This window comes from Aegilops tauschii, chromosome 2 (assembly GCF_002575655.3).
Source record: "Aegilops tauschii subsp. strangulata cultivar AL8/78 chromosome 2, Aet v6.0, whole genome shotgun sequence".
Lineage (NCBI taxonomy): Eukaryota > Viridiplantae > Streptophyta > Magnoliopsida > Poales > Poaceae > Aegilops > Aegilops tauschii.
Genome location: NC_053036.3, coordinates 183,908,990 through 183,981,078, shown reverse-complemented (window position 1 = coordinate 183,981,078; position 72,089 = coordinate 183,908,990).

Below are 72,089 nucleotides of genomic sequence, written 5' to 3'. Positions count from 1 at the left end.
TACTAAGTGGGCCTTTAGCAAGTGGGCCCAAAAGCATAGTGTCCAGTTGACGGGCCGAATCTGGTATGGGCCATAATTGAGCCCAAAGCCTCTTAAAGGGCCGGACCTGATCTGGGCCGTAATTGGGCCCCAAACATGGTAGGCTTTTAACGGGCCGGATCTCATATGGGCCACTATTAGGCCCGGAGCGTGGCAGGCCATTAATGGACCGGATCAAATATGCGCCAGCATTGGCCCAAAACATGGCAGCCAGTTAATGGGCCGGCCTACTAGGGTCCTCAAAATCTTGTGGGCCTACAGCTGGGCCGGCCCATTAATGTCGGCGAAATCTCGTGGGCCTTTAGCTGGGCCGGCCCATTATGATCCGCAAGAATCTTGTGGGCCTTTACCTGGGCCGGCCCATTATGGCACACAAAAATCTTATGGGCCTTTACCTAGGCCGGCCCATTATGGCCCGTAAAATCTTGTGGGCCTTTAGCTGGGCCAGCCCATTATGGTCCGCAAAATCTCGTGGGCATTTAGCTGGGCCGGCCCATTATGGTCCGCAAAATCTTGTGGGCCTTCAGTTGGGCCGGCCCATTTAAACTTGATGGGCCGGTCCACGTGTCAACATATCATAGGCGCGTCTCGCCCATTGGATGAGTGAAACCTGTGCCAACGCGGACCTGACATGTGTCTCCTCCAGCCAATGATGATTTTACACGTGGAAAATCCCCATTGGTCGGGGCTGTTAACGGGTTATCGGATCCAAAACCCGACCCGATAGCTTAACGGCGTTCCGTTACGGTGGATGCCACATGTTGGTCACCCTTGACGAAAGCACTTCTGTGATGTGCGATTTATCATCATGGAAGTGGACACTTCCGTGATGATAATTTTGGTAATGTCATGGAACACTTCTACGACAGCACAGGTATGACTATCTTGATTCTGTCATAAATTTGTCATGGATGTACATGCATGACAAAAAACGCGACCTACTGTGACAAACACGTATCATCACGGAAGTGTATTTTTTTGTAGTGGACCTCCATGGGCCCTACCACCCATCAGGGCACGCCAGGGGCCTCTTGCACGCCCTGGTGGGTGGTGGGCCCCATGGGCCTTCCCTCGTGCACTTCCTTGGCTCCCAAGTTGTCTTATGGGCGGAAAAAATCTCCAAAAAGTTTTGCTGCGTTTGGACTCTGTTTGATACGGATATTCTGCGAAGTAAAAAACAAGCAAAAATCAGCAACTGGCACTCGGCACTATGTCAATAGGTTAGTCCCAAAAAATGCTATAAATGAATGTAAAACATTAAAGAATGATAATATAACAACATGGAACAATAAAAAATTATAGATATGTTGGAGACGTATCAACATCCCCAAGCTTAATTCCTGCTCGTCCCCGAGTAGGTAAATGATAAAAACAGAATTTTTGATGTGGAATGCTGCCTAACATGTTCATCACATATTGTTTTCTTTTGTAGCATGGACATTTGGACTTTTAGATGGTTCAAAGCAATAGTCTATAATTGACATGAAGACTTCAATACTCAAGCAAATCAACAAGCAACCATGTCTTTCAAAATATCAACACTAAACAAAGTTATCCCTAGCCCATCATGCTCAATCATTGATCCATTCATGAAACACACTCGAATATCCACATCCAATGCACAAGTATGATCATAGTGCTCCCTAGTTGGTGCTTTATAAGATAAGATGGAGACTCAAATAAAAATAAGAGTTGCATAAAGTAAATAGATAGGCCCTTCGCTGAGGGAAGCAGAGATTTGTAGACGTGCCAGAGCTCAAAGCTTAAGTTGAGAGATAACATATTTTGAGAGGCATGCTTTTCGCGTCAACGAAAACAACTGAGTAATTCCCAATACTTTCCATGCTAGATACATCATAGGCGGTTCCCAAACATAAAATAAAGTTTATTCCTTTTTCCACCATTCTTTCACAATCCATGGCTAGCCGTATCCACGGGTGCCTTCCATACCAACACTTTCCAAGGAATTTATTATTTGACAACATAAAGTAAATTTCTTTTTCCTTTCAGGATTGGGAATCCCTATTACCGCCACACTCTCGTGCAATGACAAGTGAATAAACACTCATCTTGAGAATAACACATCTAGCATGGAAAAATATTGGCCACCCCCTGCCGTTCATGAGCGGTACGGGCACACAAAAAGAAATTCACTTTGAAAATTAGAGTTGGCACATACAAATTTACTTAGAACGACATGGAAATACCGCATATAGGTAGATATGGTGGACTCATATGGCGTAACTAGGTTTAAGGATTTTGGATGCACACGTAGTATTCCCACTTAGTGCAAGGAAAGGCTAGCAAAAAGATTTAGAAGCAACCAACCAGGAAACAAAAATTCTCATAAACGAGCATTAAGCATAACTAACACCGAATAATGCACCACAAGTAGGATGTAATTTCATTGCATAACTATTGACTTTCATGCTTACATAGGGAATCACAAACCTTAACACAAATATTCTTACTAAAGCATAATTACTCACCAACATGACTCACATATTACTATCATCATATCTCAAAACTATTACAAAGAATCAAGTTTATAATGTCCAATGATCTTCATGAATTTTTTGATTATATCCCTCTTGAATATCTATCACTTTGGGACTAATTTCATATATTACCATTGCTTATAACAAGCTCTCAAACAAATTTAAGTGAAGAACATGAGCATAAAAAATTTCATCTCTCAAAATAATATAAGTGAAGCATGAGAGAATTTCTTAAAAAATTTACTAACAGAGTATTTCTTCAAAAAATTAAAGTACTACCGTGCTCAAAAGATATAAGTGAAGCACTAGAGCAATTCCATAGCTAAAAAAATTTAAGTTAAGCACATAGAGCAATTCTAACAAATCATAGCATCATTATGGCTTTCTCAAATAGGTGTGTCCAACAAGGATGATTGCGACAAACTAAAAATCAAAACAAGAAAAGACTCATATAATACAAGACGCTCCAAGCAAAACTCCTGATATGTGACCAATAAAAATATAGCTCCAAGTAAAATTACCGATGGTTGTTAGAAGAAAGAGGGGATGCCTTCCGGGGCATCCCCAAGCTTAGTTACTTGGTTCTCCTTGAATATTTCCTTGGGGTGCCATGGGCATCCCCAAGCATAGGTCTTTTCACTCCTTATTCCTTCATCCATCGTGATCTCACCCAAAACTTGAAAACTTCAATCACACAAAACTTAACAAAACCTTCGTGAGATCCATTAGTATAATAAAGCAAACCACCACTTTAAGTACTGTTGCAAACCCATTCATATTTTATTGCTGCATTATACCTACTGTATTCTAACTTTACCATGGCTTATACCCCGCGATACAATCCATAGATTCATCAAAATAAGCATACAATGCAAAGAAAACAAAATCTGTCAAAAACAGAACAGTCTGTAGTAATCTAGACATTGACCATACTTCTGTAACTCCAAAAAATCTGCAAAATTAGGAAAATGTAGGCAATTTGTATATCAATCTTGTGTAAAACATTATTAATTTTATTGTGCTTCTATGATTTTTAACAATTCTGCTACTGGGCGCAAAAGTTTCTATTTTTCTACAAGATCAAATCAACTATGACCCAACATGATCCCAAAGGCTTTACTGGGAACAAACACTAACTAAAACACAAAAACACAATCATAACAGTAGCATAATTGTGCAAACACTCAAGAACATAAAGAAAAAGAGAAAAACAAATTATTTTATTCATTGGGTTGCCTCCCAACAAGCGCTATCGTTTTATGCCCCCAGCTAGGCATAATGCATAGATTCAAGTATTGTCATCCTTCTTATTTTCCATAGATGTGTTTTTGTCATGAGGTTTCTCAAATATAACTTGAAACACATTGTCCATAGAAATTTTAGCGTTATCAAGTTGTCCATCTATATATCCCCTTTGATTCCCGGCTACAATCCAAGAATATTTTTGATTAACATCATTAAAAACTTGTTGAATCACATCCAAAATGGGAATTTCCTTTTTAAGGTTCTCATCAAAAATTTGATTATTACCAAGCAAATGTCTTAATATATAATCACTATTGTAAAGGATCTCATCTATTACCGGTTTTTCACGGTTCATACAATAAAAATCAAAGATCTCCCTAGATTCCTGTACTATGTGATCAAACTCATTCATAAGAACAAGGGTGGATATCTTTTTAGCCTTCGGATCGTTTATAATGGGTAGCTCATAAAACAATCTTGGCAAGGTAGGATGAGTACAGGTAAATCTATTCTCAAGTTTCAGAACTAATGCTGAAATAGCCTCCGCATAAGTTTTAGTTCTTTTAAGCATAGGAGCATCATCACAAGTCAAAGTTCCAACAAAATTGAAGAATTCTTGGATACTTTCTTTTCCTATAATGGTCCCTTGTCCCAAAACAAAAGTTTTAGCATCCAGATTGCCAGAACGTCCAATGTTAGGAGTTCTGCCATCATATGTTTCTGCCACACCGAGGTTACTCATGATGATAGTTTCAAGCAACAAAATATCGAATGAGAAAAAGGCAAACAAAAAGAAGGCAAATATTTTTGTGCTTTTCACAAAAACGTTTTTGAAGTGGGGAGATGAAAACGACAGGCAAATGGCAAATAATGTAAATTGCAAGGAGATGAGATTTGTGATTGGGTACCTGATAGATGTTGATGATGTCTCCCCGACAACGGCGCCAGAAATTCTTCCTGATTGCTTGTATCTGCATTGCTATTTCCCTGAAGAGGAGAGGATGGTGCAGCAAAACAATGGTAAGTATTTCCCTCAATTATGAAACCAAGGTTATCAATCCAGTAGGAGAACCAAGCAACACTATGTAAACGGTACCTGCACACAAATAACAAATACTTGCAACCCAACGCGTAAGAGGGGTTGTCAATCCGTCCTCGGTATTGCGATAGATTAAATTGTATGAGATTGGATAAATAGATCTAGCGAAAACGCAAAATAAAATAAATAAAGAAAAACTGCAGCAAGGTATTTTTGGGTTTTTGGAATAGTAGATCTGAAAACAATATGATAGAAAATAGACCCGGGGGCCGTAGATTTCACTAGTGGGTTCTCTCGAGAAAATAGCATACGGTGGGCAAACAAATTAATGTTGGGCAATTGATAGAAAAGGAAATAATTATGACGATATACAAGGCAATGATCATGTATATAGGCATCATGTCCAAGATTAGTAGACCGACTCCTTCCTGCATCTACTACTATTACTCCACACATCAACCGCTATCCAACATGCATCTAGTGTATTAAGTTCATGGAGAAATGGAGTAATGCAATAAGAACGATGACATGATGTAGACAAGATCTATTCGTGTAGGAATAGACCCCATCTTTTTATCCTTAATAGCAACGATACATGTGTGCCTCACTACCCCTTCTGTCACTGGGTGAGAACACCGCAAGATCGAACCCATCACAAAGCACCTCTTCCCATTGCAAGAAAAATCAATCTAGTTCGCCTAAGTAAACCAAAGTTTCGGAGAAGAAATACGAGGCTATAATAATCATGCATATAAGAGATCAAAGAAGACTCAAATAATATTCATGGGTAGAACTAATCATAAACTCGCAAATCATCGGATCCCAACAAACACACCGCAAAAAGTCATTACATCAAATAGATCTCCAAGAACATCGAGGAGAACATTGTATTGAGAATCAAAAAGAGAGAAGAAACCATCTAGCTACTGCCTACGGACCCCTAGGTATATGGTAATTTATTCACGCATCATCGGAGGAGCACCAATGAGGATGGTGAACCCCTCCGTGATCGTGTTTTCCTCCGGCAAGGTGCCGGAAAGGGGCTCTAGATTGGTTCTCATGGTTCTGGAACTTGCAGCGGCTGGAATTGTGTTTCGTCGACTCCCCTAGGGTTTCTGGAATATTTGGGTATTTATAGAACTAAGAGGCGGTGGAAAGGACCTCCATGGGCCCCACCACCCATCAGGTGCGCGAGGGGCCCCTGGCGCGCCTAGGTGGATTGTGGGCCCCACGGGCCTTCCCTCGTGCACTTCCTTGGCTCCCAAGTTGTTTTCCGGGCAGAAAAATATCTCCAAAAAGTTTTGCTGCGTTTGGACTCCGTTTGATATGGATATTCTGCAAAGTAAAAATCAAGCAAAAAACAACAACTGGCACTAGGCACTATGTCAATAGGTTAGTCCCAAAAATGATACTCCCTCCGTTCCATAATGTAGCGCATATAGATTTTTCTAAAAGTCAAACTTTATAAACTTTGACCAAGTTCGTAGAGAAAATCATATACATATAGAATATTAAATACATGTGCTTCGATACATCACAAGACATACTTTCATATTATATACATTTGGTATTGTAGATATAAATAGTTTTCTCTATAAACTTGGTCACAGTTTATAAAGTTTGACTTTATAGAAAATCTATATGCGCTACATTATGGAACGGAGGGAGTATAATGTTGCTATAAAATGTATGTAAAACATCCAAGAATGATAATATAACAACATGGAACAATAAAAAATTATAGATACGTTGGAGACGTATCACACCGCAAGGAGGCTCATTGGATATAAGATAGAAACTTGATAATCCAAATGACTTGGCTTGAGACAATATGAATGATGAACACCCCTTAATTCTTGATGATGTACCCAAGTCTCCAATGCCCTCTAACGACACCTATTGATCAAGTTTGAGCTTGCTGGTACCCAACCACGTTGGGTCCTAAGAGGTTAGTCACAATAGGCTTGGCTACCCAAATGGTTCTTTTCTTGACACCACTTTCAGTACCAACAAACTTGGAAAACATATTGCCAACCTTATCCTTCCTAAGAGAATAAATATTATCAATCATAATAGGATTGGATACGGTACCATTAGTGCACGAAGCAGCAAGGTGACCCTTCTCACGACATAAGTAGCAACATCTACTCTTCACTTTCTTCTCACTTGATTTCTCAACTTGAGAAGAATTAACTTGAGTCTCCTTGGGAAGTGGCCATTCTTCAACTTGAGTTTGTACTTCAGGCCTCTTCCCTTGTTGCTTGTCACTAATGGGCTTCTTCTTCACTGGGCAAGTACATGATGCCCTTTAGCTTTGCACCTGAAGCAAATAATCTTCGCGAAATCCTTGACTTGTTCTTGGCCCTTCTTCTTGTTGGAGTTGAATCCAAGTCCACCCTTGTCATTGGGGGATTTTTTTCCACTCAAAATAATGTCAATAGTAGACTTCCCTTCATGACTCTTTTCCAAGTCTTTCTTCAAAGAAGTGACTTGGGCCTTGAGCTCTTTGATTTCCTCTACATGGTTAGTATCAACACAAGTACTAGAGGAAGTGTAAGCTTCATCGTTAGAGCAACAAGGCAAGGAATGCAATTCATCACAAGATGTAGCAACATTGTGAGTAGATGAATTACTAGGACTAGCACATGGCAATATAGCATTTTGACTTGAAGTAGTGCTAGTATCCACATGAGGCTCACTAGATGTTACCTTAGTAATCATAGCCCCATGAGCTATCTTTAGCACATTATGGGATACTAGAAGATCATCATGAGTGCTTGAGAGCTTTACATGACTTTCTTCCAATTTCCCATAATTGCTAGATAGCAACTCAAGTTGAGCCCTTAGATCAACATTCTCCTTCAAAATGGATGATTCACAAGAAATATAGTAGCACAAGCATCATCATTAACAACAACATGAGAAGGAAACTTGGCAAGCTCTTTTAAATATGAAGCTTTAAGTTGTGCATGAGACTCGGTGATTCCAACGAGCTCACTCTTAATGATCCTTGATCCATTTTCGAGGTGCTCAAAGTCCTCAAGGAGTTTAACATGAGAAACTTCAAGATTATCATTTTTAGTTCTGAAATCATTGGCCACCTCAAGGGCTCTATCACAGAATTCCTTTATTTTAGATAGTTCTAGAGCAAAGGTCTCCTCAAGAGATTCCTTGGTGGTTTGTTCTTCCTCAAGAGCTTGAGAAAGATCCACAATCTCATTAGCGTAATCACACTCATGACCTTCCATTTTATCAATGGTGACCTCATGCTCCTCGAGACGAGATTCCAAGTCCTCAATGTAATTCTTGCCCTCAACGGCAATAGACATAATTTCCATGAAGTTGGAACAAGCAATTTTATTCTTATGAAGAACTTTAAAAGGCATTTCCCCCTTAATGTTTAAGGAAGCAACATTATCATTCTCTTCATCATTATACCCATCCTCACTACCATCAACATCATCATGAGGAGATATATTGTGCTTCATAGTAGGAGATACCTTTGAAGCCTTAGCCATAAGGCAAAAGTGAGAAACAATCGATGATGATGTAGGATACCTTGAAGCACCAATCAAGACCACATCTTGTTCCATGGAGTGTTGGGTTTCCTCTACATTGTTAGCACAACAAATCAAAGAAACAGATGCATTTTTATCATGCCAAAAAGACATAGCAAGGATATCATCATGAGATTTGGTGAAGCAATTTTTACATGATATGCAAGGACTACCAACACAAACATGTGAAACGTCTAGAGTGCTCGAAGTGTTAAAGTCCAGAGATAAAGCATTGCAATAAGATAGTGATGAAGGATCATCAACAATAGGCCCACTATCATCATTGCAATGACCAACACTACTCACCATATCATTACCTTGTGGTGATGCGGCTTGAAGCTACGTCGGTATTTCCCCAAAGAGGAAGGGATGATGCAGCACAGCTGCGGTAGGTATTTCACTCAGTGATGAAACCAAGGTTATCGAACCAGTAGGTGAACCAAGCAACATAACGTAAACAGTGCCTGCACACAAATAACAAATACTCGCAACCCGGCGTGTAAAAGGGGTTGTCAATCCCTTTCAGGTAGCGGCGCCTAGAGATAGGCAAACAGACGTGAATAAATTGTAGTAGATTGATAGATCGATCGCCAAATAAAATAAATAAGAATAAATTGCAGAAAGGTATTTTTGTATTTTTGGTTTAATAGATCTCAAAATAAAATCAAGGAAAATAGATCGCAAAGGAAAATAATATGAGAAAGAGACCCGGGGGCCGTAGGTTTCACTAGTGGCTTCTCTCGAGAAAAATAGCAAACGGTGGGTAAACAAATTACTGTTGGGCAATTGATAGAACTTCAAATAATCATGACGATATCCAGGCAATGATCATTACATAGGCATCACATCCAAGATTAGTAGACCGACTCCTGCCTGCATCTACTACTATTACTCCACACATCGACCGCTATCCAGCATGCTTCTAGTGTATTAAGTTCATGGAGAAATGGAGTAATGCAATAAGAACGATGACTTGATGTAGACAAGATCTATTCATGTAGGAATAGACCCCATCTTTTTATCCTTAATAGCTGCAGCAAGGTATTTTTGGCTTTTTGGAATAGTAGATCTGAAAACAATATGATAGAAAATAGACCCGGGGGCCGTAGATTTCACTAGTGGGTTCTCTCGAGAAAATAGCATACGGTGGGTAAACAAATTAATGTTGGGCAATTGATAGAAAGCAAATAATTATGACGATATACAAGGCAATGATCATGTATATAGGCATCATGTCCAAGATTAGTAGACCGACTCCTGCCTGCATCTACTACTATTACTCCACACATCAACCGCTATCCAACATGCATCTAGTGTATTAAGTTCATGGAGAAACGGAGTAATGCAATAAGAACGATGACATGATGTACACAAGATCTATCTATGTAGAAATAGACCCCATCGCTTTATCCTTAGTAGCAACGATACATATGTGTCGGTTCCCCTTCTGTCACTGGGATCAAGCACCGTAAGATCGAACCCACTACAAAGCACCTCTTCTCATTGCAAGATAAATAGATCAAGTTGGCCAAACAAAACCCAAATATCGGAGAAGAAATACGAGGCTATAGGCAATCATGCATATAAGAGATTAAAGAGACTCAAATAACTTTCATGGATATAAAAAGATAGATCTGATCATAAACTCAAAGTTCATCCGATCCCAACAAACACACCGCAAAAAGAGTTACATCATATGGATCTCCAAGAGACCATTGTATCGAGAATCAAACAAGAGAGAGGAAGCCATCTAGCTACTAACTACGCACCCGAAGGTCTACAAAGAACTACTCACGCATCATCGGAGAGGCACCAATGGAAGTGGTGAACCCCTCCGTGATGGTGTCTAGATTGGATCTGGTGGTTCTGGACTCTCCGGCGGCTGGAATTGATTTTCGTCGACTCCCCTAGGGTTTCTGGAATATTGGGGTATTTTATAGAGCAACACTACAAAAAAAGACACATCTGTGACATTTTGGGCAGAACGAATTTTTTTTCTGTCATACTTATGACTCTTCTATGACGATAATTGTGACAAAACCCGGTATCATCATAGATGTGGTGGGCTCCTACTTCTATGACAAAAAATCATGACAGAAAATGGGCTTTTCTTCCTGGGCGGGCTAGAGACGCAGTTGCATGACATTCTTTGGGCCGTCCATGACGGAAAAAACCGTGGTAGAAGCGAGGGCGAGGAAAATATCGGGGTGTTCCCGGTTACGGTGGGTGGTCGGGGCCGAGCGATGCGCGTTTCTCTCATACACGCACGCGCGTGGGTGCGAGGCGTTGGGCTCTAACTGAACCCGAGCGATTGCACTACAGGCTACGCGTTACTAAACCCGAGCAATTGATCGATGGCTGTTAACTGAACCTGATCGAGCGATTCCTTCGCTACTGCTGCTAACTGAAGCCGATCGATGCTGCCTCTGGATGAACAGTGAGCGTTGCTGGGGGGGTTTGGATGAACAGTTCCCGGTGGGGGTGGATGAACAGGACCCCGTGGTGTTGCCTCTGGATGAACAGGACCCCGATCGATCGAGCCGGTTGGGGCTGGATGAATAGGACCCCATGGAGGGCTGGAAAAACAGGACCACCCCGTGGAGGGCTGGATGAACAGTAGACGGTGGAAGGCTGGATGAACAGTAGCCCGTGGAGGGGTGGTTGAACAGGAGCCCATGGAGAGGGCTGGTTGAACAGTAGCCGGTGGAGTAGCGTGCGGTGGAGGCTGGATGAACAGGAGCCCATGGATGAACAGTCGCAGGTGGAGGCTGGAGGAGGTCGATGGTGGATGAACAGTAGCTTGTGGAGGCTGGACGGGGTCGACGGTGGAGATGAACAGTATCCCGTGGAGTCCCATTTGCGGTATGCCACACCCCTCCTGATGAACAGGTCCCCCTTTTCGACCGTAGCGCTCCAACACAAGTCCATTTCCTCCGTTTTGCGGTACGCCACACCCCTCCCAATCAACAGGACCCCGTTTCGACCATAGGAGGTTCGTTTCCTCCGTTTGCGGTACGCCAGACCCCTCCCGATGAACAGGATCCCATTTCGAACGTGGTCGGTCGAACACAAGGCCGTTTCCTCCGTTCAGCGGTACGCCAGGCCTCGTTTCCATCGGCTGTTCCGTCCAAGCCCTCCCGATGAACACGAAGACGCATTCCGTTCCGACCCAGCCGGTTGGCTCCCCATGAACATGACGACGACGTTGTTTCTCCGTTTCGACCCAGCCATGTACATGAGCCCTGGCCGTACGTATGCGCGAGTAGGCGTTCGAGACCCCGCCCGTATGTACGTACGTGGCCGTATTTTCTTTCTTGCACACTGGCCGCTGTACGTACGTGTACATGCTACGTGCGCACCTCTACATCCACCAGTATGTACATACACGTTCGCGACCAGAATGACAACGCTATGTACGCTTCGACCAGGTGGGTCCCAACTGTCAGGCACTTCCTTGCGTGCAAAGATGTAGCTGGTGGGTCCCAGCAGTCAGGGGGGCGAATCGTTTTTTTGCCCGGACGCACTTCCTTGCGTGCGAAGATGTAGGTGGTGGGTCCCAGCAGTCAGGGGGAAACATCTTTTTCATGAAATATGGTGGCCCGTCCAGTGGGTCCCCGCTGTCAGGTGGAGGAATAATTATTTTGCGCGTAATAAGGAGGCACTTCCTTGCTGCGGCCATGGACCCAGCTGTCAGCCTCTCCATGTACAGTCCACATCCGATGGAAGCCGTTCCTTGACCATGTTGACCACGCCGCGCCGAGAGCACCAGTGCGGTGGACGACGCGAGGCCTAGGAAGGGGACGACGCGGAGCCGGGGAAGACGCGGCAGTGGATGCCCACGCGTAGAGGAGTATGAGGGTTCACTGGTTCGCTGCGGTGTGAGGCTGTCGTCGCCGTAGAATAACAGGGGGTGTGGGTGAGTAGAGGGATGGCCTGGCCAGCGGCGGGAGTAGTAGGGGGCGGTGAGGCCTCCGCCGCATCGCAGTCGGCCACGGGAGGCAGGAGCACGAGGCACGACCGGCGCTGGTTTGGGCGGCTGGAGCAAGAAGACTAGAGGTTGAAGAAGCACTACAACCGTTGGATGGACGTCGTACGGTCACTAGAGCTAGAATCGTGCATATTGACTAAGTTGACAAAGCCCTCCGTCCCCGTAAACTTAGTAGGCCCACAAGTCAGCCTGCCACTATACTGGGTCCCAGCTAGCAGGGGGAGTATTCATTTTTTGCGTATTAAGGAGGCACTTCCTTGCGTGCGAAGATATAGCTGGTGGCTCCGAGTTGTCAGCGGCGGTAGCGTTTTTTTCGCGAAATACAGAGGCCCTTTCGGTGGGTCCCAGATGTCAGGTGGAGGAATCATTATTTTGCACGTAATAAGGAGGCATTTCCTTGCGTGCGGCCGTGGACCCAGCTGTCAGCCTCTCCACGTACTGTCCACTTCAGATGCATGCCGGTCGTTGACCACGTTGACCAGGCCGCGCCGAGAGCACCAGGATGGTGGATGACGGCGAGGCCTAGGAAGGGAACGACACGGAGGCAAGGAAGACTCGACAGTTGTTTCCCACGCGGAGGGGAGTACGATTGTACGAGGGTTTACTGGTTCGTCTGCCATCGCCAGAGAATAACAGCAGGTGTGGGTGAGTAGAGGGATGGCTAGGCCAGCGATGGGAGTACGGTGGGGCGGTGAGGCCTCCGTGGCAGCACAGCCGGCCGCGGGGAGGAGGGAGCAGGCAGTCCCGCCGGCGCTTGTTTGAGCGGCTGGAGCAGGAAGAGCAGAGATTGAAGAAGCACGACGGTCGTTGGATGGACATCCAACAGTCACTGCTTCTGCATCAACCTTTTTTTAGGAAAGCCTTAAATCTGTGGAAAACAGCATACAGCTCATCTGCCATTATTTCTAATAATTTACAGCCCATTTGCTAATTCTTAAGGTTTTTTTGGAGCCCATATTCTTTTTGTTAGCATTACAGCCCATATTGTGGCCACGGTTAAAAAATTGTCGAAATTTTGCATATTTCGGTGCGGTCCGAACTGTTTTTAATCCCGAAATTTCGGGTCACGTTCAAACTGATTTTAAAAATAAATGTATATCAATATAAAATCCAACAAATTGTCCACGCATAAAAATCAATGCAATTTAAAATCTCGAAATGAAAAAAAGAAATTTGAAACTAATTGCCGGTTTGATGTGTTTTAAAAATGTACAGCCCATTTCTCATTACTGATAGGCCATTTTCTCGGCCAGCCGAATGAAGCTCTCCTCGTCTTGAAAGATTTGCAGCCCAACAAGCCTGACAAAGTGACTTACTTGGCAAATCACAAAAAACTGGGTTGTGGTCGTGGACCCAGCTGCGGCCGTGGACCCAGCTGTCAGCCTCTCCACGTACATTACTCTTCCGATGGAAGTCGGTTGTTGACCACATTGACCACGCCGCACCGAGAGCACCAAGGCGATGGACGACAACGAGGCCTAGGCAGGGGACGACGCGGAGCCGGGGAAGACGCGGCAGTGGATGCCCATGCGGAGAGGAGTACGAGGGTTCACTGGTTCGGCTGTGGTGTGAGGCTGCCGTCGCCGTAGAATAACAGGGGGTGTGGGTGAGTAGAGGGATGCCCTGGCCAGCGGGGGGGTAGTAGGGGGCGGTGAGGCCTCCGCGGCATCACAGCCGGCCATGGGAGGCAGGAGCATGCGGCATGAACGGCGCTGGTTTGGGCGGCTGGAGCAAGAAGACCAGAGGTTGAAGAAGTACTACGGCCGTTGGATGAACATCGTATGGTAACTGGAGCTAGAATCATTCATATTGACTAAGTTGACAAAGCCCTCTGTCCCCGCCAACTTGGTAGGCCCACAAGTCAGCCTCCCACTATGCTGGGTTCCAGCTGGCAGGGGGAGTATTCATTTTTGTGTGCGTAATAAGGAGGCACTTCCTTGCGTGCGAAGATAGCTGGTAGGTCCGACCTGTCTGCGGGGGGCACGTTTTTTTCACGAAATACAGAGGCCCTTCCGGTGGGTCCCAGATGTCAGGTGGAGGAATCAAAGACTTGAGAAGGCGTACAGAACAAGCTAGTGTACTAGTAAAGAGACGTTGCTGAGTTTTAGAAAAAGAGAGACGTGCTCCCGTAGCTGGTTCGAATCCAAACCTAGACTATGACTATATATGGTGCTATGCTACTCTGCAAGTAATGAAACTGACATATCCAACATTCGCTTCTCCTCTTCTCTACTTACTCTGCCTAGCATCAGAAGCTCTGGCCGCAACAACCATGTCCACTGGCTGCTCGTCCACCTGCTCTTCAGCAGGCAACAACCAAATATGCGCCAAGTCGCCACCCGTACCATTGCCTGTGGGTCTCATCACACCCCCGCCGGCACGCGCACCGCAGCCGGTTGCTCATCGCAACCCGCTGCCATTGGTGTGGTGCCACTACTGCAAATCACGCAGAGTCATCCGTCGCATCTCAACCACAATCCTCAACCCTGGCCGAGTCTTCTACAAATGCCCGAATCATGGGGTAATAATACGTTTAAGTGTTGTTCTGCTACTTTCAGTTGCTTATTTTTTTAATAGTTTGGTTGATGATCTTCCAATTTGATTCGTGCAGAAAAGGGAAGATTCATGTGATTTGCATTTCTGGGAAGTTGCTGATGTGGGGGAGTGCAACTATGTTGATTATTTGGTTAGCCGAGGAATCCCAATACTAGCAAGTTGGGGTGTTGGACAAGTAACTGAAGGAACGTCAGAAGAGGAAGCTGCAGAGCAGAAGGTTAAAGATGCAGTTCCTCTGATCATGTCCAAGCAACAGCTGTTGAACGGCCTTGACAGCAATAAGGAGATGAAAGAGCTTGTGAAGATAATGGGAAAAATAGATGTGCTCTGTAGGATGATTGTCTCTTTATTTGCAGTGTATGTAGCACTCGTGATGTATTCAGTGGCTATGACATGACCACTTTGCTGAAACTAGTAATGAATGAAACCTGTGTAGCAGGCTGGGCGTAGTGTTGTGAACATCTAATGATTTCTATTAACGGAAATCAGGGGGTATCCCCTTTTGCTCATAAATAAATAAATAAATAAATAGCAGAGGCCCTTTTGGTAATAAATAAATAAATTAGCAGAGGCCCTATCGGGTCAGCTTTGTTCTCATTCGAAGACGTCGAGCAAATTGCAGTCCAACAGCAAACTATGTCATCAAATTCAAGTTTTGCAGCCAAATATGAGTACAACTAAACAACAATGTCATCATGTTTTAGTCGTCATACAATCACCAAACACAAATCAGCATACATAACAAGTGATCTTCTCACAGGAAAATACTAAACAACATGTTCATCAGGTTTCAGTTGTCATAGCAAACACAATTTCACATAGTTGATAATAAAATATCTTCTGACAGGCAAATACAACAAAAGCAATGTAATCATCATCTGCAATAGCAGCGTCAACATCTTCGCCATGTGTATCAGTCTGAATCGTAATTCCCCACAGTGTCATCTTCTTCTTCGTCCTCAACGTCCTCGAACATTGGCTTCTTCTTGATCAACTCTTGTATGTCCACAGCACGACAGGCAATCTTTTCGCCGGCGTCGTGATGGTTCTCAAAGATATTAGGAACATCTGTGTTATCTTGTACATCAAGAGCTGTGTAGGCATCATCATGTTGTGCAACTTCATTAAACGAATTCCTCTGCTCAAACCTTTGCAATACTCTCCAGTCATCGCTACGTGCAAATGTGTCTTCCAAGAAAAATATCTGTGTTGCTTGATTTTCCAAAATAAAAGGCTCGTTGGTCTGGTACGCCGCCTTGACATTGATGGATTTGAAATAATCATCAGCTCTGGGTTTTGCGATCCTGGAAAACAGGTTATACCAACGACAGCACAACAGAACCACACACTGATGATCCTCGAAACTAGAGATATACTGCAACTGAACAATGTCTGTTATGTTAGCATACATTTCAGTTGTCTCTTCGTCATACGTATCCGTGCTCATGATGGCACTGTTTTGTGTCTTCCTGCCTTCGTCTCGTGCAAGGGTGTTGTAGCGCACATCTCCAACAACGCAAGATTCATAATGTCTTACCCGTGTATCAGGACCCATTGCTAGTGAGTAAAGGGCATCATCAACTGCCTGCCCATCCTCCCGCATCTTCTTAACCTATGGTTAGAAAATAGAAAAGCCGATCATCTTATGTACTCAATATATTAAAAAAAAGACAGTGCAATTCAAAAGCTTACATGGCTCTTGAACCATTTTGCAAATCCTGCCATAACCAGTTTGTCAATGTTTCTTGGATTTTGCGGCAGTAACTCCTTTTTGTAGATGCTGCACAACATAGTGATCGCGTCAAACATCTAAATATATAAGAATGTGCTACAAGTTTAGTAGATTACGATGTATAAGCTGCAATACTTGGCACTTACTTGATATAAGGTAGTATGTCAGGACAGTTATTCAACACATAACCATTTTGTCCAAATCTTTAGGTTTGTCCTCTTGTCGACTCTTCCCTGTAACTCGAACAGAATAATCGAAAACATTGAGCCTGGGATTGTCTTCATCCACCTCTTTGCTAAGCTGATCAGTTGTTTCAATGTATTTTGAGCAGAATGTCAACGCTTCTGTAGCAATGTAGGCCTCTGCAATGGAACCCTCGGGTCTAACATAGCCCTTGAAAGTGCCTAGCCGCCTTTCAATAGGGTACATCCAGCCATACTCTACTGGACCTCTAAGTAGTGCCTCATCAGGTAGATGAACAGCCAAATGCACCATCACATCAAAGAAGGCTGGAGGATATATCTTCGCAAGGTCGCAGAGGATAGTTGGTATCTTGTCTCTAAGACGCTCCAAAGCATCTATCCTGATATTTCTACTGCAGAGTTCACTGAAGAATTGTCCCAACTCTGCAACTGCTCTGTATAAGTCAGGGCGGCCCAATCCTCTAAGGATAACAGGTAAAACCCCTTGAAGTAGGATGTGGCAGTCATGAGTTTTCAACCCTTGTACCTTGTTTCCATCTGCACTGACTCTCCTTTCAGGGTTGGAAGCAAATCCATGTGGGAATCTCACATGTGACAGGACCTCGCAGAATTCTTTTCTTTTTACCTTGTCCAAGACGTACATAGCTGGTGCCATATCCCGTGGTTTACCTTCATCTTGCACCTACAAATCATGTCTGATACCCAGGTGTGTCAAATCAATCCTAGATTTTAAGGTATCTTTCGTCTTGCCTTCAATATTAAGAAGTGTGCCGATAATGCTGTCACATATATTTTTCTCGATGTGCATCACATCAAGATTATGCCGCGGATCCAAATCTTTCCAATACTCCAAGTCCCACAAAGTGGACCTGCGGGTAAACAATAATCTCTCTTCTGCCCTGCCACGCTTCCTTTTCCAACTACCATTACCAGGATGGTTTCCTGGTGTAATATGCCTGACCTTCTCTAATTCCACTTGCAACTCATCGGCGGCGAGCCTCTTTGGCGCATCACGGTTTTCATGATTTGCATTGAACACATGTCTTCGGTATTTTCTAGGATGCGGCTTGTCCTTGGCAAGGAAACGGCGGTGTCCAATGTAACAGATCTTGCTAAGTATTGCGTATGACAGTGGATTCCTATCACAGCGAACACATGCATTGTAACCATGTGTCGTTCGCCCTGACATAGTGCCCAAAGCCGGATAATCATGGATGCACCAAATTATAACAGCACACAGAAAGAAATCAGCTGGTGGTCTGCTATATAGGTCTCGAGTGAGAACACCCCTCCATAGTTGTTGAAGTTCCTCCACAAGAGGCTCCATGAACAAATCAAAATCCTTTCCAGGACTTTTTGGACCTGGGATGAGCAAGGCCATCATGTAGTTTGATTCTTTGGTGCGGACATTTGGAGGCATGTTGTAAGGGATAACAAGCACTGGCCACATGCTATATGTGGCGCTCTGGTGGCCAAATGGGTTAAATCCATCTGAAGCTAAGCTAAGTCTAATTTTTCTCGGGTCAGCAGCAAACTTTTCGTGTTTCTGATTGAAGCTTTTCCACTCACTACCATGTGATGGATGGCTCATTACATTCTGATCTCTGTACTCATGGTTCCTAGAATGCCACAGTACATCCTCTCTTGTTTCAGCATCATGAACAACCTCTGCAATCTTGGTGTAATTGGAACATGTCTCAGAACATTATGAGGAATCCTCTTCACAGCATCGCCATCTTTCCATCTTGATGATTTGCATTTCGGGCATTCACTTAAGTTGGCATAATCCTTCTGGAACAGAACACAATTATTCTTACAAACATGGATCATATCATATCCAATTCCAACTGCACGAAGGAAATTCTTCATTTTACTATAGGTGTGTGGCAGCTCAGACGCATCTGGGAAAGATTTGCAGAAAGCAGCCAACATTGCGTCGAATGATTTGTTGGTCATCCACTCAGATGTCTTCACCTAAAGAAAGGTGACCATAGCTGAGAATACTGACAGCTTATTTCCTGGGGTGACAGCCACGTTGCATTGTTCCAACATGCGGGCCCACCATTTTTCTTCTGCAGGTGAAAGTTCACGGAATGCACGAGCATTTCGTAGCATTGTTTCAATGTTGGTCAAACTCACTGGCTCCGCCACCACCTCCTCCTCCTCCTCCTCCTCTTCCACCTGAGCATCAAGCAGATCAAGATGGTGATCTGCTGCTTCCACGTAGTCAATAACATTGACGTTCACAGCTTCACCATGATGAACCCACCTAGTATATGTGACCGACATCCCATACAAGTGTAGATGATTTTGCACAGTTGACTGGGGTCTTGTAACTGAATTCATACAACTGCTACACGGGCAGAGCACATCTGATTTCGGACCACCGTACTCGGCTCTGATAAATTTCATGAAGTTTTCAACCCCCTCGACATATGCAGCGGAGAATCTTCGAGCAGAAGTTATCCAAGTCATGTCCATCTGTTAGACATACAAATTAGTACTTCTACTAGATATTATAGGAAAAACATATATGCTTTTTTATGAAGTCCAGAAAAAAAATACCTAGGTCGATGTCTAAAGCTATGGCAAGATATTTGGACGAGCAGATCTAAGTAACGAAATATATGTAAAGCTAATTCAGCAAACAGATTTGAGTGCTAAATTATGGCAGGCTGTTTCAGCAGTCAATGAGGCCGAGCACACATCCATCGAACTATCGAAGGCCATCGCAGCAACAAAGATCGAGTATAAAATAGTGTAGAGCTATTTCACCTAACAGATTGGCTACTAGACCATGGCAATCTACGTCACAATAAATATATGGCAGGATATTTTAGCAACTAATCGGCCTTGGCATGCCATCTCAGCTAAGCAGATTGAGTGCAGACAGGGCAAGGAAGCTTCTTAAGCAGAGCATATTGACAGTAAACTACTTCGGCAAACAGTGAGATTAACAGCGTCTATCAGCTAACATTCAGCGCTACACCGACATGCACGGGGCCTCGGTCTAGAATGCGCGTACCATGGGAGAAGCTGACCGCCGTGCGTCTCCACACGAACGTCGCCAGTGGTGGCGGCGCTGACCGCCGTGCGCCTCCACAAGAACGTCGCCAGCGGTGGCGGCGCGGCTAGAGGACGGCAGTCTACAAGAGCGTACTGTGGGAGCGAGAGGATCGCCGTGCGTCCCCCTCGACGAACCGCGGCGCTGACGTATCGGCACGGCGGGGAGGGCGGCTTTGGCGGAGCGAATGGAGTGGAGGGGGACGGGGCGAGCTAGGGGGTTTGGGGAATATTATTGGCTAGTTGGCCGAAGGGCGGTTGAAACTAGGATTTGGGGGGAATTTTTGGGTGGGGGAGGATTTTCGCGCGGTGGGCGGGGGGGGGAGTTTGACGCATGGTCGGTTTCTCCAAGTGCAGTCCCACGTGTCAGTGAAGAGGCAAGCCGAAGCGCGTTCCGTTTGCGTGAGCCATGTGCAGGACCGAACGTGTGTGTGGTCAATGCAACCACGACAGGGGTGCTGTGAGTGTACCGCCTTTTTCCTTTTAAATTAGGTGCTTCGCCCCCTCAAAAAAGACTTGTTGCTTCACGCGATCCATCGATACTACTACTAGTAATCCGGTAATCCCGACTAAAACGGCGCGGCCGGGTCTTTTCCCGCGCGATATGCTGGGAGGTTGGCTTAGTTGGGTTTTTTAGGACGAGTAATGCTACACCTACGTAATCCCAGTTACGTAATTAACGTAATGTGAAACGTGTGAGCTGTTGATTGTAGATTGGGGGGAGGGAGGGGCCCACCGCCATAAAAATCAGGGGAGGAGAGACAGAGGCAATTTACGTTAACTGATACGTCTCCGTCGTATCTACTTTTCCAAACACTTTTGCCCTTGTTTTGGACTCTAACTTGCATGATTTGAATGGAACTAACCCGGACTAACGTTGTTTTCAGCAGACTTTCCATGGTGTTATTTATGTGCAGAAACAAAGTTCTCGGAATGACCTGAAACTCCACGGAACATCTATTTGGAAAATAAGAAAAATACTGGAAGAAAAATCCACGTCAGGGGGCCCACACCCTGTCCACGAGGGTGGGGGACGCGCCTGCCCCCCCTGGGCGCGCCCCCGACCTCGTGGGCCCCCTGACGCTCCACCGACCTCAACTCCAACTCCATATATTCACTTTCGGGGAGAAAAAATAAGAGAGAAGGATTCATCGCGTTTTACGATATGGAGCCGCCGCCAAGCCCTAAAACCTCTCGGGAGGGCTGATCTGGAGTCCGTTCGGTGCTCCGGAGAGGGGAATTCGTCGCCGTCGTCATCATCAACCATCCTCCATCACCAATTTCATGATGCTCGCCGTCGTGCGTGAGTAATTCCATCGTAGGCTTGCTGGACGGTGATGGATTGGATGAGATCTATCATGTAATCGAGTTAGTTTTGTTAGGGTTTGATCCCTAGTATCCACTATGTTCTGAGATTGATGTTTCTATGACTTTGCTATGCTTAATGCTTGTCACTAGGGCCCGAGTGCCATGATTTCAGATCTGAACCTATTATGTTTTCATCAATATATGTGAGTTCTTGATCCTATCTTGCAAGTCTATAGTCACCTACTATGTGTTATGATCCGGCAACCCCGAAGTGACAATAATCGGGACCACTCCCGGTGATGACCATAGTTTGTGGAGTTCATGTATTCACTATGTGTTAATGCTTTGGTCCGGTACTCTATTAAAAGGAGGCCTTAATATCCCTTAGTTTCTGCTAGGACCCCGCTGCCACGGGAGGGTAGGACAAAAGATGTCATGCAAGTTCTTTTCATAAGCACGTATGACTATATTCGGAATACATGCCTACATTACATTGATGAATTGGAGCTACTTCTGTGTCACCCTATGTTATGACTGTTACATGATGAACCGCATCCGGCATAATTCTCCATCACCGGTCCAATGCCTACGAGCTTTTCATATATTGTTCCTTGCTTATTTACTTTTCCGTTGCTACTGTTACAATCACTACAAAACCCAAAAATATTACTTTTGCTACTGTTACCTTTGTTACCATTACCACTACTATCATATTACTTTGCTACTAAATACTTTGCTGCAGATACTAAGTTATCCAGGTGTGGTTGAATTGACAACTCAACTGCTAATACTTGAGAATATTCTTTGGCTCCCCTTGTGTCGAATCAATAAATTTGGGTTGAATACTCTACCCTCGAAAACTGTTGCGATCCCCTATACTTGTGGGTTATCAAGACTATTTTCTGGCGCCGTTGCCAGGGAGCATAGCTCTATTCTTTGAGTCACTTGGGATTTATATCTGCTGGTCACTATGAAGAACTTGAAAGACGCTAAGACAACAATTTATCCCTCAGCTACGAGGGGAGGTAAGGAACTGCCATCTAGCTCTGCACTTGATTCACCTTCTGTTTTGAGTAAGCTTGCGACACCTAAACCTGCTTCTGCTATTCGTTCTGATATGTCGCATGTTATTGATGATGCCACTTCTGCTATGCATGATACTTATGATGAAACTACTTCTATGCTTGATACTACTGTGCCACTTGGTGAATTTCTTGATGAACAACTTGCTAGGGCTAGAGAGAATGAAATTATTGATAATATTGATGAAAGTGATGATGAAGACTCTTCCCCTAATAAATATGAATTGCATGTGTGCCTGAGGGCTATGTTATGGATGAAGCAGTTGCTAAAGAAATTTTTGCTTGCAAAGATAGATATGAGGTTAAGAAATTATTAGCTAAATGGAAGAAGCAATCTCTTAATGCTAGAATGAAACCTGACCCTGCTTTTGCTACTTCGCCTATCTGTGTTACCGATAAGGATTATGAATTCTCTGTTGATCCTGATATAATTACTTTGGTTGAATCTGATCCTTTTCATGGCTATGAATCTGAAACTGTTGTGGCACATCTTACTAAATTAAATGATATAGCCACCCTGTTCACTAATGATGAGAGAACTCGCTACCTTTATATCCTTAAAATATTTCCGTTCTCACTAAAGGGTGATGCTAAGATATGGTTTAATTGTCTTGATCCTGGTTGTGTGCGTAGTCCCCAGGATATGATTTATTACTTCTCTGCTAAATATTTCCCTGCTCATAAGAAACAAGCTGCTTTAAGGGAAATATATAATTTTGTGCAAATTGAAGAAGAGAGTCTCCCACAAGCTTGGGGGAGGCTTCTCCGATTACTTAATGCTTTGCCTGATCATCCTCTTAAGAAAAATGAAATACTTGATATCTTTTGTAATGGACTAACCGATGCTTCCAGAGATTACCTGGATAGTTGTGCTGGTTCTATTTTCAGGGAAAGAACACCGGATGAAGCTGAAATTCTATTGAATAATATGTTGACAAATGAAAATAATTGGACACTTCCGGAGCCAGCTCCTGAGCCAATTCCTGAGACTATTCCTAAACCAACTCCGAAGAAGAGAGGTGTTCTATTTCTCAGTCCCGAAGATATGCAAGAGGCAAAGAAATCTATGAAAGAAAAGGGTATTAAAGCTGAAGATGTTAAGAATTTACCTCCTATTGAAGAAATACATGGTCTTAATTTACCGCCTGTTGAAGAAATATGTGATCTTAATCCTCCACCTATCGAAGAAACTCATGGTCTTGATAACCCGACACAGGTAGTAAAGGTAAATTCTCTCTATAGATTTGATGAAGGCGATATTCCTCACTATAAGTCTGCTAGAAAATGCTTAGAAGAGTTTGATAATTTTATTGTCAAACAAGAAAACTTCAATGCTTATTTTGGTAGACAATTGAAATACAATTCCGATACGCTTGAACACTTGGGTGATTATATGTCTAGAGTTAAAGGTGAACTTAAACTCATTACTAAACATGCTTCTATGGTTACCACTCAAGTAGAACAAGTACTTAAAGCTCAAAATGATTTGCTCAACGAATTAAATAGTAAGAATAGTGATTATGTTGTTAGAGTGGCTACTAGAACTGGTAAAATGACTCAGGAATCTTTGTATCCTGAAGGCCACCCTAAGAGAATTGAGCAAGATTCTCAGAGAAATAATATTGATGCACCTAGTCCTTCTAAAAGGAAGAAAAAGAAAAATGATAGGACCTTGCATGCTTCTAGTGAACCTATTGCTGAAACACCTGAGAATCCAAATGATATTTCTATCTCTGATGCTCAAACATAATCTGGTAATGAACATGAAACTAGTGATAATGTTAATAATGATGTTCATGATGATGCTCAACCTAGCAATGATAATGATATAGAAATTGAACCTGATGTTGATCTTGATAACCCACAATCAAAGAATCAACGTTATGATAAGAGAGACTTTGTTGCTAGGAAACATGGTAAAGAAAGAGAACCATGGGTTCAGAAACCCATGCATTTTCCTCCCAAACCATCCAAGAAAAAGGATGATGAGGATTTTGAGCGCTTTGCTGAAATGATTAGACCTATCTTTTTGCGTATGCGATTAACTGATATGCTCAAAATGAATCCTTATGCTAAGTATATGAAAGAAATTGTTACTAATAAAAGAAAGATACGGGAGGCTGAAATTTCTACCATGCTTGCTAATTACACTTTTAAGGGTGGAATACCTAAGAAACTTGGAGATCCAGGAGTACCAACTATACCATGCTCCATTAAAAGAAACTATGTTTAAACTGCTTTATGTGATCTCGGAGCCGGTGTTAGTGTTATGCCTCTCTCTTTATATCGTAGACTTGATTTGAATAAGTTGACACCTACCAAAATATCTTTGCAAATGGCCGATAAATCAACTGCTATACCTGTCAGTATTTGTGAGGATGTGCCTGTTGTGGTTGCAAACGTTACTATTTTAACGGACATTGTTATTCTTGATATTCCCGAGGACGATAGTATGTCTATTATTCTTGGAAGACCTTTTTTGAATACTGCAGGGGCTGTTATTGATTGCAATAAAGGCAATGGCACTTTTCATGTTAATGGTAATGAGCATACGGTACACTTTCCGAGGAAACAACCTCAGGTCCACAGTATCAATTCTATTGGAAAAATTCCATCGATTATTTTTGGAGGTTTTGAATTTCCTCTTCCTACTGTCAAAAAGAAATATGATATTCTTATTGTTGGGGATGTGCATATCCCTGTTGAGGTAACATAGTGTTATTCGAAATTTCTCCGGTTCCATGTTAGTCAGAATGAGTTTGTTAACAAGACTTGATCAACCTTGTTAGTGGATTCCTTTTGATGAGCATGAGATGGATGAAATTAGAAGGCACAACCTTCTGTACCCTCTCTCCATTTTCTGTTATTTAGTTAAAATAAAGTAAAATAGTATTTTTCTGTCTGTTTTCTGATTTATCCATGCAATATAAAAATACCCCGAAAATAAAAGTTCTCCAAATGCCCTGAAAATGAAATATGATTTTTTCTGGAATATTTGAGAATATATGGCACTGAGAACACAGCAGGAGGGGCAAGCACCTGGCCACGAGGGTGGAGGGCGCGCCCCCCTACCTCGTGGGCCCATGGTGGCTCCCCTCCACTCATTCCTGCACCCACACACTTCTTCTTCCTCCCAAAAAAATCACCATCCAGCTCAAGCACGAGTTCTAGCTCATTTTGCTGCGATCTTTGATCTCCTTGCTCAAAGCACCTCTCACAAAACTGCTTGGGGAGATTGTTCCTTGGTATGTGACTCCTCCATTGGTCCAATTAGTTTTTGTTCTAGTGCTTTATTCATTGCAAATTTGTGCTGCCTAGGTGACCATGTTCTTGAGCTTGCATGTCAAATTTATATGGTTCCAAGTAGTTCTAATGCATGATATAGGCTCTAGGCACTTGTAGGAGTAGTTGCTATCAATTTTGTTGAGTTTGGTTCACTTCTATTTGAAGTTACTAACAATTTCAGAAATTTTTCAGAGGAAGAAATATGCTTAGGAAAATGTTCCAAGGTGGTTCTTCAAGGAAGCAAGGACCCAGGCTTGCAATGCGTGATGCTGACAATGAGCCACCAAGGGACGCTCCAGTGCGGCCTTGTGAATGGCCTTCAGAGAACTTTATGGATCGAGCAGGAATCAAGGAAGAATTTAACGCATATTTGTGTAACGCTGATCTTGTGAGCTTCGAGGCAGAGAAGTGCCGCCAATACCACTATCTCACTAGTTCATTTGTGAGGAGGTTTGAATTTTCATCTTCACGTAATTCTCCAACAGTCTTGTTTGATCTCTATGAAAAATCTTATACTATGGACTTAGAGGATTTTACCACTGCTTGCAAACTTCCACAATGGGGTAGTGCTAGTGAACCTCGCAAATCTGAATTTAGAAATTTTCTACTAGTATAACTGTGGGGGAATCTAGAGATATAGCACAAGCTACCATAGGGAGCATTCATTTTCCTGCTATACATTATTTTGCTCTCTTCATAGGTAGGTGCATAAATGGTAAGGATGAAGCATGTCACATGTGTGTCCCTGACCTCAGTATTCTTAGGAGTGTTGTGTTAGGAGACAAATCTTATAATTTGGGAGCCATTGTTGCACGTAGGTTGCATAATAATAGATTTAATGGAGATTTCTTTGGAGGAATTTATGCAACCCGCTTAGCTGATTTTCTTGGTGTGGACATACGTGAGGATGATACTGAGTTGCCTCCTACTTATTTAGACTTTAATGCTATGGTTCACCACCAGTTTGTCGAGAGGAATGAATCACCTCTCCGGTATCGCTTAATCTTTGACAGGCGTCGTGCTGTCCGTATTACTCTCCCTGCTCCTGCCTTCTTTGATTATTAGGCAAAAGGAAGATATGTTATTACCAGAGAGGAGGCAGATGAGTACGAGAGGAGTGCGGAGGCAGCTCGCCGCCACGCTGCAGCTCAGGAGGCGATAGCCACTACATCTCAGTACGACCCCGGCTACAACTATGGATATCCGCCAGGCCATCCGTGGCAATAAACCAACTTAGGCCAAAAGCCTAAGCTTGGGGGAGTACGTATTTCTCACTGACATTACATTCATGTTCACACACACTCATTGCTAGATGTCGGTGCTCATACTTTTTCACTTTAATATCCATGTTACTTTATTTTCTTTCTCTTGCTTTCTTCTTGTGTGTTTGTTAAACCTTAAGAAAAACCAAAAAAATTAGTGTAGCTTTTAGTTAGTTTAATTTTCTTGCTGTAGTGGTATTAATTAAAAAGAAAACCCAAAAAGATTTCTCGTTCTTCTTTTGCTTGTTGGGAGCTTTCCCGTGTAAATAGTTTTATTTTCTTTTCTTTTCTTTGGGGTCGATAGGAGAAGATCATGATTAAATTGTTGAAGTGGCTCTTATATGCATTATTGTTGATTTAACCAAGAGCCCATATTGCCTTGTCTTCTCCTATTTATTGAATGCTCGCAGATTCCATCTTAGTCCAATGCATGTGCACTCTTATTATTTTCACATCGTTCGGTCATGCAAGTGAAAGGCAATTATGACGATATATGATGGACTGACTGAGATGAGAGAAGCTGGTATGAACTCGACCTCTCTTGTTTTTGTAAATATGATGAGTTCATCGTTCCTGATTCAGCCTATTATGAATAAACATGTTTGCAATGACAATTAGAGATCATAGTTGCTTATGCCATGCTTGATTAGCTATGAGTTATAATGGTTTACCTTGCGTGCCAACATGCTATTAAAATGGTTATGATGTGGTATAGTGGGGTGGTATCCTCCTTTGAATGATTTAAGTGACTCGACTTGGCACATGTTCACGCATGTAGTTGAAACAAATCAACATAGCCTTCACGATATTTATGTTCATGGTGGATTATATCCTACTCATGCTTGTACTCAATGTTCATTAATTTTAATGCATGTTCATGACTGTTGTCGCTCTCTAGTTGGTCGCTTCCCAGTCTTTTGCTAGCCTTCACTTGTACTAAGCGGGGATACTGCTTGTGCATCCAATCCCTTAAACCCCAAGGTTATTCCATATGAGTCCACTATACCTTCCTATATGCGGTATCTACCTGCCGTTCCAAGTAAATTTGTATGTGCCAAACTCTAAACCTTCAAATGAAATTCTGTTTTGTATGCTCGAATAGCTCATTTATAACCTAGGGTTGTCCGTATCTTCCATGCTAGGCAGGTTATTCTCAAGAGGAGTGGACTCCGCTCCTCATTCACGAGAAAATGGCTGGTCACCGGGATGCCCAGTCCCATGCTTTATGCAAACTAAATCAAAATAATTGCAAACAAAACTCCCCCTGGGACTGTTGCTAGTTGTTTCGAGCAAGCCATGGATTGATGCTTGTTGGTGGAGGGGGAGTATAAACTTTACCATTCTGTTTGGGAACCGCATATAATGTGTGTAGCATGGAAGATATCGCCATCTCTTGGTTGTTATGTTGACAATGAAAGTATGCCGCTCAAAATATTATTTATCTCTATTTCAAAATCGGGCTCTGGCACCTCTGAAAGGATCGATATAGTTGACTAGGGGGGGTGAATAGGCAACTAACAATTTTTAGCTTTTCTTTACCAAATTAAACTTTGCATCAAAATAGGTTGTCTAGATATGCAACTAAGTGAGCAACCTATATGATGCAACGACAACAAGCACGCAAGTAAGTAAGAGAAACAACACAAGTAAACTAGCGAAAGTAAAGGAACAAGATAACCAAGAGTGGAGCCGGTGGAGACGAGGATGTGTTACCGAAGTTCCTTCCTTTTGAAGGGAAGTACGTCTCCGTTGGAGCGGTGTGGAGGCACAATGCTCCCCAAGAAGCCACTAGGGCCACCGTATTCTCCTCACGCCCTCACACAATGCGAGATGCCGTGATTCCACTATTGGTGCCCTTGAAGGCGGCGACCGAACCTTTACAAACAAGGTTGGGGCAATCTCCACAACTTAATTGGAGGCTCCCAACGACACCACAAAGCTTCACCACAATGGACTATGGCTTCGCGGTGACCTCAACCGTCTAGGGTGCTCAAACACCCAAGAGTAACAAGATCCGCTAGGGATAAGTGGGGGAATCAAATTTCTCTTGGTGGAAGTGTAGATCGTGGCCTTCTCAACCAATCCCGAGCAAATCAACAAGTTTGATTGGCTAGGGAGAGAGATCGGGCGAAAATGGAGCTTGGAGCAACAATGGAGCTTTTGGGGGAAGAGGTAAGTCAACTTTGGGGAAGAAGACCCCTTTATATAGTGGGGGGAACAAACCAACCGTTACCCCCCCCCTCTGCCCCGAAGAAAGCGGTAGTACCGCTGTGCCAGCGGTACTACCGCTTGCAACACTAAGCGGTACTACCGCCCAAAAGCGCGGTACTACCGCTTGGTCCACAGCGGTACTACCGCGGAGGGAGGGCGGTACTACCGCACAGGAGTGGTACTACGCCCCCCCACAGCCGCGGCCAGTACCGTAAAACCCGACACGAAAAATGAGCCCTCGAATCGAGGCGGTACTAGCACGAGACCAGAGCGGTACTACGGCTTGGGGCCACCAGCGGTACTACTGCTCTGGAGCGGTACTACCGCGCCCAGAGCGGTACTACCGCTTGTGGCACCCAAGCGGTACTACCGCTCCGTCCCGCGCTACTACCGCTGGGACCAGAGATAGCACACACACGGAGCTACTAGCGGTACTACTGCTCTGGGCGGTACTACCGCTCCGGAGCGGTACTACCGCTTGTACCACCCAAGCGGTACTACCGCTCTGGCCCGCGGTACTACCGCTGGGACCAGAGAGGGCACAAAGAAAGGAGAATCCAAGCCCATCAACGAAACGGAAAGGCTCGGAGGGAGGGGCAAAGGAAGTGTACGTGATGATTCCGCCCTAGCCTTTCCAAAGCGGACCCCCTCTTGATAGTACGGTGATCCCTATGAAACTAGTCCACCAAACTAATCCGAAAGGACTACACCGTCTTCGCTTTAAGTTCCGAGGGGAGGATATCATCTCGTGCCCAAAAGAATGAATCTTTGAAAAACACTCAACGCACACGATTAGTCCGCAAAAGCATTGTCATCAATCACCAAAACACCTTAGGGATAAATATGCCCTTACAATCTCCCCCTTTTTGGTGGATTGATGACAATACGGGATTTGCACAACTGGGAAAAATCAAATGGCATAAGCAAACCCAAGTCTCTAAAATATAGACGGGCTCCCCCTAGATGTGTGCCATCAAGATAGGTGCTTTGAGCTGCACGACACACATACTAGGATCAACACTCCCCCTGTATTTTAGAGACCAACAACCTAAGCGAGAAACAAGATAGCAGGATATATAACATAATTAAGCATATAACTCAAGAGATATCAAATGACTAGAGACAAAGATAAAGATATAATAATGATAGGGTAGCATATGTCTCACACCATATGACACGAACTAAAGTCTTACGGAACACAAAACCAAGCAAACGCAAGTTCCAAGCAAAGCACAAGGTATCACATAACGAAAGCACAAAGGCAAAGACACACTCGCAGACGCAAATCCCTAAACTCTCTCCCCCTTTGGCATCGAGACACCAAAAGGGGCAAAGAGCTAACCTACGGCTCCAGGTGAGAGCATCAGGACTCTGCGTGATCATCTGCACTGCCGTCCGCGCCCGGAAACTGCTCGGCATCGGAGTCGGTCCACGGACAGTGCTGCTGGATCCACTCCTCCTCCTCAGTAATCTGACCCTCTGAGCCGCTAGTGACTGTCGCACCCATCTGACGCATCAGTTCCTTGTGTCGTCCTCTTGCCTTCTTCTCAGCCACATGAGTCATGTACTGACCATGAGACTCCATGCAGAACAGCTTCTTCATCTTGTGTTTCAGCTTCTTTGCCCAAGAGGGCTCTGCTGCAGAAGGCTCTGTCCCAGGTGGCACATACTCCTCATCATCATCCCCGGTACCAGCCTCGTCCTCGGTCTCCATGGCAGCAGCAGAAGATGGAGCTCCAGATCTACCCCAGTTATCCTTCTTCCTCAGACGCTTGATCTCATGAGAGACCAACTCTCCAGTCTCCAGCTGCTCATCAGGATAGGTACGTCTCCAGGCCCTCTCAATAAGCAACATGATGAACGGACCATAAATTGGGCACTTGCGCTCAGAGACAGCCGCCAAAAGCTCAGACCACATGACATGAGAGATGTCCAGAGACTCGCCGGTGTTTACGTCCTTCTCACGCTGGCAGAAGAGAAGCATGTCCACAAGGTAAGAGTGCACCATGTCCAGATTCCCAATGCGAGGGAAGAGAGTCTCGCGGAAGATGCGGTGAAGGATGTCCAAATAGGTAGACAACTCATAGGTTTCCTTCCTGGTCTCAGGGTGGACCTTCCGAGTACAGTAGGGCCAGAGGGCTTGCTTGTGAGTGGAGGTGGTATTCTGGTGAGGACGAAAACCAACTGGAGTCTCAAGCCCTTGATCTTCCACCTCAAGCAGCCCCATGAAGGCCTGCCACTTGACAGCTAGCACCTTTCCATTTGTCATCCAAGTCAGAGTCCTGTCTGCGTCAGTCCCTAGGTGAACAGTGGCAAAGAACTGTGCCAGCAAATCTGCATCAAAGTCTTTGTTGAACTGCATGATCCTGAGAATGTTCAACTGAGAGCACATCTGTAGAGCATCACCAAAGTACTCAGGGTCCTTCTCCATGGCATCCGTGTTGATGGAATGAACATTGACATAGAGATTCTTCTTGGCTTTGATCACATCAAAGTATGTGGAATACTGAAACCGGTTCCAGAACGGGCGGTTGACAAGATTGGGTTCTTGTTCCTCCTCATAGGGGTTGCGCCTTCGCTTGTCCCAGAATTTCCTGCTAGACATCTCAGTCACTTTCCTGCCACTTGGCTTTGGTCGGCTGGCAGTCTTCTTCATGCGAGGAGGATTAGCACTTGAGGAAGCACCCCCTGCCGGCTGTGGAGCACTGGAAGAACCACCTGCAGGCTCAGATGAGCGGTACCGCTTCGACGTTGAACGCCCAGGGTTGGCACGACGGACTTGCTGCTCAGGATGTTCATCACCTGGAACCAAACACACGGACACAAGAAACAACCAGTAGAAACGATCAAAACCAAATAAACACAACAAAGATGGATCAACATGTGGTAGGAAACAATGGAACTGGGCATCCAGCGGTAGTACCGTGCCTGCTCAGCGGTAGTACCGCTTATCCTCATAAGCGGTAGTACCGCTCCTTGGAGCGGTAGTACCGCTCCTTGGAGCGGTAGTACCGCTCCAGCGGTAGTACCGTGCCATATGGGCGGTAGTACCGCTCGAGACGGGGCACGGCGGATCCCTACTGCCGTGGTCAGATCCGGCACTACCGGGGATGCCAAATTCAAAAATAAACCTACCAAACATCAATCCAAAGAGTCTAGTTGCCTTCTCCAACCTACTCAAGCCTAGATTTGGCCAAAAATCTAGAGATGCAACTACTATTGCCCCTAAAACGCAAGATCTGAAAAGTAGACACGAAGAGAAGAGGAACGGGGGCAATACCGGCATCCATGGCAAGAGAACGAGGTGGGGATCGACTCCACCGAAGGAAATGGAGAGGAATGGTCCGGAGACGGAGGGCCGCCGGAGCCTTCCCGCGGCGAGATGGCGCTGGAGAGAGGAAGAGGAACCAGGGGACGAAGCAAATGGGTATGGGGTGGAGGAAACCACCCCTGCCCACGACTTAACCCCCTGGCCCCGCCCCTCAGCGGTAGTACCGTGGTGAGGGGCGGTAGTACCGCTTAGCCGAATAGGCGGTAGTACCGCCCTGTTGAGCGGTAGTACCGCTCCAGCGGTAGTACCGCTCCTTCACAATGGTAGTACCGCCCAGCGCAACACAAACTAGACTCTACACACATGGTGCAAAACGAAAGACGGGAAACAATGGCAAGAAGACCAACAAGAGCACTAGCAAGAGAACAAGAATCACACACCTCTATACGAGAGGGCGGTGGCCGAGGCCACCTATGTTTGAGTCACTTGGTATGGCACCGCGAAGAATTATCCTTGGGCCCATGACCAAAGCTCGTCTATGAAGCAGTAGTACCATCAAAAATGGCTAATGTGGAAGAGTGAGATTAGTTTATGCATTGTGGGGGGAGGGAAAGTTCATTGAGAGAACAACACTCCCCCTACGTCCATGCCTACACCTAGACAAGAAAGCACAATGAATGTGAGGGGTGTGCAAAGGTTCAAACCACATTGCTCGAATCAATGATATTTAGCTCATGCCTTAACTCGCGAAATCTTGCTTCATCCAATGGCTTCGTGAAAATATCTGCAAGATTATCATGAGTGTTGACATAGTTGAGCTCGATCTCCCCTCGCCTAATATGATCCCGGATGAAGTGATACCGAATCTCAATATGCTTTGTCTTGAAGTGTTGCACCGGGTTGAGAGAAATCTTGATAGCACTTTCATTGTCACACCAAAGAGGCACTTTGTCACAAATGACACCGTAATCCTTTAAAGTTTGCCTCATCCATAAGAGTTGTGCACAACAACTTCCGGCCGCCACATACTCCGCTTCGGTGGACGAGAGAGACACACAACTTTGCTTTTTGGAAGACCAACTTACCAAAGAGCAACCAAGAAATTGGCACCCTCCGGAAGTGGACTTCCTATCCACTTTGTCTCCCGCCCAATCGGAGTCCGAAAAACCTACAAGCTTGAAGTTTGCTCCTCTTGGGTACCATAGGCCAAAGTTTGGGGTATGAGCCAAATATCGAAAGATTCGCTTGACCGCCACAAAGTGGCCTTCCTTAGGTGCGGCTTGAAACCGTGCACATATTCCCACACTCAACATGATATCCGGTCTAGATGCACAAAGGTAAAGCAAGGATCCAATCATAGAGCGATATACCTTTTGATCCACCGCTTTACCATTGGGATCAATGTCAAGTTGGCACTTGGTGGGCATTGGAGTGGAAGCCGGCTTGACATCACTTAGCTTGAATCTCTTTAGCATGTCTTGAGTGTATTTGGCTTGGTTGATGAAGGTTCCTTCTCTTCTTTGTTTGATTTCGAATCCGAGAAAGAACTTCAACTCTCCCATCATAGACATCTTGAACTTTGAGGTCATGAGAGCGGCAAATTCTTCATTGAAAGCTTTGTTAGGGGAACCAAAAATAATATCATCAACATATAGTTGGCACACAAACAACTCCCCTTTGACCTTCTTAGTAAAAAGAGTGGGGTCGATTTTCCCGATTTCGAATCCACGATCTTGTAACAACTCCGTAAGATGCTCATACCACGCACGTGGGGCTTGTTTAAGGCCATAGAGCGCCTTGTGGAGTTGATACACATGATCGGGGAAATAGGGATCTTCGAACCCGGGGGGTTGTTTGACATATACCAACTCATTTATGGGACCATTAAGAAAGGCACTCTTCACATCCATTTGTTGCAAAGTGAAATTATGATGAGAAGCATAAGCAATCAACAAACGAATAGATTCAAGACGAGCAACGGGGGCAAAGGTTTCACCGTAGTCGATACCCTCGACTTGGGAGTAGCCTTGTGCCACTAGACGAGCCTTGTTGCGAACAATGATTCCATGAGTGTCTTGCTTGTTCTTGAATATCCACTTGGTTCCAATGACATTATGATTCCCGGTTGGCCTTGGCACTAACTTCCACACTTGGTTATGTTCGAAGTTGTTGAGTTCTTCATGCATGGCGTTGAGCCAATCCGGGTCCTCAAGCGCTTCATAAACCTTTTGGGGTTCGACACAAGAAACAAACGCATGATGTTCACAATAGTTTGCTAATTGTCTACGAGTGCTTACCCCCTTTCTTAGGCTTCCAACCACATTCTCCATGAGATGACCTTTGGTGGTGAGCTTGGAAGCGATCTTAGCGGCACGACGCTCCAATTCCTCCTTGGAAGTGAAGTGAGGAGGGGTAACTTGATCATCTCGAGCATCGTCTTGAGCTTGTTCTTGATCTTGAACTAGCTCGAAGGGAAGAACTTGACCTTGGGCATCATTTGGTGGATCACCACCATCTTGAGGTTGATCTTGCCCTTGATCTTGTTCATGAGGTTGAGGGCCTTCACTTTGTTCTTCGGAAGCGTGTGGGTCTTGGGTTGGTGATGGCTCCACTTGATTGGAGCATTGTCCTTCTCCTTCGGCCACAAGGGGTTCCTCAACGGGTAGGATATAACCAATACCCATTCTTCTTATGGCTTGGGGAGGAATTTCATCACCTACATCACAAGTACCACTTTGCTCCACTTGGGAGCCGTTATTTTCATCAAACTCCACATTACACGTCTCCTCAATAAGTCCCGTGGACTTATTGAGAACACGGTAAGCATGGGAGTTTGTAGCATAACCAACAAATATGCCCTCATGAGCTCTAGTCTCAAATTTAGACAAACGAACACCTTTCTTGAGAATGAAACACTTACACCCGAACACCCGAAAGTACATGAGGTTGGGCTTGTTCCCGGTGAGGATCTCATATGGAGTCTTGTTCAAGCCTTTGCGAAGATAGAGCCGATTTGAAGCATGACACGCGGTGTTGATGGCTTCGGCCCAAAAGTTGTATGGAGACTTGAACTCCGCCATCATGGTCCTTGCCGCATCCATCAACGTCCGATTCTTCCTCTCCGCAACACCATTTTGTTGAGGGGTGTAAGGTGCGGAATATTGATGCTTGATCCCCTCATCACTGAGAAACTCATCCAAGGTGTAGTTCTTGAACTCGGTGCCGTTGTCACTTCTTATTGTCAAGATCTTTGTATTCTGTTGACGTTGGGCTTCATTTGCAAAGTCAATGACTGTTTGTTGGGTCTCACTCTTCCTCTTGAAGAAATACACCCACGTGTATCTAGAGTAGTCATCCACAATTACCAAGCAGTACTTTCTACCCCCAAGACTATCAAAGGATGGAGGCCCAAAGAGATCCAAATGAAGGAGCTCCAACGGCCTCTTCGAGTAAATAAGAGTCGTGGGAGGGTGAACCTTCTCATGAAGCTTTCCTTCAATACAAGCACTGCAAGCACGATCTTTGGCAAAACTAACGTTCGTTAGTCCACGGACATGGTCCCCCTTGAGAAGACTTTGCAAAGATCTCATATTGACATGGGCTAAACGTCGATGCCACAGCCACCCCACGTCAACTTTAGCCATTAGGCATGTCGCGGTCTTAGTGGGTTGCTCCGAAAAGTTAATCACATAGAGACCGTTCTCGACATGCCCAACAAAGGCTACTTTAAGAGTCTTGCTCCACAAGAGGGCCACGGTATCAATATCAAAGAAGGTGGCAAAGCCCATGATAGCAAGTTGACGAACGGAAAGTAAATTGTATGCAAGGGACTCAACTAGCATGACCTTCTCGATCGTGAGATCATGAGAAATGGCAACTTTGCCGAGTCCCAGTACCTTAGAAGACGAGGCATCACCCCACTCGACATTGGTGGGCATAGATGGATTCTTGTGCACGTCCACCACCAAGTCCTTGCTTCCGGTCATATGATTTGTAGCTCCACTATCGAGCAACCATGATCCCCCACCAGAAGCAAACACCTACAAGAGATCAATGCTTGGTTTTAGGTACCCATTTTGTAATGGGTCCTTTGATGTTAGCAACAAGGGTCTTAGGAACCCAAATAGACCATTCAATGTACTCATGAGGAGAACCAACGAATTTGGCATAAACATGCCCATCACTAGCACGGCATAACACATAAGAAGGATTAAAGTCGCCGGCTTTGTTGGAAGGAGTGGCATTGCTCTTCTTGACACCTCCACCCTTCGCATTGTTCTTCTTCTCCTTGGAAGTACCCTCTCCCTCTTCACAAAAGTTTGCTTGAGAGGAGGAGGTCGCTTGGTCTTGTCATTCTTCTTCTTGTTCTTGGGATTGGGTGCGAACCCAATCCCCTCCTTGGCCACAACTTCCTTTTGATTGCTCAAGAGGTCGTTGAGGTTCTTCTCACCTTGTATGCATGACATGAGGCCTTTCTCAAGTTGCTCCTTTAGCTTAGCATTCTCCTCAACAAGATGCACATGCTCACAACACGGGTTAGTAGCATTTGCATTATCAATTAACACCATATGAGGAAAGGTGGCTTTCTCCTTTGTTAGCTTCACTTGGAGTTGATCATGAGACTCCTTGAGGCTAGCATGAATGCCCTTCAAGACTTTGTGAGCCTTGTCGAGGATGCCAAACTCCTCTTTGAGTCTAGCAAGATCAACCCCAAGTATAGCCTTCTCGGACTTTAGCACACGAGACACAGCAAGAGCATGATCAAGATCCTTCTTTAACTTAGCATGATCATCGTTGTATGACTCCTCAAGAGCCAAACGAAGACCACGCTCTTCGTCAAGAGCATTGGAAAGATCCGAAATCTCATCGGCATAGTCACGACTATGCCCCTCCATCTTAGAGATGGTATCTTCGTGAGCCTCGATCATGTCATTGGCTTCACCAAGTTGTTCCAAGAGAGCAACGAAGTGCTTCTTGGATTTTCCCTTGAGTTTACTCATAAAGATCTCAAACTCATTTTCCTCCACATTTGTTCCCTCATGTTCATCAATACTATCCGTCGAAGAAGGATGATTAATGATGGTAGTTTTGATGTTGGAGGTTACCTTATTGGTGGCTTTAGCCATGAGGCACTTGGCGGTGATGTTCTCATTGGGTGAGTCGAAGAGAGACACCCGTGGAGTCTTGGCAATGGCAACGGAGGCCATGGCAACCGACTCACTATCTTCATCATCGTCATCATCCTCATTGTACTCTTCTTGAACCACCAACGCCTTGAAGGGAGTCTTCTTGGTGAAGTTGCTCTTGTTGGGGAACGACTTGGCCTTGTCTTTTCTAATGAGCTTGCCACCATTGTCTTCCCTCTTCTCGTAAGGGAATTCCGCAACAAAGTGGCTCACATTGCCACAATTGAAGCAAGTCCTCATCCGTTGCTTGCCCTTTGCGCCACTTGAGTTGCTTTTGTTGAAGTTTGGCCTCGTGTTCTTCTTGCTCCAAAATTGCCTTGACGCAAGAGCCATGTGTTCATGATAGGCATACTTCGTATCTTCGAGGTTGCCCTCCTCTTCTTCCTCTTCATCCTCTTCCTCCATACTAGCCTTGGCCTTTAGAGCAAGGTTGGGCTTCTTTACTCTTTGAGAGCGAAGGACCGCATTGTCGGCGGTCTTGTCCAAGATGCTCATAGCAACAAACTCATCCAACACTTCACTTGATGACAAAGTGTGGAAGTCCGGCCTTTGACGAATTACAGAGGACATGGCTTTGTGGTAGGGCATCATTGCCTTGAGGAATTTACGCTTGATCCAATTGTCATCTGTGTCCTTACTTCCATGATCTCGGAGAGAGACCGCAAGTTTGGTCACTCTCCGAAAAAGCTCACGAGGTTCTTCATCTTCTTTCATTGCAAACTCGTCGGCTTCATCTTGCACCACTTCATAGTTGGAGCGTTGAATGCTTGCGCTTCCCCGATAGAGGGAAACAACTTGGAGCCAAGCATCTTTGGCCACGGTGTAAGGCCGGAGATGAGGAAGATCTTCGGGCGGGATTGCTTCTTGGATGATGAAGAGAGCATTCTCATTGAATTGATGATCCACCACTTCTCTAGGAGTGAAGTTGCTTCGGTCATGCGGATAAAAGCCTTCTTCAATGATTCTCCAAAGGTTAGTGTTCACATGATTTAAATGACGCTTAAAACGATAGACCCAAGAATCAAAATCTACATTCTTCTCAATCTTAGGGGCCGGGCCGGCATGATTCAAATGAGTGGAAGGAAGCGGTCCACCATAGACGGGTGGAGGTTCCACATGGGCAAAGATGCCGGTGCCATTTTTATCACTAGAACAAGGAGCCTTCTCGCTCGAAGCTTCCCCCTTGTCGGAGGTAGCATCCGTCACCTTGTTAGCGGGATCACCCACTTTCAACGGTGCGGTTGTAAGTTTAAGCCCTTCTAAGAATTTATTCAACATGCTTTCGACCTTGGTCGTCATGGAGGTTTTCAATGTGTCCAACGCCACATTGAATTCCTCACGAGAGACCGCGGTTCCCCCATCTCCCGTAGACGAGACAGGATTTTCACCGGAGTGCTCCTCCGCACCGTCTACGACGTCAACCATACTCTTTGGACGGTAAAGTCCTTAATAAAGAGACGAGGCTCTGATACCAATTGAAAGGATCGATATAGTTGACTAGAGGGGGGGTGAATAGGCAACTAACAATTTTTAGCTTTTCTTTACCAAATTAAACTTTGCATCAAAATAGGTTGTCTAGATATGCAACTAAGTGAGCAACCTATATGATGCAACGACAACAAGCACGCAAGTAAGTAAGAGAAACAACACAAGTAAACTAGCGAAAGTAAAGGAACAAGATAACCAAGAGTGGAGCCGGTGGAGACGAGGATGTGTTACCGAAGTTCCTTCCTTTTGAAGGGAAGTACGTCTCCGTTGGAGCGGTGTGGAGGCACAATGCTCCCCAAGAAGCCACTAGGGCCACCGTATTCTCCTCACGCCCTCACACAATGCGAGATGCCGTGATTCCACTATTGGTGCCCTTGAAGGCGGCGACCGAACCTTTACAAACAAGGTTGGGGCAATCTCCACAACTTAATTGGAGGCTCCCAACGACACCACAAAGCTTCACCACAATGGACTATGGCTTCGCGGTGACCTCAACCGTCTAGGGTGCTCAAACACCCAAGAGTAACAAGATCCGCTAGGGATAAGTGGGGGAATCAAATTTCTCTTGGTGGAAGTGTAGATCGTGGCCTTCTCAACCAATCCCGAGCAAATCAACAAGTTTGATTGGCTAGGGAGAGAGATCGGGCGAAAATGGAGCTTGGAGCAACAATGGAGCTTTTGGGGGAAGAGGTAAGTCAACTTTGGGGAAGAAGACCCCTTTATATAGTGGGGGGAACAAACCAACCGTTACCCCCCCTCTGCCCCGAAGAAAGCGGTAGTACCGCTGTGCCAGCGGTACTACCGCTTGCAACACTAAGCGGTACTACCGCCCAAAAGCGCGGTACTACCGCTTGGTCCACAGTGGTACTACCGCGGAGGGAGGGCGGTACTACCGCACAGGAGTGGTACTACGGCCCCCCACAGCCGCGGCCAGTACCGTAAAACCCAACACGAAAAATGAGCCCTCGAATCGAGGCGGTACTAGCACGAGACCAGAGCGGTACTACGGCTTGGGGCCACCAGCGGTACTACTGCTCTGGAGCGGTACTAACACGCCCAGAGCGGTACTACCGCTTGTGGCACCCAAGCGGTACTACCGCTCCGTCCCGCGGTACTACCGCTGGGACCAGAGATAGCACACACACGGAGCTACTAGCGGTACTACTGCTCTGGGCGGTACTACCGCTCCGGAGCGGTACTACCGCTTGTACCACCCAAGCGGTACTACCGCTCTGGCCCGCGGTACTACCGCTGGGACCAGAGAGGGCACAAAGAAAGGAGAATCCAAGCCCATCAACGAAACGGAAAGGCTCGGAGGGAGGGGCAAAGGAAGTGTACGTGATGATTCCGCCCTAGCCTTTCCAAAGCGGACCCCCTCTTGATAGTACGGTGATCCCTATGAAACTAGTCCACCAAACTAATCCGAAAGGACTACACCGTCTTCGCTTTAAGTTCCGAGGGGAGGATATCGTCTCATGCCTAAAAGAATGAATCTCTGAAAAACACTCAACGCACACGATTAGTCCGCAAAAGCATTGTCATCAATCACCAAAACACCTTAGGGATAAATATGCCCTTACAACCTCTACAAATCCCTGCTTCCCTCTGCGAAGGGCCTATCTATTTACTTTTATGTTGAGTCATCACCCTCTTATTAAAAAGCACTAGCTGGAGAGCGCTGCTGTCATTTGCATCCATTAGTATTAATTTATATTGGGTATGACTATGACTGGATCTCTTTTACCATGAATTACAATGTCTAGTCAGTCCTTGATCTTTAAACATGCTCTACATTTATGTTTTGCGGTCTCAGAAAGGGCTAGCAAGATACCATCTTATTATCTCATACCATGATTGTTTTGAGAAAGTGTTGTCATCCGAGATTTATTATTATCGCTCGCTAGTTGATTATGCCATTGATATGAGTAAACCTGAGACCTGAGAGTTATTGCGAATGTGGTTAGTCATAATCTTTGCTGAAAACTTGAACGCTGGCTTTACATGTTTACAACAACAAGAGCAAACAGAGTTTGTAAAAGTTTTTCTTTATCACTTTCAGTTTATCAACTGAATTGCTTGAGGACAAGCAAAGGTTTAAGCTTGGGGGAGTTGATACGTCTCCGTCGTATCTACTTTTCCAAACACTTTTGCCCTTGTTTTGGACTCTAACTTGCATGATTTGAATGGAACTAACCCGGACTGACGTTGTTTTCAGCAGACTTTCCATGGTGTTATTTATGTGCAGAAACAAAAGTTCTCGGAATGACCTGAAACTCCACGGAACATCTATTTGGAAAATAAGAAAAATACTGGAAGAAAAATCCACGTCAGGGGGCCCACATCCTGTCCATGAGGGTGGGGGGCGCGCCTGCCCCCCTGGGCACGCCCCTACCTCGTGGGCCCCCTGACGCTCCACAGACCTCAACTCCAACTCCATATATTCACTTTTGGGGAGAAAAAAATCAGAGAGAAGGATTCATCACGTTTTACGATATGGAGCCGCCACCAAGCCCTAAAACCTCTCGGGAGGGCTGATCTGGAGTCCGTTCGGGGCTCCGGAGAGGGGAATCCGTCGCCGTCGTCATCATCAACCATCCTCCATCACCAATTTCATGATGCTCACCGCCGTGCGTGAGTAATTCCATCGTAGGCTTGCTGGACGGTGATGGGTTGGATGAGATCTATCATGTAATCGAGTTAGTTTTGTTAGGGTTTGATCCCTAGTATCCACTATGTTCTGAGATTGATGTTGCTATGACTTTTCTATGCTTAATGCTTGTCACTAGGGCCCGAGTGCCATGATTTCAGATCTGAACCTATTATGTTTTCATGAATATATGTGAGTTCTTGATCCTATCTTGCAAGTCTATAGTCACCTACTATGTGTTATGATCTGGCAACCCCGAAGTGACAATAATCGGGACCACTCCCGGTGATGACCATAGTTTGAGGAGTTCATGTATTCACTATGTGTTAATGCTTTGGTCCGGTACTCTATTAAAAGGATGCCTTAATATCCCTTAGTTTCTGCTAGGACCCCGCTGCCACGGGAGGGTAGGACAAAAGATGTCATGCAAGTTCTTTTCATAAGCACGTATGACTATATTCGGAATACATGCCTACATTACATTGATGAATTGGAGCTAGTTCTGTGTCACCCTATGTTATGACTGTTACATGATGAACCGCATCTGGCATAATTCTCCATCACCGATCCAATGCCTACGAGCTTTTCATATATTGTTCCTTGCTTATTTACTTTTCCGTTGCTACTATTACAATCACTACAAAACCCAAAAATATTACTTTTGCTACTGTTACCTTTGTTACCGTTACCACTACTATCATATTACTTTGCTACTAAATACTTCGCTGCAGATACTAAGTTATCCAGGTGTGGTTGAATTGACAACTCAACTGCTAATACTTGAGAATATTCTTTGGCTCCCCTTGTGTCGAATCAATAAATTTGGGTTGAATACTCTACCCTCGAAAACTGTTGTGATCCCCTATACTTGTGGGTTATCATTAACCCTTTCGTAGGTTCCCGTAGATGTAGAAAGATGTGAAATGCGTGAATGTGTAGTGGACGTACTATTAGAGTGCCTAAGATAAATTGTGTATGTATAGACCCTATGTGTTTATTTTACTTCACATGTTAGCTTTGTCTCGGTTCAATAATAAGCAGAGTTGGTGATGATGGTGTGCCTGTCATCCTGCAATATAGGCCGTTTGATCTATATCTAATGGATAGGAAGGAAACTATGACAATTTACCTGCACTCTTCTCCACATTTGCAGATAAGGCCTTCCCTCGTTCATCCTTTTCTCCCACAAGATCTTGATCTTCCGTGCAACGCACGGGAATCTTGCTAGTACTCCTACAATATACTATATTATTATGAAAGTTCATATACACCGACCGAGATTAATGCAAACACGGCAGATTTTCATTACATTTCGAACTTTTATAGGACAGAAAAATAAAAGAAACCCGACCCTAAACCTATTCTACGGCGGCGACCGACGTCCTCCATCTGCGATCTCTATGTACGGGGGTGGGGTTCAAGACCCGTGAAGTGAAGGTGCGGTCTCCGGCGAGGAAGAGTAGAACACGAGATACGGACCGGCCAGTTGGCACACCATGCCCTACTCATCCTCGGAGGAGTCCCCGATCTCGGCGGTGCCGGACGTTGGACGGCGGCAAGTAGGACGCGTGGCTGACGGTGCTCCCGTCGTCGGCCGCCAGCGTGGCCACCGCTTGTGCGGTCGCGTCCGCGTCTGGCTACGCCGCTATTGCGTCGCGACAGGCGACTTGAGCGAGGGTGGCGACCTCAAGCTTCATCCCCGAATACAAGCTCTCCCGCAGAGCGTTCGCGCTTGCGGTCATGGCGGATGTGGTGCCAGGTAGGAGGACGATGCGCTATGGTGTGGAGGTTAGCTGGGCGTTGCCACTTTAAGTAGCGCATTCCGGTGAGGACAAGCGTCCTGGTGCGTCATTAAGTCGCCGGAGTTGGTTCCTCGGGCACCGAGCCTCTTAACGACGGCATACGGACGGACGGCATGAATGCGGGCAGCTGGCGCCGGCTGGGAATGCACCGCACGACGGCGCGAGGGACGAGGGTTTTTGGTGTGCCATGGTAGTCAGCTGCAGTCGTGGCAACGTTGGAGATGCCCTTTGCTCACATGCGATCGACGCATGTCATTGAAAAAGCAAGACGACCCAGCATGGTCTCAGGTCCTGAGGATGCAGTTGGCCGCGCTACACCACTCCGCGGACACGTCCCGGCGCCCCGTGCATCCTCGACGAGCCGGGTGTTGGGGTGTGTTTGGATTGTGGCCAAAGTGCACCTTACCAAAATTTTGGTCATGACCCAAAGATTGGTCTTTGTTTGGATGGTTGCCATTTTTTTGGCATGCCAATGAACTCTAGCCAACTCTAGTTCATTTTTCTTGCCAATATCGGCCAAATCATGGGCAACCAAAATTTTGTCTACCCAATGCTTTGATGGGGCAACCTTGGGCACAAACCAAACATACTGTTGGTCGTGCCACAGCACTAACGCCACCCTCGGCACACTGAAACCGACCGTGTCTAGCGACGATGAGCGTGTCGCTCACCGCGGTCGCTGTGTCCAGAGGCGGTGCTGGAGCTGCGCCACGTTGTTGGCCCCCACGACCCACATGAACGGTTGCCGGTGGCGAGGAGGTCGTGGGCCAGCTCCTCCATTGGACTAGGCCGCGCTACGTCGTCCCGACAGGTGTGCCCCACATGTCGGTTTCCCTGTTTTCTCGGCCATATTCGAGCGTCAGTGCTCCGCGTTGCGCATTAGGCCTTTCACTATGTAGGCCAAGCGAGACAACTTATTGTTTATTTGAGCCATTCAAGTATAATCATGTGGCGTTTGCTTATTTCTCATTCCTCTCCAACCCTCTTCTCCATCGATCATGTCGCCCTCCGGTCGAGTCCATCCTCCCGCATGCCTCATTTGAACATTCTGCCGAGTATCATTCGCATGTGGGCCTAGACCATGCTTGTATTTCCAATGTTTTGTAATTTGTCCGACATGCATACAAACAAACGGTTCGTTTAAAGTTTCACTTTGCCTCCACTACGTGTCGCTTCGCGTCTTAGTTTTGACATCCCATTCGGTTCATGCCCCGACACATGTTGACAAGATCGATTGATGTTCAGAGATCAATTGCGTATCGTGCAAGGAGATAAAGGTTTGGTCCGTTTCTATGATAGAAATGACGCGCGGGGGGGGGGGGTCTGTGGGGATCAGAGGGAGTATATTGTGCGTTCATAAGCGAAATGAACATATTGTACCCACCCTAGTCCTCTTTCAATCGATCTCCGGACCCCGAGATGGAATCGAGAGAGAATGAGTGGGGGCATGTGTGATACCTAAGGCGGATTCTAAATTTTGAACCGGTGATCATAGCATCCGCAAATCATATATAAAGGGTATTCAATGTTCATTTCGTTTTTGAACGTACAATATACTCCCTCCTATCCTTTCTAGTTTACATATAAGTTTTATGTGTAGTCAATGTATCTCTACTTTGATCAAAAAAGTATCAACATTCAACAACGCCCAATCAATATTGTTAGATTCGTGCGTACTCCTAGATTTGTACTTGAGATGGTTTCAAATTTGTTTTCAACCACGTGAATGTGCTTGTTCTCGCGCATGCTCTTCCTACTAGGATTTCGCCACGTATAGCCAGTCCAATAGTAACTTTTTTAAGCTCCCTGTCCAATAGTACTAGTGGAGTACTGACAACATCTGTACTAGAGTATGCAGTGCTCATAATAGTACTCCCTCCTTCCACTTATATAGGGCCTATGTGGAGGAGAGAGATGTGAAAAAGTAAGGGGAGTGAGCTCTCATGCAAAATCCTAGCTATATACGCATTCCTAGTTAAATACAATAAATATGAAGAAAGAGATGGAGAGGAGATGGAAAAAAGTACTAATACAATAGCCAACCTTATAAAAAATTTTGCGGGAAATAGCCAACCTTATAGCCCACACTACTGTATGAGTGCATATAATAGATGATGCCTATAGATGACATGGTAGTTCCTTATAGCCATCGACTGGCTATATTATTAACCATGCTCTAATGTGTTTTTCAAAACCGCATTTGACTATTGACAAGATTAATAGTACATGAGATGTATAATGTGAAAATTATATCATTGGAAGCTTCTTTCACATACGAATTTGACCGTATGCTTTGTGTAAGTTGCATGTCATATATTATTACTCTAACATTTGGTCAAAGTTAGCCTCGAAAAATGCATTAGGCCCTGTATAGTAAATGGAAGGAGGGAGTAGTAGTGGAAGTGGATCCTCTGACGTAGGTATCCTTGCCTTACCCTCCCTTTCGGTCACTTACTAGCGGACCCCATGCTTGCTAGGCCCCGCATGTCAGTTACTCAATGGGTTCGGCCACGTCAGGGGATCCTCATCCGTAGTATACTCCCTCTGTTTTTATTTACTCCGCATAAAACGGAGGGAGTGGTAGTATAAATGACGCGGGTGGTGGAGGGGGAGGGACATCAGTTTGCTCTCAACTGCGGTCCCACAAGCGAGCGAAAATGCAAGACGAAGCGCGTTCCATTCGGTGAACGACGTGGAGGGTCCAGCGTGCCGGGCTGCAACGCGAACGCGACAAGAGCGAGGTACAGTCAAAACCGATTGGCCGGTCGTCACCGGAACCACTATTCACACCGGAACCTTCGTTGCTCGGCCTACGCCAGCCACTGCCCTAAAACCACACCTAATCTCCAGCCCCTTCCCCCACCTTTCAATCCCCTAGCCCGCATCAAGCGTCCCCTAGTTCGCCGGAAAGCCATGGTGCGCCGCAAGATCACGTACTACAAGATGCTGACGCCGGAGCGCTGCGCAGAAATCGCGGCGGCGGTCGGCGCCACAGACCTCCGTTCCCAAGCTCGCTTTGCGGTGGGCCAATTCCCCGAGTTCTCTGGAGCCAAGCTACGAGGAGGAGGAAGCCGATCCAATGTTCATGGCGGAGGTCCCGGCGCAGAAGGCCCCATATGGGTATGAGACGATGGACGTCGACTTCATGCCGGCGTCCGAGTCCCCCATGGTGCAGGCGGACCAGCGGTTCAACCTGGTTACTAAAGGAGGACCAGGAGGCAGAGGCTCAACTCGACGCGGAGCGCGCGCATGCCGCTGCCATCGAGGCTCTCCTGCAGGCGGAACCGGATGTCATGGATGTGAACCGGGCGGCGGAGGCTCAACTTGAGGCGGAGCACGCGGATGCCACTACCATCGAGGCCCTCCTGCAGGCGGAACCGGACGTCCTGGACTTGAACCGGGCGGCAGAGGCTCAACTCGACGCGGAGTGCGCGGATGCCGCTCTCATCGAGGCCCTCCTGCAGGCAGAACCGGACGTCCTGGACTTGAACCGAGCGACGGAGGCTCAACTCGACGCGGAGCGCATGGATGCCGCTACCATCAAGGCCCTCCTGCAGGCGGAACCGGACGTCCTCGACTTGAACCGGGCGGTGCTCTCATCCGTGCAGAGCGCCCGCACACTCCGTGTGAATGAGTAGCTGGAGGCCGAGGACAACCACGGTGCGGAGACACACGTCGGCAGCTATGGCTGGTTCGCACCGGCAGCCAAAGACGACGAGGTCGTCTCATTCCGCGAGCAGTGATAGTTTTTCTTTATGTTGTTGTTTTTATGGATCTTTTGCTGTGTAAAAACATATATTGTTATGCAAGTCGCCTGACTTGGGTCAGTCTACCATTTCAGCCAGTTGGATGTATATCCTACGTCTCCTAACCCTTCTTCCTCACCTCTTCTTCTTCCCCAACAGACCACCGCACGGGCCGTACGGATACTCCCCGACATGCGGTTGGATAAACATACTCTATGAACGAAAATTATGTGTCAGCGGTAGGATGGCTGAGTTTGGTTTGTTCACATGCGATAGCACATGTCAGTGAGGGTGCGTTCCCTTGGTTGGGTTTGCGGCGTGCAGGAGCGACTGTGTGAGGGTGCGGTGCGACCGCGGCGTGCAGGAGCGACCGTGTGAGGGTGCGGTGCGACCGCGACAGCCGTGCGCAAGTGTACCTCCTTTTCATTTTGAAAACTTTAGGCAAGCTTGGCAAAAAATGTGTGGCGAAGTATGGCAATGCAAGGCCTAGACCCAAACAGGATAAGTACGTACTACGTACTAGGAGTACTAGTGTTAAAAAAGAAAGGCGGGGTTTCCTTCGCGGGATTAATTGATACAAATCCTCGTTTCACGTGTCAATTAATGCATATTTTTTTCTCCAAAGCCCAAAGAGCTAACCATCTCACTCCTCATCGCTTGATTAATGCAGCGCCATGCAAACCAACCTTCTCGCTTCCGCATGCATGCAGGGGATATTAATGTCCTTGGTTGCTAGTACGAGGCAAACCCCATCAATTTTGCCTCGATTAGTGTTAGTGGCCTTTTGCAAATTGTAATTTTGATATACTGGCCTTGTGTACAACAAAATGGAAGTAGTAACTATATTTGACTTCCTTCCCTATTGCGGCGACGTCGATGATATCTCGAACATTGTGGTTTGGCGAAGTGCGTTCGACAGAGAACACCGAGTGAGGGAGACCACGGTAAGTCGTTCGCAAGTGCCACCTGCAAGCCAAGACAACCACCTTATTTGCATCCAGGAAGTCCGTTGAACCAAAGGACGCGTAAATGTACTAGTACTACTCATACACAATAGCGTCGTCCGTCCAGCTTAGTGCGGTGAGATGGTTTCTCGAAGAAGACGATGGAGAAGCGGAGTCAACGAAGAGTGAAATGATGGTTGCTTCATCCGTGCTTTGTGATTTGATGCCTCACTGCTTTGTGATTTGTGATAGAAGGGACAGGGGAGTAGACTCTGTACTCTATACTGTACATGCGTCCAAGCACGGGAGAAAGAGGAGAGACGTTGCATTTTCTATTCCTTCAATCAATCAATCAGGGAGCTTCGGTTCCATCCTTTTGGCTTTGGCAACACCGTCCATAATGGTTCCCACGATGCCAAAAGCTATTTTCACATTTGGCTACACATTGTGGATGCCCTTAACCGTACCACTTGGTTTTGCTCCTGTGTGCTATCTATACAAATCTCAATTATATTGATCTAAAAAATTATAGAATCAAGATTAGTAAAAAGGAGGTGATTTTGCCGCGCGGATGGTGGGGGAGGTTTCTTATTTTCAGAGGGCGTTGTCCTGGCGGTTTGCTAACATGCGGTCCCACATGTCAGTGCTTTACCAAGCCGATCCGCTTCCCACATGAGGCAGAACAACGGCAGAAGCAACACGTGGTTAACTTGAAGAAGATGAGGGAGAAGCGGATTCAGCAACAAGTGAAATGATGGTTGCTTCATCCCTCCAACTTCTTTTTTTAGCATTATTACTTCGTCCCTCCAACTTAACTGCGGGAAAGGTGCAACTTTGTGATTTGACGCCTCATTGCTCATTACTACGCTGGCGCCACGACTGGGTGCTTCACCCCGGCTGCTCTGCACTGTATTCCGGTATGGCACGTGGACCCGGTAGCTTGATGTCCCACATGTCGGCGAAAGGGACTAGAAGATTTATGAAAGCGAGTGCTCCACTCTTACGACGGAGGAGTACACGACACGACGGCCCAGTGAACTATCACTTGTACTGTGTAGTACTATAGTTTTGTTGTTTCGCACGATCTATCGATACAAACCCGATTAAACAAGAAAGGGCGGGATTTTTCCCGCGCGGTATATGATACTGGCCATACATTTCAAAGGCAATTTTAATGTATGCAAACTGAACAATTAAATAACAATATGATATCTAGTAAAACTAAAAACACATATGATTTATTGTGTTAGAGTGTAGTAGTAGTGTTGTATTGCATAGTTGTTAGATGTAACATGCGAGAACGTGTAGAGATGTAGTTTTGGAGGGCCTACAGAGAGAAAAGCGTAATACGTTCACCGAACTTCAGAATAAGCTGATTACGGTCACTATATACGTTTTGCGGTGATCATACAGTCACTTGCTCAGGGTTCAGCATCAGATTGCACTCCGTTTACCGGCCAAATAGTCTGCATGGCACCATGTTGACTAGTTAAATTGACCACGTTCCTTGTGGGTCCCACCTATCAGTTCGCATAGGGAAAAGGTCAGATAAACACAAATTTATGCAGGCGCGACAAGACTCCAACCCGTGCGCGGGAATCACCTGGTTGTGTATGTGTCTGTCAGGGCCTGATGTGTGCGCATGCATGTGTAGGTTGAGCACTTGAGCGTGAGAGTGTGTGTTGGTCGTGTGGTGTACTGGTGTGTGCATGCATGCGTGCGTGTGTGCGTGTGAGTGTTGCGTGCGTGCGTGGCTGCGTGTGTACGTGTGAGTGTTGCGTGCGTGCGTGGGTGCATGTGTTCGTGTGAGTGTGCGTGCATGCAGTTCGTGTGCATGCGTGCGTGTGTGTATAATCACCACACCAGCTCCTGTGTGTTAAAACAGACGGCTCAGCATACCAATACAAGGCCACTTTGTCCGCAGTGCCCGCAGTCATGACTTCGAACCACCGTCCAATATTTTTTTGTCGTTTGTTTTCATTCTTACTAGCAAGATGCCCGTGCGTTGCACGTAACATCAAGATGCATTTGTATGACTAGTTTATCTTGTGAGAGAAAAGGATGAACGAGGGAAGGCCTTATTTGCAAATGTGGAGAGGTGTGTGGGTACCTTTTTGCAAAAAATTCATAGTTTCATTCCTATCCGTCAGATATAAATTGGACGGCCTATATTGCAGGATGGCAGGCACACCATCATCACCAACTCTGTTTTTTATAAGAGTGTATTTATGTTTTATAAGAGTGTAGATGTAGAGTAGATACAAGCCGACAGGTGGGCCCGATGGTAGTGAGATAATGTGATGCAACACTAGAGGTGCCACGTGGGGCATTTAACTAGTCAACTAGTCGTGTCTTGAGCAAATACAGAGTTGTACGGTGAGCCCGTGACTGTATAATAACCACAAAACGTAAATGGTGACCATAATAAGTGGATTCTGAAGTCCAATGTACATATCGTGCTTTCGCTTCAAATACAATGATCGTCACTGTATATATCGCGAGAGAAAGATGAAACAAGCGTGAATGTGCTGGGGGCTTACTTTTAGAGGACCTGGAGATAGTTTGTGTGCGTACGTGAAAGGGGCATAGAGGGGGGTATGCGATGGAGAGAGAGATGCTCTTCGTTTATCTTTATTATGACTAACTTTATATATAGTATAAAAATATACAGATTCACAGTGCGGAATAAATATCATTGTGGGCACCATGCAATGCAAATTAGCGTTCATACTCCTCCATATAACTTTGTAATGTTGTATATATGTAGAAATTCTAAAATAATTTTTTGGCCACACTTTATTCAAAAGGAATGTTGTATGCGAAATAAACGTGAAGAGAGGGCTTTTTAGATCAATGGGGTACGTGATGTAACATGTGTGAATGTGTAGTTGATGCATTTGGCAGGGCCTAGAGAGGTATGTGTGTGTATTACGTATTCGAGAGAGGCATGGATAGAGGGGCCGGCAGGGGGGCGTGGGAGAGATAGCACGAGAAATGAGAGTGGTCTAGAGAGAGAGAGAGACGAATATGACGTCACGGCGAGAGATTCCCTTGAGTGTGCATATGCAAGGGGGGAGTGGATAGAGGCACCAGGAGAATATTTTTTTGTGTGTGGTGTCTATCTTGGTATGTGTGGGTGTGAGAAGATAACGAGACGTGGGGGCAGAGGGTGTGTCACCGCGTGAGGTCCGGTGGGTCGAGGTGAGGCCCTTCGTTCGGTTCCGTCCTGCGCCACATTTGTCGGCCCGTGACGCATTTAGGGAGACCCATGGATGACTAGTCGTACAAGACAAAGATAGCATAATTGTGATGGACTGTGTCCACTAACAAAGTCGGCTAGGATTTGTAACCCTAGGTTCTCGGACTAAGGTAACTCCTTTATCTCTGATATTACTATTCATCCAACCTAACTTTAAGGGGCATCCTACAGAATGCTCTGCTAGAATCATACTCGTCGATTAGGAAGAGAGGTGTTAGACAATGCGTGAGAGACGGGCCTAAAGATAATGTGTGTACAGGAGACACGCAGGCAGGTCTATGTATATAGAAAGGGTCGATGGGGATTGTGCATGTGTATGCTTGCGAGAGGAAGAGTGCTTGTGATAAAGGTTAGTGAAACAGTCGTAAAAATAGACCATTTATGACTGTTTTCACTAACCTTTATCACTACTATCGAGAGCATGTGTGCGAGAAAGACACCTCGGGAGAGAGTGTGTGAGCTTGTGTGAGGGACCACCGATGGAGAGTGAAACTACACGTAAAAGACTGATGTACACATTGATTAAAGATATAAATTGTATCCAAATATTAGGATGTGATCATGATATTTGCAATTCGCGTAAGGAACGGTCATTGATCCATCAGACATCTAGATTCTATCGAATTTGAGCATGTCTATGTTATTATTCGACACAATTGATCCACATAGTTAGTATTTTGAACTCCAGACAATGCATCGCTTTAGCAATCGAATATAAACGTGAGTATAGTTCATGTTGTGTGTGTAAAGCACATTATACATACAAAAGTTACACAATGAACATTATAAATAGCTACCTATGAACTAGCATACATTTGAATTCAACTTAAGGTGGTTTAAAAAAATCGAATTCAACATGAAGTCCATTCAATTATTTGAATTTGATATCATGGCATTTGTAAATCATACCTAAATTATGGGGGCACCAATCTTTGCTCTAATTTTGTACATAATAGTATATGTAGTCGTGTACAAAATAGATTCAAATTTAGCTCCTCCATTCCAAAATAATCGTAGTTATAGGATTTTCAAGTGCCAAAATTTCAAAAAGAGGCGGATAATTTAATGAGGTTTTCAAACATACAAGGTCAAATTTAATATTGTCTATTTAGGTCAATCCTCAAAGTTCAAGAGTACTCTAAACGTGAATGCTTGTGTTTCAAAATTTCGAATGAAGCACCAAACAAGCCTCTACTCGCCTGAAACCGCGTGAGACAAATGTTTGGTAGTACAAGGAAATTACTTTTCTAATAACTCCGACCCGTGAAACCTACCGGCCCGACGTCCAAAGGTCTAAACCGGGGTAGGTTTGTAGCTTCATCTAGACGCCACGCAACCGCCTCCGAAAAACATTCATACACAATGGCCGCCTAAGCACACATGCGCGCGGCCGAAATCGCTCCCGCCCACTATTTGGGACACCTGGGATTACCATCCTACCCCCGACCCGCAGTAGGTCCGAAATTTAAGAGGGGGCAAAGTTTGTACTTTTCCCAAATTTCAAACAAGTGCGTCCCATCTTCTGTTCAAAAAAGCCAAAAACAAGCGCGTCCCAGACCAAAACATGGTTCTCCCCCTCCCCCCCCCCCCCCCCCGCCCACCCGTCCGATTCTCTATTCGTACTCCGTGGGCGCAAAAATTACCTCTCCACCAGCCGCGAAACCCCGGCGTCCTCCGTCCGCCACCCCATCCCACCCATCAACTGCCGCCCTCCTGAAGGAAATATGCCCTAGAGGCAATAATAAAGTATTATTTATTTCCTTATATCATGATAAATGTTTATTATTCATGCTAGAATTGTATTAACCGGAAACATAATACATGTGTGAATACATAGACAAACAGTGTGTCACTAGTATGCCTCTACTTGACTAGCTCGTTAATCAAAGATGGTTATGTTTCCTAGCCATAGACATGAGTTGTCATTTGATTAATGAGATCACCTCGTTAGGAGAATGACGTGATTGACATGACCCATTCCGTTAGCTTAGCACCCGATCATTTAGTATGTTGCTATTGCTTTCTTCATGACTTATACATGTTCCTATGACTATGAGATTATGCAACTCCCGTTTACCAGAGGAACACTTTGTGTGCTACCAAACGTCACAACGTAAATGGGTGATTATAAAGGTGCTCTACAGGTGTCTCCAAAGGTACTTGTTGGGTTGGCGTATTTCGAGATTAGGATTTGTCACTCCGATTGTCGGAGAGGTATCTATGGGCCCACTCGGTAATGCACATCACTATAAGCCTTGCAAGCATTGTGACTAATGAGTTAGTTGCGGGATGATGTATTACGGAACGAGTAAAGAGACTTGCCGGTAACGAGATTGAACTAGGTATCGAGATACCGACGATCGAATCTCGGGCAAGTAACATACCGATGACAAAGGGAACAACTTATGTTGTTATGCGGTCTGACCGATAAAGATCTTCATAGAATATGTAGGAACCAATATGAGCATCCAGGTTCCGCTATTGGTTATTGACCGGGGAGGTGTCTCGGTCATGTCTACATAGTTCTCGAACCCGTAGGGTCCGCACGCTTAAAGTTACGATGACAGTTATATTATGAGTTTACATGTTTTGATGTACCGAAGGTTGTTCGGAGTCCCGGATGTGATCACAGACATGACGAGGAGTCTCGAAATGGTCGAGACATAAAGATTGATATATTGGACGACTATATTCGGACACCGGAAGTGTTCCGGAGAAGTTTCGGATTTAACCGGAGTGCCGGAGGGTTACCGGAACCCCCCGGGGAAGTATTGGGCCTTAGTGGGCCTAGAGGGGAGAGAGAGGGCAGCAGCCAGGAGGTGGCGCGCCCCCTCCCAGGAGGAATCCTAGTTGGACTAGGAGAGGGGGGCGCAGCCCCCTTTCCCTCTCCCTCTCCCTCTCTTTCCTTCCCCCCTCTTTTCCTAGTTGGACTAGGAAAGGGGAGTCCTACTCCTACTTGGAGGAGGACTCCCCCCTCTCCTTGGCGCGCCTAGTGCAGCTGGCCTCCCCCTTGATCCTTTATATACGGGGGCAGGGGGGCACCTCTAAACACACTTGATATACGATATTTTAGCCGTGTGCGGTGCCCCCCTCCACCATATTACACCTCGATAATACCGTTGCGGAGCTTAGGCGAAGCCCTGCGTCGGTGGAACATCAACATTGTCACCACGCCGTCGTGCTGACGAAACTCTCCCTCAACACTCGGCTGGATCGGAGTTTGAGGGACGTCATCGAGCTGAACGTGTGCTGAACTCGGAGGTGCCATGCGTTCGGTACTTGATCGGTCGGATCGTGAAGACGTACGACTACATCAACCGCGTTGTGATAAACGCTTCCGCTGTCGGTCTACGAGGGTACGTGGACAACACTCTCCCCTCTTGTTGCTATGCATCACCATGATCTTGCATGTGCGTAGGAATTTTTTTGAAATTACTACGTTCCCCAACAGTGGTATCAGAGCCTGGTTTTATGCGTTGATGCTATGCACGAGTAGAACACAAGTGAGTTGTGGGCGATATAAGTCATACTGCTTACCAGCATGTCATACTTTGGTTCAGCGGTATTGTGAGATGAAGCGGCCCGGACCGACATTACGCGTACGCTTACGCGAGACTGGTTTCACCGTTGCGAGCACTCGTTGCTTAAAGGTGACCGGCGGGTGTCTGTCTCTCTCACTTTAGTTGAAACGAGTGTGGCTACGCTCGGTCCTTGCGAAGGTTAAAACAGCACCAACTTGACAAACTATCGTTGTGGTTTTGATGCCTAGGTAAGAACGGTTCTTGCTAAGCCCGTAGCAGCCACGTAAAACTTGCAACAACAAAATAGAGGACGTCTAACTTGTTTTTGCAGGGCATGTTGTGATGTGATATGGTCAAGACATGATGTGATATAATTTGTTGTATGAGATGATCATGTTTTGTAACCGAGTTATCGGCAACTGGCAGGAGCCATATGGTTGTCGCTTTATTGTATGAAATGCAATCGCCATGTAATAGTTTTACTTTATCACTAAGCGGTAGCGATAGTCGTAAAAGCAATAAGTTGGCGAGACGACAACGATACTACGATGGAGATCAAGGTGTCGCGCCGGTGACGATGGTGATCATGACGGTGCTTCAGAGATGGAGATCACAAGCACGGTGCTTCGGAGATGGAGATCACAAGCACAAGATAATGATGGCCATATCATATCACTTATATTGATTGCATGTGATGTTAATCCTTTATGCATCTTATCTTGCTTTGATTGACGGTAGCATTATAAGATGATCTCTCACTAAAATTTCAAGATAAAGTGTTCTCCCTGAGTATGCACCGTTGCGAAAGTTCTTCGTGCTGAGACACCACGTGTTAATCGGGTGTGATAGGCTCTACGTTCAAATACAACGGGTGCAAAACAGTTGCACACGCGGAATACTCAGGTTAAACTTGACGAGCCTAGCATATATAGATATGGCCTCGGAACACAGAGACCGAAAGGTCGAGCGTGAATCATATAGTAGATATGATCAACATAGTGATGTTCACCATTGAAACTACTCCATCTCACGTGTTAATCGGACATGGTTTAGTTGATTTGGATCACGTAATCACTTAGATGATTAGAGGGATGTCTATCTAAGTGGGAGTTCTTAAGTAATATGATTAATTGAACTTAAATTTATCATGAACTTAGTACCTGATAGTATCTTGCTTGTCTATGTTAATTGTAGATAAATGGCCCATGCTATTGTTCCGTTGAATTTAATGCGTTCCTTGAGAAAGCTAAGTTGAAAGATGATGGTAGCAATTACATGGACTGGGTCCGTAACTTGAGGATTATCCTCATTGCTGCACAGAAGAATTACGTCCTAGAAGCACCGCTAGGTGCCAGGCCTCCTGCAAGAGCAACACCAGAAGTTATGAACGTCTGGCAGAGCAAAGCTGATGACTACTCAATAGTTCAGTGTGCCATGCTTTACGGCTTAGAACCGGGTCTTCAACGACGTTTTGAACGTCATGCAGCATATGAGATGTTCCAGGAGTTGAAGTTAATATTTCAAGCAAATGCCCGGATTGAGAGATATGAGGTCTCCAATAAGTTCTATAGCTGCAAGATGGAAGAGAATAGTTCTGTCAGTGAGCATATACTCAGAATGTCTGGGTATAATAATCACTTGATTCAACTGGGAGTTCAACTTCCGGATGATAGCGTCATTGACAGAATTCTTCAATCACTGCCACCAAGCTACAAGAGCTTCGTGATGAACTATAACATGCAAGGGATGAATAAGACAATTCTCGAGCTCTTCGCAATTCTAAAGGCAGCGGAGGTAGAAATCAAAAAGGAGCATCAAGTGTTGATGGTCAGTAAAACCACTAGTTTCAAGAAAAAGGGCAAAGGGAAGAAGAAGGGGAACTTCAAGAAGAATAGCAAGCAAGTTGCTGTTCAGGAGAAGAAACCCAAGTCTGGACCTAAGCCTGAAACTGAGTGCTTCTACTGCAAGCAGACTGGTCACTGGAAGCGGAACTGCCCCAAGTATTTGGCGGATAAGAAGGATGGCAAGGCTAACAAAGGTATATGTGATATACATGTTATTGATGTGTACCTTACTAATACTCGCAGTAGCACCTGGGTATTTGATACTGGTTCTGTTGCTAATATTTGCAACTCGAAACAGGGGCTACGGATTAAGCGAAGATTGGCTAAGGACGAGGTGACGATGCGCATGGGAAATGGTTCCAAAGTCGATGTGATCGCCGTCGGCACGCTACCTCTACATCTACCTTCGGGATTAGTTTTAGACCTAAATAATTGTTATTTGGTGCCAGCGTTGAGCATGAACATTATATCTGGATCTTGTTTAATGTGAGACGGTTATTCATTTAAATCAGAGAATAATGGTTGTTCTATTTATATGAATAATATCTTTTATGGTCATGCACCCTTGAAGAGTGGTCTATTTTTAATGAATCTCGATAGTAGTGATACACATATTCATAATGTCGAAGCCAAAAGATGCAGAGTTGATAATGACAGTGCAACTTATTTGTGGCACTGCCGTTTGGGTCATATCGGTGTAAAGCGCATGAAGAAACTCCATACTGATGGAATTTTGGAATCACTTGATTTTGAATCACTTGGTACTTGCGAACCGTGCCTCATGGGCAAGATGACCAAAACACCGTTCTCCGGAACTATGGAGAGAGCAACAGATTTGTTGGAAATCATACATACAGATGTATGTGGTCTGATGAATATTGAGGCTTGTGGCGGATATCGTTATTTTCTCACCTTCACAGATGATTTGAGCAGATATGGGTATATCTACTTAATGAAACATAAGTCTGAAACATTTGAAAAGTTCAAAGAATTTCAGAGTGAAGTTGAAAATCATCGTAACAAAAAAATAAAATTCCTACGATCTGATCGTGGAGGAGAATATTTGAGTTATGAGTTTGGCCTACATTTGAAACAATGCGGAATAGTTTCGCAACTCACGCCACCCGGAACACCACAACGTAATGGTGTGTCCGAATGTCATAATCGTACTTTATTAGATATGGTACGATCTATGATGTCTCTTACTGATTTACCGCTATCATTTTGGGGTTATGCTTTAGAGACGGCTGCATTCACTCTAAATAGGACACCATCAAAATCCGTTGAGACGACGCCTTATGAACTATGGTTTGGCAAGAAACCAAAGTTGTCGTATCTTAAAGTTTGGGGTTGCGATGCTTATGTGAAGAAACTTCAACCTGATAAGCTCGAACCTAAATCGGAGAAATGTGTCTTCATAGGATACCCAAAAGAGACTGCTGGGTACACCTTCTATCACAGATCCAAAGGCAAGATATTCGTTGCTAGGAATGGATCCTTTCTAGAGAAGGAGTTTCTCTCGAAAGATGTGAGTGGGAGGAAAGTAGAACTTGATGAGGTAACTGTACCTGCTCCCTTAATGGAAAGTAAATCATCGCAGAAATCAGTTTCTGCGACACCTACACAAATTAGTGAGGAAGTTAATGATAATGATCATGAAACTTCAGATCAAGTTATTACTGAACCTCGTAGGTCAACTAGATCAAGATCCGCACCAGAGTGGTACGGTAATCCTGTTCTGGACGTCATGTTACTAGACCATGATGAACCTACAAACTATGAAGAAGCGATGGTGAGCCCAGATTCCGCAAAATGGCTTGAAGCCATGAAATCCGAGATGGGATCCATGTATGAGAATAAAGTATGGACTTTGGTTGACTTGCCCGATGGTCGGCAAGCCATTGAAAATAAATGGATCTTCAAGAAGAAGACTGACGCTGATGGTAATGTTACTTTCTATAAAGCTCGACTTGTTGCAAAAGGTTTTCGACAAGTTCAAGGGATTGACTACGATGAGACCTTCTCACCCGTAGCGATGCTTAAGTCTGTCCGAATCATGTTAGCTATTGTTGCATTTTATGATTATGAAATTTGGCAAAATGGATGTCAAAACTGCATTCCTGAATGGATTTCTGGAAGAAGAGTTGTATATGATGCAACCGGAAGGTTTTGTCGATCCAAAGGGAGCTAACAAAGTGTGCAAGCTCCAGCGATCCATGTATGGACTGGTGCAAGCCTCTCGGAGTTGGAATAAACGCTTTGATAGTGTGATCAAAGCATTTGGTTTTATACAGACTTTTGGAGAAGCCTGTATTTACAAGAAAGTGAGTGGGAGCTCAGTAGCATTTCTGATATTATATGTGGATGACATATTGTTGATTGGAAATGATATAGAATTTCTGGATAGCATAAAGGGATACTTGAATAAGAGTTTTTCAATGAAAGACCTCCGTGAAGCTGCATATATATTAGGCATTAAGATCTATAGAGATAGATCAAGACGCTTAATAGGACTTTCACAAAGCACATACCTTGACAAAGTTTTGAAGAAGTTCAAAATGGATCAAGCAAAGAAAGGGTTCTTGCCTGTACTACAAGGTGTGAGATTGAGTAAGACTCAATGCCCGACCACTGCAGAAGATAGAGAGAAGATGAAAGATGTTCCCTATGCTTCAGCCATAGGCTCTATCATGTATGTAATGCTGTGTACCAGACCTGATGTGTGCCTTGCTATAAGTTTAGCAGGGAGGTACCAAAGTAATCCAGGAGTGGATCACTGGACAGCGGTCAAGAACATCCTGAAATACCTGAAAAGGACTAAGGATATGTTTCTCGTTTATGGAGGTGACAAAGAGCTCATCGTAAGTGGTTACGTTGATGCAAGCTTTGACACTGATCCGGACGATTCTAAATCGCAAACCGGATACGTATTTACATTGAACGGTGGAGCTGTCAGTTGGTGCAGTTCTAAGCAAAGTGTCATGGCGGGATCTACGTGTGAAGCGGAATACATAGCTGCTTCGGAAGCAGCAAATGAAGGAGTCTGGATGAAGGAGTTCATATCCGATCTAGGTGTCATACCTAGTGCATCGGGACCAATGAAAATATTTTGTGACAATACTGGTGCAATTACCTTAGCAAAGGAATCCAGATTTCACAAGAGAACCAAGCACATCAAAAGACGCTTCAAATCCATCCGGGATTTAGTCCAGGTGGGAGACATAGAAATTTTCAAGATACATACGGATCTGAATGTTGCAGACCCGTTGACTAAGTCTCTTCCACGAGCAAAACATGATCAGCACCAAGACTCCATGGGTGTAAGAATCATTACTATGTAATCTAGATTATTGACTCTAGTGCAAGTGGGAGACTGAAGGAAATATGCCCTAGAGGCAATAATAAAGTATTATTTATTTCCTTATATCATGATAAATGTTTATTATTCATGCTAGAATTGTATTAACCGGAAACATAATACATGTGTGAATACATAGACAAACAGTGTGTCACTAGTATGCCTCTACTTGACTAGCTCGTTAATCAAAGATGGTTATGTTTCCGAGCCATAGACATCAGTTGTCATTTGATTAACGAGATCACCTCATTAGGAGAATGACGTGATTGACATGACCCATTCCGTTAGCTTAGCACCCGATCGTTTAGTATGTTGCTATTGCTTTCTTCATGACTTATACATGTTCCTATGACTATGAGATTATGCAACTCCCGTTTACCGGAGGAACACTTTGTGTGCTACCAAACGTCACAACGTAAATGGGTGATTATAAAGGTGCTCCACAGGTGTCTCCAAAGGTACTTGTTGGGTTGGCGTATTTCGAGATTAGGATTTGTTACTCCGATTGTCGGAGAGGTATCTCTGGGCCCACTCGGTAATGCACATCACTATAAGCCTTGCAAGCATTGTGACTAATGAGTTAGTTGCGGGATGATGTATTACGGAACGAGTAAAGAGACTTGCCGGTAACGAGATTGAACTAGGTATCGAGATACCGACGATCGAATCTCGGGCAAGTAACATACCGATGACAAAGGGAACAACATATGTTGTTATGCGGTCTGACCGATAAAGATCTTCGTAGAATATGTAGGAACCAATATGAGCATCCAGGTTCCGCTATTGGTTATTGACCGGAGAGGTGTCTCGGTCATGTCTACATAGTTCTCGAACCCGTAGGGTCCGCACGCTTAAAGTTACGATGACAATTATATTATGAGTTTACATGTTTTGATGTACCGAAGGTTGTTCGGAGTCCCGGATGTGATCACGGACATGACGAGGAGTCTCGAAATGGTCGAGACATAAAGATTGATATATTGGACGACTATATTCGGACACCGGAAGTGTTCCGGAGAAGTTTCGGATTTAACCGGAGTGTCGGAGGGTTACCGGAACCCCTCGGGGAAGTATTGGGCCTTAGTGGGCCTAGAGGGGAGAGAGAGGGCAGTAGCCAGGAGGTGGCGCGCCCCCTCCCAGGAGGAATCCTAGTTGGACTAGGAGAGGGGGCGCAGCCCCCTTTCCCTTTCCCTCTCCCTCTCTTTCCTTCCCCCCCTCTTTTCCTAGTTGGACTAGGAAAGGGGAGTCCTACTCCTACTAGGAGGAGGACTCCCCCCCTCTCCTTGGCGCGCCTAGGGAAGCCGGCCTGCCCCTTGCTCCTTTATATACGGGGGCAGGGGCACCTCTAAACACACTTGATATACGATATTTTAGCCGTGTGCGGTGCCCCCCTCCACCATATTACACCTCGATAATACCGTTGCGGAGCTTAGGCGAAGCCCTACGTCGGTGGAACATCAACATTGTCACCACGCCGTCGTGCTGACGAAACTCTCCCTCAACACTCGGCTGGATCAGAGTTCGAGGGACGTCATCGAGCTGAACGTGTGCTGAACTCGGAGGTGCCGTGCGTTCGGTGCTTGATCGGTCGGATCATGAAGACGTACGACTACATGAACCGCGTTGTGATAAACGCTTCCACTGTCGGTCTACGAGGGTACGTGGACAACACTCTCCCCTCTCGTTGCTATGCATCACCATGATCTTGCGTGTGCGTAGGATTTTTTTTGAAATTACTACGTTCCCCAACACCTCCTCCATCACGCCGGAGCCGATACCCTGACGTCGTCGTCCACTGCAACCTGAACTATAACACCCTCCACGGCTAGCAGTTGAAGCCGAGGCCGAGCCATCCGTACCCGAGCCAGTTCAACCACGCCGTCCTGTGCCTCACCGCTGCCGCTCCAACTTCGCCACCCTCCACTGCACCGGAGCTGTTCCTGCTACGCCGTCCTTCGCCGCCTCGGATCTGCTTCCCCGCCGCCGATATACGGCCACGGCAACACAGTCAACAATTTGGCCATGGGTTTGTCCAAGGATACACGGTTCTCCAAAACATCGGTTCCCCCGGGAGAAAAAAGAAGATCGCCGCGACATATGGAGGAGGCCACACTGGCAATCGATAAGGGTACTCCTCTTCCCTTATCCGTGCAAATCTTACGTGTCTGCTTGCACGGTATTCATCCCACAGAAGACACTAGTTGACCGCTTCTTCTTGATACTAGATGTTCCTAGTAACTCGCGATGCACAAGGTTTCTCCTCATATACTATTTCACCTTAGCTAGAGGTCCGTCGCCCCCTGAATTTCAGTTCCTGGTCAGTTGATTCCCAATTAACGGGAGCATTCCTCGGCGTAACAAGCGCTAGTCCGCCTATTACACTGGGGAAGCAGCCCTCGGTATTTATCTTAGGGGCGTGTGGGGCCTAGAGCTAATGGCGCCCGATCTGGAGGTCGGTCGAGATTAAAGGGATGGCATGGGGGCGCTGCCAAGCATGGCGGTGGTGTGAGGTCGAGGGGAGGGCGGGGCGGCGGAGGCAGGGGTCTGGGCCGGTGGTCGCTGGCGGTTCAAGAAAGATCGTCAACAGTGACTGGCGGGAGGTAGACGAAGGCCATCTGCCCGTTCCTTATAGATCGGACGGTTCATTAAAAAAATCGACTGACCTGTTTATTTTCAGTCGACTGTTATCTTGATATGACCACATGTGGTGGTGTGCCGGAGGAGTACCTGCATTTCCTGTGCTCATATATTACAAAATTATACAGAGTAGAATCTAATTTTGTTTGCCATGCAATGTTGTAGAGCTATCATATGTCTCCTGTCATTTATTTTTCAGCCACCTGCTATCTGCTACTTTTACAGTGCACTAGTTCTACACACACTTCACCCATACTCTCACTATTGTGTTTTTATGCAAGGGTATTTCAGAGTCTGCCTCGAGAGAAGCAGAAAAGAAAAGAGAGAGGTTGCTCCAGCTTTCTACGCGGGTAAGCACGGCACGTTACAGCGCTATAAAGGGTGCAGTGTCAGCAGATGGAGACGGTAAACATAGCTCTGGAGTTGATGACCTCGCTCGCAATGAACCACCATCCCAAGTGCTTGCTTTAACTTCGTGGTGTCATATGTGGTTGCATGTTCCATATGGTGTCTATCTTGTATTCGAAAGGCCGAAGTCGGTCTTTATTAAGATAAGGAAAGATATTTTTTACATGAACCACCATCCCGTGAGCACCAGAAGACAAATAGCTAGTCAGGGCACTGGCCGAGCCAGTGACAAGCCCAGCAAAGACAGGCATCACCTGGAAGCCAACTAAAAAGCCGTGATGGTGGCGAAGCAGCCCGCCTCCCACCAGGCTCTCAGGTCCTAGATGATCATGCTCACCACTCCAGCCGGATGTCTAGCTTGTATTGCTTCCAATTTGGTTAAATTGCATCTGCTTAGCTTACACATTATACCTTTGAATATGACATTCCTTTCTGTTTTGTTGCATACTAGTACATCTGTATATTAACCATGTTCTTACATCAAACTAATGTTCTTGTGTATCCCTCATCAATCACTTATGTTGAGGCAGTCAGGCAAGTGGACTACTCCTCATTTAAAGAATGCAGTGTCAGCCTCCGACATGATTCTCAAGAAACAGCAAGGCTAGATGAAGATAGTGAACGTAGCTCTGTAGTTGATTACCGCATTTCCCCTACACTAGCATCGCAGGTGCTTGCTCTAACTTGGCAGTGTGATATGTGGTTGCATGTTGCATATGGTGTCTAGATTGTAATTCTTCCAATCTGGTTAAACTGCATGTGCTATTCTGCTTAGATTATACATTATACCTGTTAATGTGACATGCCTTCCTATATTTAGTACATAGTACATCTGTCTATTAAGCATGTCCTTACATAAAACTATTGTTTTTTTATCCCGCATCAATCAATATGACGAGATACCTTTAGTATATGCAGTGTGATATTAGTTGCATCTTTCATATGATTTATAGCATGCGCTGCTTCTAATTTGTTGAAATTCCATTATGATGGGACGCTTTTAACTTGGCAGAGTCATATTGGTTGCATCTTTCATGTGGTGTCTAGCTTGCATTGCTTCTTATTTGTTGGAATGGTTTCTGCTTAGTTTACACAAACAGTTGTGAACATGCCATGCCGTCCTGTTTTTCGTACATATTCCATCCTGGTATCATGTGTTTGCCTTACATCAAAGTAGTGATTGTCAGTATCATGCATGAATGAGTTCTGAAGAGAGAATTTTATTGCTTTTTCTTGTCGGTTTTACTTGACAATTCAAAATCAATCAAGCGGAAGGAAGTTAGCAAGGCAGCGGATAAAGGTGCTCCTTTCAAACGGAGGGCCTCTACAGTTTCTACTCCTCCATCCCCCCAAGATGATTTCCAAGACAACACATGCATAGACACTCAACGTAGCTGTGTTTATGATGAGCACATCTCCCCTAGTGCACCATCACCGGTGATCCCTCTAACTTGGCACTATTATATGTGGTTGCACGTTATGTGTGATGTCTAGCTTGTATTGCTTCTAATTTTGTTGAATTCCATATGCTTACTTTACACATTATACTTGAATAAGACACGTGTTCTTGTTTCTAGAACATACAATATCTGTCTATCACACCATGTTCTTACATCAAATTACTACTGTTGTTTAGCCTGCAACAATCACTTATCATAAGACACGTTTGACTTCGGAGTGTGATATAGGTTACATCTCGCATTCTTTTCTAGCTTGTACTACTAATTTGTTGAAATGGCACTTATCACGAGACAGATTTAACTTGGTAGAGTGGTATTCGTTGCATCTTTCATATGGTGTCTAGATTTCATTGCTTCTAATTTGTTGAAATGCCTTCTCCTTAGTTTACACATCATAAGCTGTGAATATGCAATGCTGTGAATATGCAATGGCACTAATGATGAGAGACCTTTAACTTGATAGTGTGATGTTGTTTGCATCTTGCATATGATTTATTTCTTGTACTGCTTCACATTTGTTTAAACGTCATTTATGATGAGACACTGTTAACTTGGCAGAGTGATATTTGTAGCATCTTTCATATGGTGTCTACCTTCCATTGCATTGCTTCTAATTTAGTGAAATGTCTTCTGCTTAGTTTACACATCATAGTTCTGGTTATCTCATGCCGTCCTATTTTTCTTACATATTACATCCTCCTATCATGTGGTTGTCTAACATCAAAGTTCAGTTCGTCTGTATCACGCATCAATTTGTTCTGAAGAACTAAATTGTTATTCATTTTTCTTGTCGGCTTGACTTAACATGGCACGGAGAAAGAGGAAGCAAGACAGAATGACGGGGAAAGGGAAGCGGAAGAATCCTGCAGATTCTGCTGGTACTGATGGTGCAATAGAAGGTCAAAGTCCAGCGGAAAATTATACCGACAGGGTATCCCGTGCTACACGAGCTGCAGAACAAGCCAAAAAGAAACAAATAGCTGCCACCAAACAAGCAGAGACAACCCTAGTTGTTGCAACACCTTCCATAGTACCACCAGCTGCACGATTTACTCGTTGGTCAACTCAGCTAGCAGCACGTTCCCAAGCTCCCTTGCCACCTGACACTACTTCCGAAGCACTCTTGACACAAGATGAGTTGGCAAGATCAGAAGAACTTTGTGAGCTTCAACAGCAAGAAGGTAGTTGCTGAAGTCAAATTACAGTTGCATGCTTCTTTATATATAGTCTCACAGTTTGATGTACACTAACACTTCCTATGTTTGTTGTTGGACTAGCACCTAGGCGCAAGAGGAAACAAACATCAGGGATAATGCTCGACAGGTTAACTAAATCTAGAGGAGGAAGAATGGAGATCCGTTTTGAGGCAGGTTTAAAAAGGCCACGTGATGCTACAGAGTCAGCCAAGTTAGTATCAGAGGCAGCGATTGCTGTTAGGTGTCATGTACGTATCCTCCCAACATGGATTCAGTACAGGAATGACAAAGACGAAACCCAGTTCAACACCTTCCTCGACAATTTATCTGTAAGTATGGTTATGTATGGAAACTAGCAATATCGTCTTGCTCTGTACAATACTTTCTAGGTTGCTGATAATGGACTCCCATAATTTTCAACAGATGAGGTTCAAGTTGGATAGCCAAGATGATGCAACCAGACAAGCTTGCACCCATGTTTTCAAGTCTGCTCTGCGACAGTATCGGTATAACTTGAGGAAAACTCACTTTGAAGGCAAGGCTAACAGTGAACTTGCCCAAACATCTCCAGTGGAAAATATATCTGATGAAGACTGGAGAGGCCTCATTAAACACTGATCCGATCCGAAGTATCAGGTACATTATATATATGTGATCAGATCACATGTTGAAGTCCTATTTACGCATGTGCCACACAAATCTATCTTATTGTAGGTGAACTGTTCAAAGAACAAGCCCAAAGTGAAATTCCAACAGACGGCAGGATCTCGTAGCTATATTGCACACTGCGAGGCTCTTTGTAATTAGCTGTTGTTTCACTCTTTTCGCTGTACCATATTATTAGATCTATATTGACTTGTTCCAAATGTAGAGGAAAGCCCGCAAGGACCAAAAAGTACTTGAACCAAATGTTGTGGAAATCTTCAAGGACTGTCACACCAGCAAGAAGAAGGGCATGACTACACCAGTCAAAGCCGCTGTTGTAAGTCCTTAATCCTCATGCCTTTTAACTACTACTTACTCTGACTTGTGCCTTGAACTGCATGGTTTGCAGCCAATGTCTATTACTCTTTTCAATTTTATACACAATTGTCTTAGCGTATCATTGCATCTTACAAGGTTTAAAAGAGAGGAGTGATGTTCCTTTGATCTTGACCTGTAATCTAGTTCCGTGCCGAACTTGCCCACACAATGTTACAATTGCCTGTTTGTCTGTTCTCAGTTGTTTTGTGATATGAATGATGTCATACTATGCTTACTGTATTATAAACTTCGTCTCTTTATCCTTAGCCCTCAATACAATGTGAAGAAATAGACAATACATTAGCGATGGTACATGGTCATATGTTTGGAACCTGGTTTTATTATGTACTTTGCAATAAAATACAACTAATATTTTACATGGGTTCACCAGAATAAGTTCTGTATATAGACCAAAGCTATTTTGTTTGGTTTTGCTGCCTCCTTAATATCTTCTGTTCTGGTACTACTAATGTAAAACCTCAACTTTTTAGTGAGCTATGGAAAAAATGGTGGAACCGCCACCTTCTGAAGGTGGCGAGGCAACTATAACCGCAATGTCAGCTCTTGCTGCAGTGGGTCAGTACCTGACCACTAACAGTGCCAAAAGCATGTTCCTGCGTAATACTAGGTTGCTTGTTAAGGCAATCTCGTCCAAACTGCCTCATGATAAAGATATGCAGGCTCAAAACAATGTTGTATCTGCGCTCCAGACACAAGTCCATTCCCTAACAGAGATCCTTTGTGAAACAAGGAGAGACATTGTTCGATGTTGTCAAGATATGCATGGTTTTGAAACCAGACTATCAGACATTTTCTATGTTGTTCAGGAGCCTAGGAGAACTGAAGGCGAAGGTTATGGTGCTCCATTGGACAATACAGCATGAAAATGTAACAGTCAGGTCAAATGAACTGAGCTTCTGAACTTCTGGTGGTGCATTTATCTGCTAGACTGTTAACTTTTATGCCAACCTTCCTTTTTTATAGTTGTAATTTGTTTTGGTGCGATACAAAATTTGTTCTTAACGTGCAGCACCGGCTGAAGGAAACAACAAGCCATTTTTGTATAGTGTAGGGTGTTCCCTATATTTGCACTGGTGGCGAACTTTGATGCCCAGTGGACGTAATATGTGTAATAGCCGTGATAGCCTAGCGTAAGTTGCTTGCTTATTTATTTCCTTATTGTCTTGTTTATTTGTTTTCTTGAAGTCAGTGCAGTTCTTTTTCCGCAGTTTGCTAGTGGCCGCAATAACCTATTTTTTTAAAACTAGGCCACATTAACCATGGGCTACATATTTACTATAGTTAACATGGGCCTCCTACGGGCCGTAGAAACAATGGGCCTTCTAAGGGCCGTAGAAACAATGGGCCTTCTACGGGGCGTAGAAACAAGGGGCCTTATACGAGCCGTAAACACAATGGGCCTTCTACGGGCCGTATCATCAATGGGCCTTCTACGGGCCGTATGATCGGTTGGCCAAACATGGGCCAATAACAGACCACATTATGGCCGTAAATGGGCTAGAGTTGAAATTGTCCGTTCTTGGGCCGACCATAACGGGCCGTTGTTAATCGGCCGTATTTGATGACGCCATCGAAACGGCCCAACGTATTAATGGGCCACAAACGGGCCGGCTGTAACCACGGACTGAATTTGGCCCACAAGCAGAAAATGACAGTAATGGGTCGTAAGTAAACGAATGCTGGAAATGAGCCCAAGAATAAATGAGCCCTGAGAAGGCCGAAAGATAACATGGGCTGGAAACGGCCCAATGGAATAATGGGTCGTTAATGGGTATAAAGTGATACACTGTTCATTACGGGCCAGTTTTACCACGGGTCGTTAAGGGGCCGAGGGTTACTAAGGGCCTCATATGGGCCGAAAGACGTCATGGGCCATACATGGGCCGGAAGTTAAAACGGGATGGAATTATATTGGACGGCCCAGATGACGCTACTGGGCCTAATTCGGATAGGCCGTAAACGGGCCCTGGGTTAGCGGGTTGTAAATGGGCTATATGCGAACATGTCGTTAACAGGCTTGCCGTGGGCCGGCCCGCCACCTTTTGACCAAGTCAAACGGGCTGGCCTTTTCACAAGAATGGGCCTTTGTTGGGACGTGCCACGTGTCGACGTATCATAGGCGCTTTGAGTCCAATGAGTGGATGACATCTGTCCCAACGGTGAGCCGACACGTGTTTCCTCCAGCCAATGATGATTTTACACGTGGAAAATCCCCATTGGTCGGGGCTGTTAACGGGTTATCGGATCCAAAACCGGACCCGATAGCTTAACAGCATTCCGTTACGGTGGATGCCACGTGTCGGTCACCCTTGACGAAAGCACTTCTGCGACGCGCGATTTATCGTCATGGAAGTGGACACTTCCGTGATGATAATTTTGGTAATGTCATGGAACACTTCTACGACAGCACAGGTATGACTATCTTGATTATGTCATAAATTTGTCATGGATGTACATGCATGACAGAAAACGTGACCTACTGTGACAAACACGTATCATCACGGAAGTGTATTTTTTGTAGTGCAAAGAGGCGGTCCGGGGGGCACCCGAGGTGGGCACAACCCACCAGGGCGCGCCTGGGCCTCCTGGTGCGCCCTGGTGGGTTGTGCTCCCCTCGGAGCACCCCCCAGGTGCTTCTCTGGCCCATTGGATGTCTTCAGGTCCAAAAAAAGTCTCCAAAAAGTTTCGCTGCGTTTGGACTCCGTTTGGTATTGATTTCCTGCGATGTAAAAAACATGCAGAAAACAGCAACTGGCACTTGGCACTATGTCAATAGGTTAGTACCAAAAAATGATATAAAATGATTATAAACATCCAAGATTGATAATATAACAGCATGGAACAATCAAAAATTATAGATACGTTGGAGACGTATCAGCATCCCCAAGCTTAACTCCTGCTCGTCCTCGAGTAGGTAAGTGATAAAAACAGAATTTTTTATGTGGGATGCTGCCTAACATGTCATCTCATATTCTTTTCTTTATAGCATGGAATTTGGACTTTTATATTGTTCAAAGCAATAGTCTAGTTTTTACATGATAACTTAAATACTCAAGCATATCAACAAGCAACCATGTCTTTCAAAATATCAACGCTAAATAAGTTATCCCTAGCCCATCATGCTCAACCATTGATCCATTCATGAAACACACTCGCATATTAGCTACACCCAATGCTCAAGTACGATCATAGTGCCTCCTAGTTGGTGCTTTTATAAGAGAAGATGGAGACTCAAATTCAAAATAAAAATTGCATAAAGTAAAAGAAAGGCCCTTCGCGGAGGGAAGTAGGGATTTGTAGAGGTGCCAGAGCTCAAAGCAAAAATTGAGAGATAAAAACATTTTGGGAGGTGTGCCTTTCCCACCAACGAAAATGACTTAGAGTTCCCAACACTTTCCATGCTAGATATATCATAGGCGGTTCCCAAACAGAAAATAAAGTTTATTCATTTTTCCACCATACTTTCACTTTCCATGGCTAGTCGTATCCACGGTTGCCTTCCATACCAACACTTCCAAGGAATTTATTATTTGACAACATAAAGTAAATTCATTTTTCATTTCGGGACTGGGCATCCCTAATACCTTTGCCTTACTCTCGTGCAATGACAAGTGAATAAACACTCATCGTGAGAATAACACATCTAGCATGGAAAATATTAGCCACCCCTCACCACTCCGCGAGCGGTACGAACACACAAAAGAGAAGTTTATTTTGAAAATTAGAGATGGCACATACAAATTTGCTTAGAACGGCAAAAGAATACCGCATATAGGTAGATATAGTGGACTCATGTGGCAAAACTGGTTTAAAGGTTTTTGGATGCACAAGTAGAGATCATACTTAGTGCAAAATGAAGGATAACAAAAGATTGAGAAGCGACCAACCAAGAAACGAATAATCTCATAAGCGAGCATTAAGCATAATTAACACCAAATAATGCACCACAAGTAGGATATAATTTCATTGCATGAATATTGACTTTCGTGCTTGCATAGGGAATCACAAACCTTAACACCAATATTCTTACTAAAGCATAATTACTCATCAACATGACTCACATATCACATCATCATATCTCAAAACTATTACTAAAAATCAAGTTTATTTTGTCCAATGATCTTCATGAAAGTTTTTATTATATCCTTCTTGGATATCTATCACTTTGGAACTAATTTTAATGTGTTGCTTTTGATAAGCTCAAACAAATACAAGTGAAGATCTTGAGCATAATATTTCTTTCTTTCTCTCAAATTAGTTTAAGTGAAGCAAGTGAGAATTTCTTGAAAATTTTACTAACTCTCAAATAAATCTAAGTGAAGCAAGAGAGAATTCTTCAAAAATACTAAAGCACACCGTGCTCAAAAAGATATAAGTGAAGCACTAGAGAAAATCCATAGCTCATAAAAATTTAAGCATAGAGAGCAATTTTAACAAGTCATGGCATAATTTTGGCTCTATCAAATAGGTGTGTCTAGCAAGGAATCAAGACTTAAAAAGCAAAACAAAACAAGCAAAGACTCATATCATACAAGACGCTCCAAGCAAAACTAATAGTATGTGACGAATAAAAATATACCTTCAAGTAAAATACCGATGGTAGTTAGAAGAAAGAGGGGATGCCACTCGGAGCATCCCCAAGCTTAGTTGCTTGCTTCTCTTCGGATAATAACTTGGGGTGCCATGGGCATCCCCAAGCTTAGTCTCTTCTTACTCCTTATTCCTTCATCCATCGTACGATAACCCAAAATTGAAAACTTCAATCACACAAAACTCCAACAAAACCTTCGTGAGATCCGTTAGTATAAGAAAACAAATCACTACTATAAGTACTGTATCAAACCAATTCATGTTTTATTATTGCATTATATCTACTGTATTCCAACTTTTCTATGGCAAAAACTCATCAAAGAAAACCATAGAATCATCAGAACAAGCACACAACGCAAAGAAAACAGAATCTATTAAAAACAGAACAGTCTGTAGCAATCTAAATATTTCGAATACTTCTGAAACTCCAAAAATCTTGAGAAATTAGGAAAACCTGGGCAATTTGTATATTAATCTTCTTCAAAAAGAATTGGTATTTTATCACGCTCTGGTTAAAAATTATATATGTTTTCGAGCGCGAAAGTTTATGTTTTTTCAGCAAGATCAAACAACTATCACCCAAGAAGATCCTAAAGGCTTTGCTTGGCACAAACACTAAT